At 44.2% G+C, this 72,089-nt stretch overlaps 1 protein-coding gene across 1 annotated transcript; it reads right to left on the bottom strand.

Moving 5' to 3' along the window:
- Positions 1-23,584: 23,584 nt before the first annotated feature.
- LOC127689386 (zinc finger protein 778-like) lies at positions 23,585-43,839 on the bottom strand. The gene is made up of 6 exons (XM_052189036.1): positions 43,538-43,839; positions 32,379-32,467; positions 31,654-31,780; positions 28,759-28,830; positions 28,228-28,310; positions 23,585-26,590 (listed from the first exon to the last, which is right to left on the bottom strand). The coding sequence occupies exons 2-6, from the start codon at positions 32,409-32,411 to the stop codon at positions 25,280-25,282; spliced, it is 1,626 nt and encodes a 541-aa protein (XP_052044996.1). The 5' UTR covers positions 32,412-32,467; positions 43,538-43,839; the 3' UTR covers positions 23,585-25,279.
- Between the last annotated feature and the right edge of the window lie 28,250 nt (positions 43,840-72,089).

The following is a 72,089-nucleotide window of genomic DNA, read 5'->3' as shown; positions in this document are numbered from 1 at the left end:
GTACATTTAGATACTTTCCCATGACAGATTAGCCTTTTGTTATAGGTTTGACAGTTGGTGCTGTCTACATGCTGAGTTTTACAGCCTGAATAGTATTTCTGTCCAGGAGTCAGTTATGCTGAGATCTCAGAGCATACTAAGGACTGGCGCCCTCTTCTGGCTGTACAGCAGTGCAGGAAGCTGAATGCTTCATGTTTCCCAAAGCCTATGAACCATTTGCATCACCAGTGTATCATCAAATTGAGCATTCTGGTTACAGCACACAGTAATTTTCAATTTCATTTTGAAATAGAACTGAAAGGCCAATGCACCAATGAAAGGGGCTTAAAAAGAGAGAATGGGGGTTAAGGAAGTGTTGCACGTTGGTGTGGGGGAAGGGGTGGCCAGGTGGGCCCCTGTCCAAGCACCTCTTCCCCCTGAGGGACCACAGGCACACAGCCATGGTATAGAATGAAGTTTATTCAGGGCGGAGGTTGGGAGTTAGAGGCCAGCCATGACCACGTGCAGAGAGGGAGGAGGGGATGAGAGTCCAAGGGGCAGAGAGGTGAGAGTGGGATGAAAGAGAGCTAAGACAGAGAGAGGGGAGGAGGAGGGGCAAGTAGCCCCTTTTATAGTGGGCCAGGTCTATGGGGCGGGGCATACTGGCTGTTGCCAGGTAAATGTAGGGTGGAGCTTAGACAGAATCCTACCAAGAACCAACCATTTTGGATCTCCATTGTAATAGGAGGAAGCCAGAAGAAACTATGTGGATTGACAAGAGACAAAAGTTATGGTTGCATGTTGCCAATAATGTTTAGAAATAACTGGAATTTGAAATGAAAACAAATTACTTACTAAAATTGAAATGATTTTTTTTAAATCGTCATTTGAATAAAAAAATTCAAACTGAATGTGGTGGCACATGCCGTTAATCCCAGCACTCCAGAGGCAGAAACAGGCATTTGAAGGCATCCTGGTAAACAGAGTGAATGCCAGGACAGCCAGAACTAAACAGAAAAACCCCTGTCTCAAAAGGGGGGGGCAGTAGGGAGGAGGTAGGAGACATACTCAGGAGTCAAACAAAATCTAAATATATTAAAACAGTCCCTGCCCAGAGTTGATGATACATTACACACTATTAAGATGAATTTTTCACCATAAACTAAATATTCACTATAATCTCAATGAAAATGTTTCCGTTTGCAGAGTGAAAGACCTAAGGGCCTCACACTTACAGGGGATCCGCTTGTCTTCAACCTCTCAAGTGCTGGGATTAAAGGTGTACACCACCAGGCCTGGCTCTTAATAACTTACTCCTAACAAATAAAGTAATGAAGTGTCATTTTGAGGACTGTCTTATAAAGAAACTGTACCTGTACCCTCTATTTGTGCATTCTTTCTTCCTCTTCGTTTATCATATGGCCTGAACGGAACCAAATGCCATTTGCAGGTTGGGCTGTAGAAGGAGCCATGGGAATAATCTTGGAAACCAGGATACAGCTCAAGTGGAACTTGAGATGACTGTAGGCCTGAATATGATGTTAATAAAATGGTAAATAAGTTTTATTTTTAACTGTTTGCTTGAGACAGGGTCTGTCTACATAGCCCTGGCTATCCTAAAACTCACTGAATGTATCAAACTGGTTTTGCCGCCACAGAGATCTGCCAACCTCTGACTCCTGAGTGTTGGATTAAAGGTGTGTACTACCATGCCTGCTCTGGAGGTAACTGAACTGTAAGTTAAAGAAGCTCTTGAATAAATTGCATACAAAAATAATAATTTGAATTTTGTATAATCTTTAATCATACTAAGTGAGGCAACCAAGTCTCAAAAGATCAATCATGGTATGCACTCACTGATAAGTAGATATTATCCTAGAAATGTGGAATACCCAAGACATAATCTACACATTAAATGATGTCCAAGAGAAATGGAGGAGTGGCCCCTAGTTCTGGAAGGATTCAGTGCAGCAGTATAGGGGAATACCAGAACAGGGTAGTGGGAAGGGGTGGATGGGGGAATAAGTGGAAGGAAGAGGGCTTGTGAGACTTTCAGGGAGTGGAGAGGCAAAAAAAAAAGGGGAAATCATTTGAAATGTAAATAAAAAATAAATTGAATAAATGAAAAAAAGAAAAAAAATGAAATGTCCTGCATTACTAAACCAATTCATACCAAACTTTTAAGTAAAGGAAGGGTCAACATCGCAGAGAGCTTGCTAGCATTAACGGATGGTATGAATAATTCACAATAATATGTTCCTCCTTAATTATGCCGATAGCTGTAACAACATCTGAGTGAAATAGAGGCTGATTACCACTTAAATGGGTAGCAAAGATGCTCTTTTCCTACTCTGAATACAGACAGATTCCCAGGAGAAGAGGAAACCTTCCACCAAGGAAGTCCCCTGAGCTGTGTGTGCTTCACTGTGTTTCCACCCTGATGGTCTCCCTGGAGGAGGTGTCTGCCTTTCAAAGGTCAGCGGGTTACACTCTGAAGTATTGAAGTATTTTGTCAATTACACATATGTTAAACGATTAGTAACTGAGGAAAGAGAGCGGCTTAGTGATTAAGAACACCGGCTTCCCTCACCAAAGACCTGGGGCTCAGTTGCCATAATGCACATGGCACAACCAACCATCCTCAACTCCAGTCCCAGGGACCCAAGGTCATCTTCTGACGTCTGCAGGCACAACGCTCATATTGTACACAAATATGCATACAGGCAAAACAATGACTCACATTAAACTAATGAGATGAACATGTCTGAAGTTTTAAAGCAAAGCCACACAGTAGTAATACATGCCTTTAATCCCAGCACTTGGAAAACAGGGGTAGGCTGATCTCTGAATTTAAAGCCTACCTGGTCTATAGAACAAATTCCAGGATACTCCGGATACACAGAGAAACCCAATCTCAAAAAAAAAATAATAATAATAAAACAAAATAAAATAAAATAATTTAAAAAAGGTAAAGAAATTTGTATTTAGGTAAAAGAAGAATAGGTTGGATATATTGAAATGACTTCAGAAAACATATCTGGAAGAAAAAACTTTTTTGAAACTAAACATGAACAAGGAATATATGAAAAACAGAAATGTCCAGTTGTGGCATGGGAGGGACCAGCATCTGCATGGGAGGGGGCTCTGAGGGAAGGGGTGTGTCTGTGAGCATCGAAAAGAACAACTGGAAGTCAAATTGTGGAACCAAGCTGACTTCCTAAGTTCTACTGAGATGGCTTTCTAGACTGTTTTCTCTCTCTCTCTCTCTCTCTCTCTCTGTCTCTCTCTCTCTCTCTCTCTCTCTGTCTCTCTCTTTCTCTCTCTCTCCCTTCCTCCCTTCCTCCCTCCCTCACTCTCTCTCTCTGACAGCATTTTTGCTATTCTAAAATCGCTGTGGTTGAGGCAGCTCTTTCTGCTCCTAAAAAGTCTAAAACCTATGTAGATGACTCATGACTTTTCTGTCTTTGGTCAGAAAAGCTGCTGTAAAAATTATTGGAGCTGGACAGTGGTGGTGCTTCCCTTTAATCCCAGCACTTGGGAGGCAGAGGCAGGTGGATTTCTGAGTTTGAGGCCAGCTGGGTCTACAGAGTGAGTTCCAGGACAACCAGGGCTATACAGAAAAACCTGTCTCAAAAACAAAACAAAAAGTTATTGGATCTTGTGACCAAGTCAGAAATTCTGTTAAGAAAAAATTCTTGAAGAACTATGTTACTCTCCAAAGATTTCCAGATAGCTCTGATCTTGCTACAGAAAAATTCTGAAGAACTGCTATCTCATCTCTTGCAGACCACAAACCCAGTTTTTTATTTACATATCAATGTGCTTATTTATTTCAGGTTCCCTTTGATTATTTTATAATTCAGCATCCCTTGACCCCAGCCCTTTGATTCTTAGGAGACAGCAAGCACACATTTTTTTTTTTGTCTTAACATGGCAAAAGAATTCAGAGATCTGTCTGCCTATGTTAAGCACAGGTGATAGGCTAGTTACCATTTCTACCACACCTGGGCCTAACCTTGCTCTGTCCTAGGCTGACCTTGAACTCAGGAATCTGGCTGCATTTATAACTGCCTGCCTTTGTATCTTTATGAGGAGCTGGCTCATAAATGCAGCTGCCTTTTTTCCTTTAGATTAGTGAAGCCCTTTGTAATTTATATTACACCCTTATAGTTTGCATAGTTTAGGAATTATATATATATATCATATATTTAGAGTTATTTTCCACAGCCTTAAGGGATTTCCTGAAGATCCCAATGTTTACATATTATGTATTTACTGTGATATTTATGAAATGCATAAATAAATGGAGCTAGAAAAAGTTAATCTTGAGTGAGGTAACACAGACTCAAGAAGACAAATATTGTGTTTTCACTTCTATGTGGCTGTCAGCCATTAAGTGTTTGATAAGCAAGCTACAATCCATATAACCAGAGAGGTTATATAGCGAGTAAGGGACTAGAAGGTTAGGAGGGATCTCCATAGGAAGGAGAAATAGAAAAGGTAGTTATAAATAGATGGAGTAAAGGTCTTGGAATGGGAACATCAAATGGGAAGGGTAAGGGAGAGAATTTGGGGAAGGACAGCTAAAATGAAGGTCCATTTGAGTTGTCATATGGGAACCTAATACAGTAGAAGCTTCATAACATATATACACATATGAAGGCTATCTAAATGAAATCCTCAAATAGCTAGATATCTCTTATCACCAAATGAAGCTTCCAGTAGTGGGAATGGCTTACATCCAATCAAGTTGTTGGCTAAAGAGGTCCCATGGAAACCACCAAAAAACCCGGGCAATTCTGATGGTATTGCCCGATTGCTGAAGACAATACCTGCATAACAAGTGACAGCATATGTTGGGTGAGGATATGGAGAAAGAGGGACACTCCTCCACTGATGGTGGGATTTCAAACGGGTACAACCCGTGTTTATTCTTTAAAACTAACTTACTTGAACCCCTGAACAGAGAAGAATCACAAGGCAGGACACCTAAATTAACCTCCCACAGACCCCTGGGTAAGAAACGGCCTGAGGAACGGCTATAAAGAACAGGGAAGCTAGACATTGGCAAACCCAAACTGCATACAGCAGGAGGCTGAGCTCTGTCAGTGAAGTATAGCAGGAAAGACAGACCTAGGGTCACTCAGTGGCCAGGAACTGACCTCATGAACAGAACAACTCCAAACAATGAGGTCAGTGGGTGCATCAAATACTGGAGACAGCATTCTGTCTGAGATTCATGCTTATGGAGTCCAGAAATTCTGAAGCTCCAGAATACTTAACAGCCAAAGCTATTCACTGCTTCAACAGGGCGACTAAAGATTAGTGACTTCTGAAAGTACCAAGACAGGTACACTTGGTCAGATCTCAGTGCTGCATTTGCTTTCCTCTCTCCCAACACATTTAGGAGATACCTTCCAGGGAGGACATTAGCCATCCTGAGGGCAGGAAATGTGGCTGCCTTCCCACTCAAAAGGGCAGGAGAACTTGTTCAACTCAGACACGGTAAAACTAAGACTGTTTAGCAGAGCACCCTGGTATTCAAACAAGGGAAATTATGAAGTGAAGGCCATTCTGGCAGACATCATATATTCTTGCCCTGCATAGGCTCAGATCCAGAAAGACCAAAGTCAACAGATTCAGCCACCCGCGCCAGCTCCCAGAAAGAAAACACTTCCACATTTAACATTTTTCTGTTTTTCTTCTCCCCCTTCTTGTACATTCCCTTTGTTCATCTTATTTTTTTAACTGTAATTTTAGTGGTATTTTACTTTATTGGCTTTTTAAAGCTTTCATTATGTTGTTTGTTTGTGTTTTCTACACACCTTCTCTTTTCTTTTCTTTTGGTCACCTGTGTCTGGTTCCCCTCCCCTCCCATTTTTTAAGAGAAAGGAGGTTTACTTTGACTGATAATTTGAGGACAAATTTCCCTTGTTTGAATACCAGGGTTCTCTGCTAAAGAACCTGTCTTAGTTTTACAGTGTGTGAGTTGAACAGGTTCTCCTACCCTTTTGAGTGGGAAGGCAGCCACATTTCTTACCCTCATGCAACCCATTTGTATTAGGGAAAACGTAAAGAGGAGCAATTTTGACTAGTCCAGTAGGTATACAAGGCTTCTTGCTAACATCTGCACACATAAGGAAGTATAGAAAAGGAAAAGCCAGTGCTCTTCTGGCTTTCTCTTTATGCCATCTTACTCAGTCTGGACCCTCCGACCATAAAGGGTTGCCACACACAGTCATCTCCTGTCTTCACACCTCAGACATGTCATCTGCTACAAGACTCAAAATCCATTTGAAATGACAGTACAGATTAACCATCACATGCCTACCCCTTGTCTGCCCCACACCCAAATCCATCACTTTTAAATCAAGCATCTCTTGGATGGAGGTGCCCTGCATGAATGTGCAGTGCTGCTGCCTGAAGACACACGGAAAAATCTCTGGGGTTAGAGAGATGGGTTGCAGTCAAGAACACTGAATCCTCTTCCAAAAGAACCATCATGGGAACATCACCTTCATGGTAACTTATAACTGTTTGTAATCCCAGTTCAAGGGGGATCCAACACTCTCTTCTGACCTCCACAGACACAAGGCATATATGTGCTACATAGACATAAAGGCAGAAAAATCTCATTTATATAAATAAAAATTAAATAATCTTTAAAAATAACTCTTTACAATTTTTCATATATATGTAAAATATGAAAGTACAAAGTCAACTGTGATAGGGGAAGAAGTTTTATAAAGGGAAAAGAGTGAATCTAAAGAGAATGGAGAACATATGACATAAAAGCTGATTGGGGGACTTTATTTGTGGGGGGCATGAGTGCGCGCACACACATGCATGTGCAGACATACATGTTCCATGGCACATATATGGAGGACAGAGGGCAATTTTCAGATTTTGTTTTTGCCTTCCACCTTGTTAAGCTAAAGTGTCTTGTTTCCAGTGCAGGCTAGCTCCAGTCTAGCTAGCCTCTTTCCTGTCTCCAGTTCCCAGATCCCAGCAGGAATGCAGGGGCTTATAGGTGCATGGTACTATATATGAATTTTTTGCAAGACTTCAGAGACAGATCCAAAACCTCCTCCTGACAAGCACTTTGACCTACTAAGACATGTCCCTAGCCCCAGAATGGTAGACAACTTGAGAGGGGCCTTGAAATTCCTTTTTTTTTTTCAATATTTTGCTTGGGTGAGGCGGAGAGGTTCGCAGCTGTGGGGTGGGTCCTGGAGCCCGAGCTCCAGGGGGGCTGCCAGTGACAGTCCAAGGAGTTCTCCTAAGAGATCAGTGTGCTGGCTGTTCTTGGTTGTCAACTCAACCACATCTGGAAGTAACTGAAATCTAAACACAGGGAACACCGAGAAGGGAGTTTTGCTTAACTTGAAGCAGAAAGATCCCTTCTAATCCAGATCTCGGAAGTAGGAAGATGCCTTTAATCCAGATCTTTAGAACTGGGAAAAGACACGCCTTTAATCTGTATTTTGAGGGGAACGACATACCTTCTGCTAGAAGCCTTTAAAAGGACATGGAAGAAGGAAGCTTTTGCCCTCTGCCCCCTTGCCTTGCTAGCAAGTCGGTTCCTTCACCAGTATAAGAAGCTACTTCTTAGCCGGTGGTGGTGGCGCACACCTGTAATCCCAGCACTCAGGAGGCAGAGGCAGGCAGATTTCTGAGTTCGAGGCCAGCCTGGTCTACAGAGTGAGTTCCAGGACAGCCAGGGCTACACAGAGAAACCCTGTCTTGAAAAACCCCCACCAAAACAAAACAAAACAAAACAAAACAAAACAAAATGGATCTCCTTGTTTCTTAGTGTACTGAGATTTGAGACTACTGATCCCTCCGTATACCCAGGATATCACAGTCTCTAAGACACGACAAGAGGCAATGGCAGTCTTACCTGCTGAGAACAGGTTCTGGTAGTTCTCCAGCATCACCTCCCTGTAGAGTTAGTTCTCTCTGAGTTTGGTCCATATAACCCACTCCTCTTGGGTGAAGTATACAGCCACATCATTAAAGGTCAGAGACTCATATATGATTATTACAGATGAAGACTTGAGACCCAAGACTTGTCAGAGACCTGGGGGCTTTCGCTGTCTGTCTCAGGAATTGATGCTCAAGGAAACCTGTCCACAGTCAATGTTCATTTCCTATGGATATATGGCTTTGTGACCCTTCCCACAACTAAACAAACTTTAGTCCTTTTCTCTGTCCCCCTAATACTCCTGAGCACATTACATATACTTTGTAAACAGGCAAGGAATCTTGTGTTGGGAGATACAACTTAGTGGTAGAGTGATTGTCTAGCATATTTGAAGTCCTAGTTCAATTCTAAGCACAGAATGAAAGAAAAAAGATGTCCCCTGGCCCTGCCCACTGCAAGAGAGCTGACCCTATGCCTCACTGGCCTCAGCCGGCTCCCTCCTTGCCCGGGCAGCACAGCAGAGCTGGCCTTGGTGGCACGGGCTTGGGTGAGCAGGCCAGAGCAGTGCTGACAAGCGAGCCCCCCATGGTGGTGTGGGTGCGACAGCGCCGGAGAGCTGACCGACTGAGCCACCACCGAGGCCCAGGCCCGGGGCTTTGAGTTGGCCCATCCCAGCGTCTACCGCATTTGTGAACTGCTGGAGTTTGTTTAGAGGCCATTCCTGCAGAACCAAAGCTGCAGGATCTCCATGATGCAGGCCGACAGTGATGGTGTAGCAGAAGCCAGGGGCCTGAAACCAGACCAATGACTCATGTCAGTGAAGGTTTGTAAGTAAAGATGTGTGGACAAAAAAGTACGCTGTGTGATACACAGTGAGATGTGTTTTTTTTTAATTTAATTTAATATTTTTATTTTTTATTGTGGGGAGACGTGGCAAGGGAGGGTGGAGAGCGGATAGAAGAGGGACAGGAAGATGAGTGGGATCAAGGTCTATGATGTGAAATTCAGAAAGAATCAATAAAGTTAAAAAGGGAAAAAAATTGACAAAGATCTTTCATTTATTCATACTTTTTTGTGTGTACTATGCATTCCATGTGTGTAATAGGTATTCATATGTATGAGTACATGTGTAGAGTGGAGCATGCAAGTATGTACACTAGAGGCCAAAGGTCAATACTGTTTATCCTCAACTGCTCTCAAACTATATATTGAGGCAGGGTCTCTTAGTTGAAACCAGAGCTCACTTTTTCAGCTGGTCTAACTAGCAGGCTCACTTCAGAGATCCTGTCTCTGCCTCCAGAGAGCTAACATTACAGATTACAGAAGTCAATGCCACTACACCCATCTGGCATGTATATGGCTGCTAGAGATTTGAACTCTGGTCTCACACTTGCTTACACAGCAAGGACTTTACCCACTAAGCCATCTCTGTGGTTCCAGGACTTTTTAAAAAAGAGAACTTGTTTCTTGGGGTTGGAGAGAAAGCTCAGTGGTTAAGAGCATCTGTTGTTCTTGCAGAGAACCTGCCTTCATGTGTAAAACCCCAGGTTCAATTAACTCTCAGCACTATAAAAAGGAAAAAGCCACTCCTTAGACGTACAATATGTAAAAGAATAAATAGGGTCCTGTGTGGTGATGCATGCCTTTAATCCTAGCACTTGAGAGGTAGATACAGGCAGATTTCTGTGAGTTCAAGGCCAGCCTCATCCGAATAGCAAGTTCCCAGCCAGCCAAGGCGATTTAGTAAGACCCCATCTCAAAAAGACCAAAAAGAAAACCAAAACAGTAAATGGGATCCATAACATAGTTCAGCTCAGCTGGGAAAGCCAAGCCTGATGAGTTTGACACAATGGACCCACATGGAAGGAGAGAACCAATACTTGCAAGTTGTTCTCTGATCTCCACAAGTGTGTCTTGGCATCTGCACACATACACACAAATACACAAAATAAAATTATAAGTATACATAAATCATTGCGACCTGAAGTATGACTAGACAGAAATTAGTCATTAGGTATGATATGATTCTTAAAATTTAGTTAAAACATACAGTGTACCACTATTTTTAAAATTCATTGAAAAATTTTTATTTAGGTGTGTGTGTGTGTGTGTGTGTGTGTGTGTGTGTGTGTACCATGTACAGGTAGGCACTTTCAGGGGCCAGAAGAGGTCCTTGGATCCTGAGGAGGAGAGCCTTAGCTGGTTGTGAGCCCATATGCATGCTGGGAACTGACTTAGGGCCTTCTGGAGGAGGAGCGGCAAGCTCTCTTACATATCAGCTATCGTTTCTGCCCCCTCATTACTTATTTTTATTGTCTATGTAATAGACATGTAATTAGTTCAATTAAAATGTAGTAGTAAATTTTTGTTTTGTTTTGTTTTGTTTTGTTTTGTTTTGTTTTGTTTTGTTTTGTTTTTCGAGACTCTGTGTAGCCCTGGCTGTCCTGGAACTCACTCTGTAGACCAGGCTGGCCTCGAACTCAGAAATTCGCCTGCCTCTGCCTCCCAAGTGCTGGGATTAAAGGCGTGAGCCATCACCGCCTGGCAAAATGTAGTAAAAATTAACAAAAAACATTTGCCTAAAAGTCCTCTTGAATCACTTATGTACATATATGTACATACAATCATTTAAATAAAAATATACATGCAATATACATCTATAGTTTTTTGGTTGGTTTTTTTGTTTGTTTGTTTGTTTGTTTGTTTTTTCCCAACGCTTGGAGGAATCCAGGGCTCAGGAGAGGCAGAGCCCACATTCCCACTCCTGAGCCTAATCTCTCCTCTGCAAGTGGCAGTTGCCAGTCCTTGAGGCTGGAGAAGCTCGGGGACACCCTTTAACGTGCATCCAACGGAGAAAAGATCATTTCCTTGTGGCTTAAAAGAGAAGAAAGGAAAATGGTAAAAGTTTGGAACCTTTGCGATAAAACAATAGCTGATGCGCTGCGAGGACAGGACGAGCCCGGCTACGCGCATCCTCCCCGGACCCCGTCCACCTCAGGACCCTTCTACCCGTGCGGAGTCTCTCGCGGAGACTGACAGCTAGACCACCACCGGCCACGGTGCCGGTGACGTGACAGTGACGTGACGGTGACGCCATCTCTGTGTGGCTTCACTGCGCCTCCTCTGAGAAGACTGAGGGGTTGTGGTTTACTCTTGGTGAACTAGGTGAAGATCGCTCGCCTCAGTTAGGGAAGCCAGCATCGAGGAAATGGCCTGCGGCAGGGATTTACACGGCCCCGGGTTCAGGGATAGACGAGGCAGATGATGGTCAGGGTGGAGTGGGCGTGGACGGTACCACGCTGAAAATGCATCAAAGGTCTTCACTTGGTGTTGACTTGGAGCGCACAGACTGCCCTTGACGTGCCTGCCCTGTGCCGGAGACAAACCTTGAACACCTGACACTCTTTCCTGCACACTGCGAGTGTTGGGATTATATGCGAGCCGGCCACTACATCCAGTCGGACAAATCTATGCTTCTGACCAAGCTCCTAAATCACAGCTTCAGTTCATGAAATGATCCATCTCTTCCATGCACTCTGCCCAACATGTAGACTTCTTATTTGAATACCCTAAGAAACTAGTTTGGATTTCTGCTTGTGTGTGTGTGTGTGTGTGTGTGTGTGTGTGTGGTGGGTGGGCACTGTTATACCACTGAGTATGTCCCCAGCCTTTTATATTTTCAACAACACATAGTTTTAATACTTCATTGTAGATTTTTGTTTGAGACAGGATCTCACAGTATAGCCTAGGTTGGCCTTAAATTCCAGATCTTCCTGATTACAGGCCTGAGTAAACGGATATAATTGTAAAATTTTGGAAGTTCAAAGACATGAACTCAGGGTTTTGTGTGTCCTAGACAAACACTCATGTTGTTGTTGTTATTCTTATTATTATTGATTTTTCGAGACAGGGTTTCTCTGTGTAGCTCTGGCTGTCCTGGAACTCACTCTGTAGACCAGGCTGGCCTCAGAAATCTGCCTGCCTCTGCCTCCCAAGGGCTGGGATTAACGGTGTGCGCCACCACCGCCTGGCCAACACTCTGTTATTGAACTAGCCCTCAGTGATTTAATTTTGAGGCATTAGAACAGTGTACACGCTCTGGATGAGGAAGCACTGGCCTTTCATGGTAGCACTTGATAAGCAGAGGCAGGTAGGACTTTATGAATTCAAGGCCAGGTCGTGCTATGCCTTGATGTCCTGTCTTCAGAAGGCACCTGTGGGAACCCGTTTCTCCTCTTTTGCCTTGTTGGCTTTAGGAATCCAACTGAGGTTGTCACTTGGTGGCAAGTACCTTGGCCCACTGAACCATCTCACTACCCCTTTAAACATTTTTTTGTTTTGTTTTCAAATATCAATGTTTTTATTTTTAGGTTGTTTTTTTTAAAGATTTATTTATTTATTATATGTAAGTAAATATACTGTAGCTGTTTTCAGACACCGGAATAGGGCGTCAGATCTCTTTTCGGGTGGTTGTGAGCCACCATGTGGTTGCTGGAATTTGAACTCATGACCTTTGGAAGAGCAGTTGGTGCTCTTACCCACTGAGCCATCTCTCCAGTCCTATTTTTAGGTTCTTACCAAATAATTCAGAGCCTCTAGTGGCTTGTAAAATGGCATTGACATCTGACATTCTTTATTAATTAAAGATTACAAATTTATTCACATTTGTTAAAGTGTGTGTGTGTGTGTGTGTGTGTGTGTGTGTGTGTGAGGTTATTTGCATGTAAGTCTGTGTACCAACTGCGTACTGAGTACCCACTGAGGACAGAAAAGGTTTCAGATTCCATAGAACTGGAGTTGAAGATGGTTTGTGAGCCACTGTGTGGGTGGTGGGAATCAAACCCAGGCCCTCTGGGAGAACAGCAGTGCTCTCAGCTGCTGAGCCATCGCTCCAGCCTTAATTCATTCACATGTGTTAAGGTTCTTAGCAGTTAACCTTTGAATAATTTTGTGGAAATTTACCTATACATATGTATGTGCACTGTACAAATGCCCAGAAAAGCCAGAAGAGGGCACGAGATTCCCTGGACTGGAATTAGAGATGGTTGTAAGCCACTGTGTGGGTGCAGGGAGCCAAACTCTGATTCTCTGCAAAACCATCAACTCTTAACAGCCAAGTCATCTCTCCCGCTTCAAAAAATTATTTTTGAACACTGATTTACAAAATATTTTATCAGAATTTTTCATGAGGGGCTGGAGATGGCTCAGTACTTAAGAGTACTGACTGCTCTCCCAGAGGACCTGGGTTCTGTTTCCATTACTCACACAATGGCTTATAACTGTCTGCTAACTCCAGTTCTAGGGAATCCTGTGCTCTCTTCTGACCTCCACAGGTATCAGACATTCATGTGGTACACACATACTTGAAGGCAAATATCCACACACATAAAAGAATAAATCATTAGTAAAAACCCATTTCTCATGATACTTGTATACCAGTGTTTATTGTAGCACCATTTGCAATAGCTGTGTTATAGAACCAATCTGGGTGTCTGACAACAGGGATGGACAAAACATGCTATATATACAAAATACAATCCTTTTTTGTGCTTGCTTTGTTGGGGGATGAGGGAGGCATGTGTTACTGACTTACTATACATGTAGCTTCCAGGTATTGGACTCAGGGTATTGGTTTTGGTGGCAAGCACTTTTGACCTCTGAGCCAGCTGGCCAGTTTCACGACGGAATCCTTATCAGTATTAAAGAGGGGGATGGCCAGGAGATAGCTCAATGGGTAAAGGTACTTGCTGCCAATCACATGGTGGAAAGAGAGAGTAACTTCTGTAAGTTGTTCTCAACTTCAACAGATGTGCCGCGGTGCACAAATGCATGCTTGAACACACATGCAAACAAATAAGTACACATACTACATTTGTTTTTAAAAAGGTTTTGTCATTTGTAGGAAGATAGATGCACCCAGGGATAGTCTTAGCAAGCAAATTAAGCCAGCCTCAGAATGACAAATGTTTTTTCTCATGTGTAGACCCTAGGTTTTACATTGATATATAAAATTATGTATGCATATATGACATGGAGAAGAAGTGAAACTGTAGGGAAACAAAAGGGATGAATATGGGAGATGGGAGGGTAAAGAATTATGGGGTGGAATATAATCAATATATATTATATAGTTATATGAAAATATATAATACATACTGTGTACTATGAAATATTTTAAAAGCCAAAAATATTAATGTACACTATGTAATATATTTATGTATCCAGAAGTATACTCCTTTGCTTGTTAATATTCAACTGTTTTTTTTGGTTAATTGGTTTTGTTTTTTTGAGACACGGTCTCATTGTGCTGCTCTTGCTGACCTGGAACTGGCTTTATAGACAAAAGTTGGCCTTGAACTCACCAAGATCTGCCTGCCTCTGGCTCTAGCTCTGGAGTGCTAGGATTAAAGATATGCACGACTACACCAGCTTAATTGACTTTTTAATTATTAGTAGTTTACATTTCTTTATTTAGAGGCTGTCAGAGAACAGCTTGCTGGAGTTGGTTCCCTCCTTCCAGCACGTGGGCTCCCGAGATTAAACTCAGCAGCAGGGTTGTCAGCAGGCTCCCTAATCTGCCGCCTCTTCTTCCCAGACAGTATCTCAAAACAAAATAAAGCAATGGGCTGGCTGGATGACTAGTGTGGCAGAGGGACTTGCGGCTAAGCTTAACTGGGTGAGTTAGATCCCGGAACCCTCAGTGGAAGAATGAACTGACTCCTGCAAGTCGATCTGCACGTGCGTGCCGTGGCACACACCCACACTCACAAAATAAGCGTGCAAGAAAAACTAAAATGAAGTTGAAAGCAGCAGACATTTGGTACATAGATTTATTATTTTCATCTCTCTAGGTTCTATAGTGATATTTGTTGTGTACTGTGAGTAGTTGTCTTTTTTCTTTAAAAAAAAAAAAGGTTTATTTATTAGTATATCTAAATACACTGTAGCTGTCTTCAGATACACCAGAAGAGGGCATCCGATCTCTCTATGGATGGTTGTGAGCCACCATGTGGTTGCTGGGATTTGAACTCAGGACCTTTGGAAGAGCAGTCAGTGCTCTTAACCACTGAGCCATCTCTCCAGGCCTGCCTTTGTTTTCTTATGGGTGATTTGGATTTAGTTTCTCTAGTTCCTTGCTGTGGCAAGTTAGATTATCAACTTGAGGCCTTAAAAAATATCTTTGTGGCTGGGCGTGGAGGCGCACACCTGTAATCCCAGCACTTGGGAGGCAGAGGCAGGCAGATTTCTGAGTTCAAGGCCAGCCTGGTCTACAGAGTGAGTTCCAGGACAGCCAGGGCTATACAGAGAAACCCTGTCTTGAAAAAACAAACAAACAAAAATATCTTTGTGTGTCTACATAACCACAGTGTGTGTGGGGGGGGGGGGGGGAGATGGAGAGAGGTGAGGGAACCTCTGGTGTCAGTCTCACCCTTCTCCTTTATTTGAGGCAGGATCTATTGGTGTTCACATCTGTGTATGCTAGGCTAGCTGGCCTGCGAGTTTCCTGAGAGTATTGTGTCTCAACCTCCCATCAGCCCATAGGAATGTGGAGTCAGGCAACCACATCTAGCTTTGCATGGGTTCTGGAGATCTGAACTCAGGTCTTTTTTTGTGAGACAGGGTCTGACTGTGTAGATAACTTTTAAGTTTGTGTGTATATGTATGTGTGCACACAAGTGCACATATACACCATGGTTCTCATGTAGAGGTTAGAAGACAACTTTTGAGAGATGGTCCTCACCTTCTACTGTGTGGGTTCCAGGGATGGAACTCAGGTTGTCGGGCTTAGTGGCAGGCACCCTTTACCCACTGAGCTGCTGGGCCAGCCCGCTCACATGTGACCATTCTTCCTGAGGATTGCATAGCTTACATATACACTTACTTAGCTTTGACCACCTCAATGTAATGGGCTGGGTTTTCATTTTGTTTACATCAAAGTATTTTCACAATTTCTCCTCATACCATCTCTGGTCCACCATTTTAAGTTCTCTGTAAATTATTTTGGAGTTAGTTTCCAAGTATTTTGTCAGTTTTTTTGTTGTCTTCTTGACTTCTAATTTAATTCCATCTTCAGTTATTTTAAAATTTCTATAGGCTTTGCTGCATGTGCAGTCTGTATGTGCCCACATATACGTGCATGCACGCGGTGCCAGTTCCCATGTGGAGATCAGAGAACAACATGTGAGAATCACTTCTCTCTTCCCTTCCTATTAGTCCTGGGAAGCATCATTATCCATCTCATCTTGAGCCATCTCACAAGCCCAAGTTCTTATTATTGATGGAAAATGTGGTTGGAGTGGGGGTGGGTGGGTGCATTCCTTCCTCTGTTGCATGTACACTAAGGCTCTGTTATAAAGTGCGTGCTCAAGCCCAACATGGTGATGCATGCCTTTAATCCCAGCATTTGAGAGGCAAAGGGAGGTGGATCTCTGGTCTACAAAGCAAGGTCCAGGTCAGCCAGGACTACACAGAAAAACCCTGTCTTGAAAAAACTAAAATTGTGTGCAGGTTTCAGATACTTCTCCATGATAAATGTTACTTATCCTTTTTATCTTTCAGCCACTTATCTTTTTATTAGTTTGTTCAAGGCAGATCCATTCCGTGAGATGTTGCTATGAATCAGAGCATAAAAGGAAATAGAATACACAATCCAGGCCGGGCGGTGGTGACACACGCCTGTAATCCCAGCACTCTGGGAGGAAGAGGCAGGTGGATTTCTGAGTTCAAGGCCAGCCTGGTCTACAGAGTGAGTTCCAGGACAGCCAGGGCTACACAGAGAAACCCTGTCTCAAAAAAACCAAATTCAAAAAAAAAAAAAAAAAAAAGAATACACAATCCAAACAGATGTAGGCCATTCAGGTATGAAGCTGACAGGAGCGCTCATTCACACAGTAGGTCCTTCCCAGGTTCTTTTCCTCTGTAGGTTTTGGGCGTGGCTGGAGATCAAAGGCAAGGTCTTGTGCTTGCTAGAGGCCTTCAGCTACGGCTGCTTCTGAGCCACCCTAGCCGTTATGCCTTTGAGTCTTGCTGTGTACTTTACAATTACTCAAACTCCTGTCCTCCTGAGTGCTAGGATTAACGGACTGATCACCATACACACCTCCTATGGTTTTTTCCTTCCTTTCTTCCGTTTCCTCTCTCCCCTTCCTTTCTCCTTCCTTCTTCCTTCTTGTCTTTCTTTTAGAGACAAGATGGCTTGGAACTCAGAGATCTGCTTGCCTCTGCCTCCTAAATGCTAAGAAAGATTTAGATGTGCCACCATGCCCAGCCTGTGCTTGCTTTTAAAGATGGAGGAAGTCCAATGCATGGCCATGCAGAGAGATTTCAGAACAGGCTGGTTTTCTGAGCGGGGTCTCAGCATGTGGCCTGTGCTGGCTGGAACTCCTGGGCTAAAGTAATATTCCTGCCACCACCGTGGCCTGGACTCTGGCATGTGCAATGTACTCAGCTTCGAGTGCATCAAAGTGGTTTAAAAAGATTTATTCCAGTCTGCCAGGCAGTGGTGGCAATGCCCTTAATCCTAGTACTAGGTAGGCAGAGAGACACGTGGACCTGAGTTTGAGACCAGACTGGCCTACAGAGTGAGTTCCAGGACAGCCAAGGCTACACAGAGAAACCCTGTCTCTACAAAAAACAAAACCAATAAAATCAAACAAAAAAAGATTTGGTGCAATCATATGTGGTGCCACACACACTAATTCAAGCCCTCAGAAGGCAAGGGCAGGTGGAGGCAGGCAGATCAAGGCCAGCCTGGTCTACACTGTTGAGTTCTGGGCTATCCAGAGCTACATAGTAAGACCCTGCTTCAAGAGACAAGCAAGCAAGCAAGCAAACAACAACAACAAAATATCTACCAGAGAATGAAGCCTGCTTCTTAGATTCTGCATTTGGTTTTATCTGAAAATATTCCTAGCGGAGAGTTCCAAATGAAGCTACTCTGACCCACAGGGTTCAACACAGCCAAACCCCAATAATCTCACATATCTCCTTTTCAAATTTCAAAATGTGTAATTTTACTCCCAAAATGGACTATATTTTTTTAACTGGGGAACTATGTGACATATTCAGAAAATTTTAAAATGTATTTTGAATTTAGCTGAGGTCAGTGCACTGGTACTCTTTGGGATCACAGAGGGCTGGGCCTTTTGTGATAGCTGGAGAGATGACTCAGTGGTTAAGTCCACTGACTTTTTCCAGAGGTCCTGAGTTCAATTCCCAGCAACTACATGGTGGCTCACAACCCATCTGTAATGGGATCCAATGCCCTCTTCTGTTGTGTCTGAAACAGCTACAGTGTACTCGTATACATAAAATAAATGTTTAAAAAAACAACCAGGCTGGGCAGTGGTAATCCCAGCACTCTGGGAGGCAGAGGCAGGCAGATTTCTGAGTTCAAGGCCAGTCTGGTCTACAGAGTGAGTTCCAGGACAGCCAGGGCTACACAGAGAAACCCTGTCTCAGAAAAACCAAAACAAAGAAACAAACAAAACCAACTATGTGATAGCAGTGCCCAGCACTCACTTCTGTAGTGTGTCTGGCGTGTGTCTGAGCGATGTGTGGAGGTCCCAGGCCAGCATGAAGAGGCCTTGCACTTGCTCTCCACCCTATTTACTGAGGCAGGGCCTCCCTCCACTGGTCTTGCTGGCCGGACTGCTTTGGAGATCCTGCCTTCTGAATACTGAGATACATGTGGGCAGCCACACCCATGCCTCATTCGCTTGGGTTCTGGAGATCCAAACTTTGGTCCCCACACTTGTGAGCCTAATGCTTTATCCACCGAGCCATCTCCCTGCCCTAATATTCACTTTATGAGCCTACATCTGAGAGTAATTTCAATCAATTATTATCCTGATACATATCAAATACTACATAAGAAGGTTAAATATAGGAGCTAGAGAGTTGTCTCAATGGTTAAGAGCACTGACTACGTTCATAACCCCACCCCCAAGTCTGATTCCCAGAACCACCGGGTGGCTCACAAGCATCTGTAATTCCAGTACCAGAGAACCCAAAACCCTCTTCTGGTTGGTCTCCATGAGAATCGGGCCTACACATGGTACCCAGATTATATATCTGTATATACAAGCAAAATACCTATATACATAAAATACACTAAAAAGTGTAAAGATCAAATGTTATGTTAAATCCAGACTTGCAGAGGAAAGGAGTTCAGTTTCCAAGATAACAGTGATGGCTTAACAATGTTAAACTTTATACAGAAGCTGTTCACATTAAATTAGTACCAAGGAAACAACAAATTAAAGTTTTACAGTAACTCCTCAAAGTCCTTTTAATATACTTGTAATTATGGATTTTTGTTGTTCTTTGTTTGTTTGTTCAGACAGAGTCTCATTACTGTGTAGCTCTGGCTGTCTGGAACTCACTCTGTAGACCTGGCTGGTCTTGAACACAGAGATTTACCTGCTGCTGCTTCCCCAGTGCTGGGGTTAAAGATGGATGCCACCGCTGCCCAGCAGGCTGTTTGTTTTTTAGTTGTGTGTGTATGTGTGAGTGTATGTTTCTCTGGTGCAAGTGTCCAGTTCAGAGGACAAATTTAAGTAATTGGTTTGCTGTCTCTACCCTGTAAGTCCTATAGACCAAAGTGGGTAGTCGGGTTTGGTGGCAAGCCCCTTTCCCTGCTGATCCATCTAACTTGCCCTGGAAGCTTTGTATATTGCTTGTTTTGGGGCTTTATTGCCTCTTTTTCTCTAAAGCTTCTTACTTTCAAGGTAAGAGTTTTGTTTTGTTTTTGAGGTAGGACTTTTTGATGCAGCCCTGGCTGGTCTGGAACTTACTACATAGACCAGGCTGGCCTCAAACTCACCTGCTGCTGCCTCCCCAGAACAGGAAGTTAAGTTGTGTGCCACTGCACCTGGCCAGGTAGTTTTTATTATCCAGTTTTCTTAAGAAACAGTTGAGGAATGTTTTGATTTTCAAAGTCTCTCACCTTGTAACAAACTCCAGTGAAGGCATTTATCATAGGTCAAACCTTCCCACATCCTTTCTCCAAACCAAAGTTGGATTCTCACTGTTTTCTACATCAACAAAATAAAGTGTAGAATTTAAAAATTTGGCATAGCTGTTTGTCCTCTGCCACAGTGAACTCTGTATTAGACGGAGAGGGTGGGAGATAAAGAAGCTGTGCTTCCGTACAGATTATAAAGGGAGTCATGAGGAAGCTGACAGTTTGTGTTCTCTTGCTTGGCTCCGTGCTGGCTCTGCTGGATTCTGGGCAACAGAAGTATTCTGAGGAGTTCTCTGAGTGTGTTACCAGACACACCTGAATAAAACTGCAGAGCAGCCCCACTCAGGACACAAGGTTCTGCCTGTCTGCACAGGTGCACAGTACGCTTTGCAGGATGGAGATCCACGTAGAACCTTGCCCTAGGTAGAAACAGGGACGTGGACCCCATCCTTTTAATTGATAAATACATCCTTCTGTAGTTTCTCCTCACTTCTTTCTTTTGGAATAGTCTTCTGTCTCCCAGGCTGGCACTGAACTCTGGCCCTGAACTTCTGTCTCTCCTCCCCTTACATCCTCAGTGCTAGGATTACAGGTGAGGCAATGGCCTGGCTAATATCATAATATGTATGATAGTATATCGTATACACACACACACATACGCGCGCCCACACAGACTGACCTGGAACTTGTGACTGACCTGCTTCAGCTTCCCAAGCAAGCACCAGTATTATAAGAATGTGGCACAATGTAGAGGTATAGATCCTTTTGTGGAGATGAAAATGTCGATGTGCATACATACTTTTACCTGATCATGAAACTGAGGTAGATTAGTTTAGCTCAGGAGTTTGAGGGCATGTTAGCAAACATAGGAGACTAAGGACCCCCCCCCCCCCGCCCCGCCAGACATCACATATCAGATATCCTGCACATCAGATATTTACATTATTATTCATAACAATGACAATATTAGTTATGAAGGAGCAATAAAGTTAATGTTATGGTTGGGGGTCACAACAACATGAACTATATTTAAGGGTCGCAGCTTTAGGAAGGTTGAGAACTCTGCACTAAGTCATCCTTCTGTATGCAAGTTTAATGGACTTTCTATGAGTTGTGTGTGTAAATTCTAACTCCAAAGCCTTTTTAAGGCAAGATTTTGGAAGAAGACAGGAACCAGTGGCAGGGGAGATGGGAGGACAAGACAGAGAAGTACGAGTAAATATGAGCAAGGCGCACGATGTGCTGTATGAAAACACCCCAACAAAGCCCGTCCTTTTGTTACTCGGTTTTGTTTTTGTTTTCAGGGTAGGGGAGCACATCTGTGAAGTCAGAGGACCGCTTGAAGAGGCTGGGGCTCTGCTTCTCCCATGTGAGTCTCAGAGACTGAACTCTGGTCAGCAGGCTGGAAGACACACACCTTTACATTTAAGGATATTGAGAAGACTTCTGAAATCACAGAAATTGAGAAATGTGGGATGCCAACATTAAGAAATCCTTAAGATACAAACTTGCCAGCCACATGGGAATCAGTGTGGCAGTTCCTCAGGAAGCTGAGAAGACTCAGCCATACCGCTCTGGAAACATAGCAGAAGGACTCTGCATTGTACACCACAGAGACAGACACTTGCTGAAACATGCTCACTGCTACTGCTCTATTCACGGCAGCCAGAAAATGGAACCAATCTAGATGTCTCTCAACATTACAAAGAAAATGTGCAACATTTCCATACACAATGGAGTATTACTCAGCTGCTAAAAATAAATCAAATTTGTAAATAAATGAATAAAACTAGAAAAAAAATCATCCTGAGTCAATCCAGACCCACTCAGAAAGATAAATATGGTATGAATTCTCTTATATGTGACATTACTGGTTAAATAAATGACAACCAGAGAGGCTGGGTATGGAGGAAGGGATTACGTGGGGACACATGGGTCTCCCTGGGACAGGGAAATAGAATAGATGGAGGAGAGGAACAACTGCAATGGGAAGGAAAACTGAATGGAAAAATATGGAAACCTAATACAGATGGTAAGGACTTACTGCTGCAGACAACACCTACGTGACTCCTTGAACATGGGGAGGTTGAGCTGGTGCCTATCTAGCAGTCACCCCTACTAACAGTGTTGATGCTGCTGGAAGACACTATGCACACTATTAGAGGAGGAAAGTGATCCTTAGCCTCACCCAGCTACAATGGTGACTTGTGGCAAGATGCACTAGTGTGACAGTGGCACAAAGCTTACGGGAGCAACCGACCAACATCTGACTGGATCTAGGGCCCACTCCATGACATGGAACTCATCCCCAGCACGGCTCAGGTGGCCAAGAACCTGAGACTAGACAGGCTATGGAATTGGGGGGAAACTAAATACTACTATTCTGCTAAAGGAATATAGCAATAAAATGACTCCTACCAACATTCTGCTCTACTTACAGATCAGCGTCTCCCTCGGCCATCATCAGAGAAGCGCCCTCCGGCAGCAGATGGGAACAAACCCACAGACCCACAGCTGGACAACGTGCAGAGAGGGAGAGACCTTGGGACACTCTGTCTTCAACAAATTCCTCCTGAGGATATTGAAGAGACTATGGAAACAAGGCCTTCTAAACACGGCAGGAATGACACACACATAAACTCAGAGACCGTGGCACCAATCACAGGACCAGTCACTTAGACCTGCACAGGTCTAAGCCAGATGGGCCTGTCCCAGTGGTTAGAGGGGACAGAAGCCCCATTCTCTAGTCCAGAAGCTACTTCCAATTGACAACTTCTCCCAAAGGAAAATTAGTTTTTTCCAATAGAGTCTCAGTGGGCATACAAACCACTCTTATTGGTTTCTGATTTTGTGTTTTATTGAATTTCTATATGTGCAAGTGTGTATTCTCTATGTCTATGTTTCTTGTGTTTTTTCCCTTTGGCTTTTTCTTTTGAATGTTTGTTTATATCTTATTTTATTTCATTCCTCCACACCTCTAACCATATTATCAGAGAAGTTGTGTGGGGGAAATGTGGAGCCAGGGATATAGCTTACCGACTGCCAATAAAAAGAAAGAAAGCAAAAAGCAAACAATATAACAATAAAAAAACCAACCAACCAAAACTCCACAAAACAGAACCAAACCCTAAAATTATGATGTAACTTAAGATGTCTGAGTCTTAGAAATCAATTAAAAGGGCTGGTGAGATGGCTCAGTGGTTTAGAGCACTGACTGCTCTCCAGAAGGTCCTGAGTTCAAATCCCAGGACTCACAGCCATCTGTAATGAGATCTCACACCCTCTTCTGGTGCGTCTAAAGATAGCTACAGTGTACTTAGATATAATAATAAATAAATCTTTCAAAAGAGAAATCAATTCAAACATAAAGACCCCAGAGTGCTCAGCATGAGGGGGAACTTCTGCTAAGCCAGACGCCTGAGTGGGATGCCCGGAACTCATGGCCTACTGCAGGTTGTCTTCTGCTATGAATCATGCATTTGCTACCTTCTATAAAATAAAAATGTAATAGTGTGGCAACTGTACCCTAGGCCCTTCCCGAAGCCCAACAAACAATACTTAAGATGCTAACTATGAGAAATGGCTGCTTTGAGTTTCTGTGGAAGTCATAACGGTGCCTGATTAAATGACATTTCTTATGCGCAGTACTTAGAGAAGACTTGGTATGCCTGACCATCCAGGTCTATCACAGCAAAACACGGGACAGGAGGCTGGGATGGAAGCAAAGGAAGCCTTAGCCACAAAGTTTATTGAAATTTTTGCCAAGAATGAAAAGTATGGCTGGAAAAAAATTTTAAAATCAATAATTCTGAATAATTCTAATGAGCAAGAGTATATATAGGTGATGTCTATTTCTCTTCGGTTTTGATCTAGATTGATTGAGGACATGGGACATATATGCTTAGAGGGTTCCCAGAAAAGGATTGGGCTTGGGAGTCTGTATTAATTGTCTTTTTCCTTTTTAAAAGACTTCATTATTTATGTGTTTGTATGTGTACTTGCCTGTAGGTACCCAGAGACCAGAAGAGGAAGTCTGATCTTGATTAAAGGCAGTTGGGAACATCTCAGTGTGAGTGCTGGGAACTAAACTCTGGTCCTCTGAAATAGAAAGTGTTCTTGACCACAGAGCCATCTCTTAGTCCCATTCAATTGTTCTGAGTATGAAAAGTATGGGTCAGTGCGACAGCTCGGTGAGTTAAGCTTGCCAAGCCATGTCTGACAACCCAAGCTGTATCCGTGGGACCCACATGTGGAAGGAGGCAACAGACTCCAGCACATGGTCTGATTTCCACATGTGACACGTACACCTATTCCACTCGCAACACACACATACAACAGAAAAAAACTAGAAATCATAATGATTATAAAACATGTCCCCAAGCATTTGAGTTATCTGTAATCTTGGGGAATTATCAGAAGCCAGGAGGGGGGCTGTATTATGATTTATATATGAAATATACCCACAAAATTTCATGTACTGAAGGCTTGCATCCTAGGACTGTAGAGTTCAGGGTAGGATGGGAGAGATGTCTGGATCTTGAGGGCTCTGGCTCCATCAAGGACTGATGCATTTATGAATTCCCAGCTCAATGTGTTTGTAGAAAGGACTTGGCTAGCTTGTTGCTTATTTATCACCTTTTATCAAAAAGTTGCGAAAAGGGAACATGAACATTTTAATGACTGTGAGCACCATATTATGAAACTCAGCTGCTGTAAGCTACTATAGGGTAGCCTGTTTAATAAGTTGGTAAGCCAACAACAGAATCTACACTACACCAAAACAATGTTTGTAGTCCAAAAGTCCTCCTAACACTGGCTTACTACCCAGAAGTTATATGAAAGATGAAATGGTGTTGCTTGAAGGAAAGAAAACGTATTATAAGTCCAGGAATCAGGACAAAACTTCAAAATAAATATCACCCAACAGGCCTTATTGCTGCTAGCACACATGGACAAAATTTCTATATTGTTAATTTCTCTTGGGTATGAATGATACTTACTAAACACTGAAAACTGAGTTCACGCTACTTTCTAACATTCCTTACCTTCATGAAGGTTTTCTCAACTGTTGAGACAAGTGATTTTAAAATACTTAACAGAACTACAACTTTCTACGCATCTTACATCAGTGACTTCCCTTCATTGTGAAGTCTTACACATTTAGTAAGGTCCTAGAAAGTAGCGACGGCTACTTCCTTATTATATTTCTTTCCTCATATTCATGGGTCATCTTGAGTATGAGTTCTTTCCATGTTTTCAGAGTAAGCTGTCACAGCTGAGGGCTGTCGCACATTCCTTGGCTTCTTAGTAGTGCACGTCCCAGTCTGATGAAACCAAGACGTGAGGGGTGAAGGGTTTCTGCCATTCCTCCTGTCTGAAGTGACTGTTCACCGTGAGTTACAAGTGTTTGGTTAGTAAGGAAAATCTATCGTAGGCTTCCCTATATTCTCAACAAAAGGTTTCTCTCGCGCGTGGATTTTTACGTGGTGTATGAGGTTAGATGAAGAAGTGAAGGTTTTCTCACATTCCGTACACTCATAGGGCCTCTCACCAGTGTGAGTTCGGATATGTTCAGTTCGGCTTGAGGAAGTAGTGAAATCCTTCCCACAGTACTTACACTTATAAGGTTTTGTTCCGGTGTGAATACGAATGTGTTTAGTAAGATATGAGAAATACTGAAAGGATTTTCCACATGCATCACACTCAAAGGGCTTTTCAACTTCATGAGTTTTTAAATGGTCGTGTAGCAGATTGTACCTACGGTAGGCCTTCCCACAGTCCTTACACTCGTAGGGTTTGTCTCCAGTGTGAATGGCTAGATGCTTACGTAAGTACGAGGAGTTGAGGAAGGCTTTCCCACACTCCTTACATATGCATGGTCTCTCTCCACTGTGAGTTCTTAAGTGTCTACGCAGGTACGAGGAAGCATGGAAGACTTTGCCACATTCACCACATATGTGAGGCATCTCCCCACTGTGCGTTTTTCTTATATGGTTATGTAGGTAAGAGGAATTGAGGAAGGCTTTCCCACACTCCTTGCATATATAGGGTCTCTCTCCACTGTGAGTTCTCACATGTCTACGCAGATTTGAGTAAGAATGGAAGGCTTTTCCGCATTCTCCACATATGTAGGGTCTCTCTCCACTGTGAGTTCTTCCGATGTGGTTCCGCAGGTATGAGGAAGTAAGGAAGGCTCGCCCACACTCCTTACATATGTAGGGCCTCTCGCCACTGTGAATTCTTATATGCTGGCTAAGGCGTGGGGATGAAGCAAAGGCCTTCCCACACTCTTTACATGCAAAGGGTTTCTCTGAAGCATGGGTTGATATATGTGTTATAAGGCCTGACCGCTTAGCAAAGGCTTTTCCACAATCCTTACATTTATATGGTTTCTCTCCAGTGTGAGTTCTAAAGTGTTCCACTAGCCTTGAGTAGGTAGTGAAGGCTTTCCCACACTCCTTACATTCATACGGTTTCTCTCCAGTGTGGCTTCGCAGGTGTCTGTTGAGATTTGAAGATCGTCCAAAGGCTTTTCCACAAATCTTACATGGGTACGTTTTTATGGTGTGCACTGGAGCAGACGTGTCATGCTCTGAGTGGCTGAGATGGCCAGTGCTCCACGCACTGTGGCTTTTCACATGTGTCTTGAAATAAGAGTGCTCACTGAAAATTTCTCCACATTGTGCATAGTAAGAGAGTTCTCGTGCACTGTGGCTTCTGCCCTGTTGATAAAGCGATGAATCAGGGTTAGACAGGTTTTCAGACTTATCAAAGGATTCCACTTATGTGAGGGCACAAAAACAATGAATTTTTCCACTCTGACTACATGCAGGACTCCTTCCCCAAAGTCCAGAACCCTGAGTTCCAATCTTGGAAAGATGCCCCAGTATTTTAGTAGTATTACTAGTTTCTGAGACAGGGTTTTACTATGTAGCCATGGCTGGTCTGAAGCTCTATGTAGAGAAGGCTGGCTTCAAAGTTAGAGATCTACCTGTCTTTGCCCTCTGTATGCTGGGAATAAAGGCATATGCCACCATACCTGGCCCCTTGCCTCAGCCAGCTATCTATCTATCTATCTCTCTCTCTATTTATCTATCTATCTATCTATCTATCTATCTATCTATCTATCTATGCCTCTATTATATACCTCTGGCTGTCCTGGAACTGAATATGTAGATCAGACTGGTCTCAAACTTAGCGAGATCCATCTGCCTCTGCCTCCCAAGTGTTTGGATTAAAGGTGTGTATCACCTACCTAGGCTTGCTTCAGTATTTTAATGAAATTATTTTAAGAATTGCAGAAATCAGTGAAATACATGCAGGAATGTGTACTCAGGAGGGCTCTATCACCCCAAGTTTTGACACAGCTCTTAAGACATTTCTCTTAATTAGGTAGATATTATTTCCCTTGCATATTTACCATTTGCGTCGATTTTTCTACAAAATTCCCAAACTGAATGTGGCAAATAAATCTCATAATTTATTAAGACTATTTTTTCACTCTTAACTCTTGTTCTCGTTCGTTCTCTCTCTCTCTCTCTCTCTCTCTCTCTCTCTCTCTCTCTCTCTCTCTCTCTCTCTCTCCCCTCCTCCCTCTCAGGCTCTTCCCTTCCCCCCTCCCTACATGACCATGGCCAGCCTCTACTTCTCTCTCTCTCTCTCTCCTACAATAAACTCTCTAAAACCAAAATAGACTATTTTTTCTCTCCTGTTGATAAATGAATGAATGATAAAGTATGTTCTTTAACTTTTTTGTAGCATGTTTTCTTTCAAATTAAATGATGTGACAGTAGTTGCTATTTGATCTAAGCTCAAAAGAATCATTAAGATATACATTAAACTGCCTCAAAGCTGGTATCTAGTTACATACATGGGGCCATGCACTTGTGGTCTCTGTTTTAAAATAATTATGCTGAGTGAGGTAGGCAGGTCTCACTGACTCAGAGAGCTTCCTTGTCTAGCTAATGAGTACTGGGCCAGCCAAGGCCCTGTCTCAAATAAACAAAGTAAACAAATAAGACTGCATTTATTTATTTTGGAGGGGAGAATGTAGTGCATATGGTAGTGTGCATGTAGGGGACAGATAGAGGACACCCTGCGAGTCGGCTCTCTCCTCTGCTGTGGACCACACTCATGTTGTCAGGCTTCGCATCAAGAGTCTTTACCCACAGAGACAATTGAGCAGAAGGATCTCTTAAAGAACAGGTTTTGTGATAGGTTTGGGACACCTCAAAATTTATTATATTCAAAATACTTCAGATACACTGCTTTCCCTACTGCGTGTGTGCCATTTGGTTGCTACAATGGACTTCAGTCTTCTTGAGTGAGGGAAATGACAAGTGTCTCTGGTCAGTCTTACTGTTTGTATTCCACTGGAAGTCTGTCCCCTCAAAAAATCCTGACGCAATGTTGACTCTTGGGTGCCAAGTGGCATTTCCCATTCTGAAGATAAACAGAAAAACAAAATTAAGGGTTGGGGAAAAATAAATGGTCAGTTACAAAGTTAACAACCATGGGCTTGTTTTGACTGTCCCACTGAACCTGTTTTGAGAAAGTAAAGTGTGACCATTTTGACAAAGCCAATCAATTGACTACACTAAAGATGTGAGTTTTCAAAGTTTTATTTCAAACTGACTCTTTGAAAATTAAAACTCATGGTAAATGAAAATCATATTGTTAGGGCTGCAAGGTAGCGATGATCTGATCAAATATATAACAGACAAGAACCAACAGGTCAGTCTGCAAAATTACATGAAAACCTTAGAAGGCAAAAAGTAGGAACAGAGGATTTCCTTTCTCTACCTGTACGAGGGGCACACTTAGAGCCACCAAGTACATCTTAAAAAGATCTCACATTTGAATTCCAAGCATATTCTTCACCAACACTCACCTTGGAGATCTTCTCTGTGCAAATCCTCTTCTTCCAACCAGGAGATCAGACTGGGCTTGATGACCTCACAGCCTTACACGTGGAAAGTGCGTCCGTGGGGGAATTCATGCAAAAGAGCATAAAAAAATCAGTATAATATAGTAGCTGCTTGAGTTTTTCATTCTGTTTTGCTTTGATTTGGTTTCGGACAGGGCATCCTGGCTGCTGTGGAATTTGATATGTAGACCACACGGACTTCAAACTCACAAAAAGCTGCCTGTCTGCCTCTTGAATGCTTCAATTAAAGATGTGTTCGCCATGCCAGGCCACGTGCTTCTAATGAAAGCAGGGCGATTATTTCAGAGCGGTTGAACAAGCAAATACTGCCTCTTCTGTGCCCTGATGACTAATTACTGCTGATTTGAGACACTCCAATTAATTATTATATATATTCTAAGAAAACACTAATACTCAAGTCAAATAGAAAGTAAAGTGAAACAAAAATAATTTTACTTTCGAGCAGCAGGCTACATAGTATCAGACTCATGTGGGTTAAACTTAGTTCTCTTGGAGTTGCTGAATCAGTGGAAGGAAGAGAAGACCCCCCCCCCAGCAGGGCTGGAGAGCAAACAGAGGGACTTGCATAGAACACCCAGCTCAATTAAATTTTAACATTTACTTATTTGGGGGGCTAGAGAGATGGCTCAGCGGTTAAGAACATTGTCTGTTCTTCCAGAGGTCCTGAGTTCAATTCCCAGCATCCACATGGTGGCTCACAACCATCTGTAGTGGGATTCAATGCTTTCTTCTGGCGTGTCAGTGACTGCGTACTCATATATGTTAAATAAATAAATAAATTTACATTTTAATTTATTTTGAGACGGGGTCTCACTATGTAGCTCTGGCTATCCTGGAACTCAGTAGTAACTGGCCTCAAATTCACAAAGGCATATCTGCCTCCCAAGTGCAAGAATTTGAACTATGCACCATCATGCCCAGCTAATAATTGATGATTCTAATAGGGTGATTGTCATTCATATAGTACAGTATTTAACGAACTACCATAGAAAATTAAAATGCATAAGAACCCCATTTATTCATGGTTTTGCTGACTGTGGTTAGTCACACATTTCCTACCCTGTCCTGAAATATGAAACATAAATTTCCAGCAATTTTTCTTTTTCTTTCTTTTTTTTTTTTTTTTTTTTTGAGACAGGGTTTCTCTGTGTAGCCCTGGCTGTCCTGGAACTCACTCTGTAGACCAGGCTGGCCTCGAACTCAGAAATCCACCTGCCTCTGCCTCCCAAGTGCTGGGATTACAGGCGTGCGCCACCATGCCTGGCTTCCAGCAATTTTTCATATGAACTTGCACAGCATTTTGCGTAGAGTTACAGAATCTCACACTCCTCCTCTGCTCGCTCTTGGATGCCAACCATCCTTTGCCCACCCATCTGAGCCGTGCCGCCTCTGCCGCCTGCTCCTAGCACTCAGCTCCTCAGTACACACAGCCTGCCAGGCATACTGGCATGAACCTGTGATCCCAGCATTTGCACATGGGAAACAGATCTCTGTGAATTCAGAGAGCTTGATTTACACAATGAGTTCCAGTTCAGCCATGGCTACATAGTGAGACCCTGTCTCAAAACAAAGCAAAAAAGCAATATAGCAACAGGTGTGCTCATATAGCCCTCATTTTTACTAATGGCCTCAAAACAGAACAGAGGTCATGATGGCAATTTAGACATGTGAAAGAGAAGTTGTGAAGTGCTTCACTTAGCAAAACATTGATAATTCTGGACAATAAGGAACGGGTGGAAGGGAGATTAGCTGAGGTTGCTAATCTCCACTTTTAGATGTTTCACTTATTTGAGTGTTTTACTTTCGTGTATATGCGTACTATGTGCATATAGTGCCGCAGAGACCAGAAGAGGGAGCCGGCCTCTCGAACTGGAATTACAGGCAGTTATGAGCTGCTGTTCTGGAGCAGGGAATCAAACCTGGGTCCTCTGCATGAGCAGCAAGTGCTCTTTATTGCTGAGCCACCTCTCCAGTCCAATGCTAATATCTACTCTCAAGCAGTCTCCAGCCAGATATTGCAGTACAAATGTAAAATCCCAGCACTTGGGAGGTGAAGACAGGAGGATCAGGGGTTCAAGGTCAACCATAACTACAATTGGATCTTGTATCCCAAAATATAAATAAATAAATAAATAAACCTCCAGTCAGTGAAATCATGAAAAAAGAATTCATGAAAGTTTTGCTACAACTCAAAAAAGTTACTGCTGCACATACAGTTAAATTACTGCTGCATATATTAAGTTACTGCTGCACATACAGTTAAATTACTGCTGCATATATTAAGTTACTGCTGCACATACAGTTAAGTTACTGCTACACATACAGTTAAGTTACTGCTGCACATACATTAAGTTACTGCTGCACATACAGTTAAGTTACTGCTACACATACAGTTAAGTTACTGCTGCACATACATTAAGTTACTGCTGCACATACGTTAAGTTACTACTGCACATACAGTTAAGTTACTGCTGCACATACGTTAAGTTACTGCTGCACATACAGTTAAGTTACTGCTGTACATACAGTTAAGTTACTGCTGCACATACAGTTAAGTTACTGCTGCACATACAGTTAAGTTACTGCTGTACATACAGTTAAGTTACTGCTGCACATACAGTTAAGTTACTGCTGCACATACAGTTAAGTTATTGCTGCACATACAGTTAAGTCCTATCTACAGTTTAGGCATCCACTGAAAACCTTTAATCTCTTCCACAAACAGGTTATGAGATTAGGACAAAGTCTGTGTGTCTCTTATTTTCCTTGCATTCAGGTCCTTCAGACTATATCATCCCCCCCTCCCTCAGAAGCCATAGAGAGCGGTGGCAGTCCTACCTGCTGAGGCCAGGTTCTGGTAATTCTCCAGCATCACCTCTCTGTAGAGGTCTCGGTGAGCTTGATCCAATAAAATCCATTCTTCTTGGGTGAAGTCCACAGCCACATCATCAAAAGTTACTGAGACCTAAATCACACACACACACACACACACACACACACACAGAGTCACATTGAGTAACAATAATATACACACCAATGTTCTCCACAGTTGAGAGGTGAGAAGCAAAACCCACACAGAAATCTGATAGCTTCCAGTGACTGCCCTAGAACGGAGAGGTCCCAATAACCCCACTCCCATCTAGACTCAACCTGTTGGTCTGCTCCAGTCGGTTACTACTAACAACCCTCTGACAGGTGAGCCGACCTTGCCACAACCAGGCTAGAGGCCCTTCTCTCAGTTTTTTGAAATATACTTCTAAGTTGCACATACTGCGTCAACAGTAACAGATAAATGCTCCAAGAAAAGAACACTAGATCTTCCTTATTATCTGTCAGGATAACTGAATGGAACTGGACATAATCACAAAGTGCATTTGGCATTAAGAGTATTCTCGTAACACCTCAACCGTATCAGAGGTCCCACTCTCTCAGAAATCCAGCTAGCTTCTCAGTTCTTGAGGGACTTCTACTTGTTCTGGAAGCCCTGGACATCAAACCTGCCCTGAAGGTGGATCTGCAAGGTAGAAGCAAGCGCGTCACTTAGGAGACACAGTTCTACATACCTGGTAACAATTTGTCAGGCAATCAGCTACCATCTTTTCTACCTTTCTCTTTTCTTCAAGAATGGGGTCTGAGTGCCTACACAGAGTTCCTGGAAAAGACAAAAATCCAGAGAAGTCAGAGTTGCCTTTAACTCTTTCATACCTCAACACCATTCTACCTTCCAGTTTCCTTTCCTGCTGCTGTGATAAAATACTCTGACAGAAGCAACCGGAGGAGAAAGGGCGTGCTCTGGCTCACGGTTTCAGGTTACAGTCTGTCATGGGGGGTGGGGGGGGAGTGAAGGAGCTTAAAGTCACCTCGCAGCAACAGTCAGAAAGCACAAAAGCAATGGATACATCGCTCAGCTCACGCTCGCTTTCACACAGTCCGGGGTCCTAGCCAAAATTAAGTTGGGTCCGTCCCCATAAATTAGCCCAATCCAGATAGTCCCTCATGGATATGCTCAGAGGTTAACCTTAATTTAGACAGTACCTCAAAGGAGGGCCCAGAGATCTGTCCCCTAGGTGATATTAGAAGCTGTTGACAATGAATAACCATCACACAGCCCTAGTGTGAAATTTGTGTAATCCTGCACAACAGAGAAAACTCACACGCATATCCACAAACGTGTTGCTAGAGTAATCTGTCTCACCTAGGACCAGGAAACAGGCTCGTGAACCATGCTCCCCACTGGGAAAATGTCTCATTTTATAGGAAAGACAACTTCAAGTCGGAGGGAGAGGTGGCACATTTTTTATTGGTCCTAGTGATGTATCTCATAAGTGCTTTTTCAAACACACATAGCAGGGACTTCATTTACAAGCCACACTATTAAGCTTTGCCTATTGAAATGTTCTCACAAACTCGTGTTGACAGCTTGGCAACGCAGCAGTGTTCAGAGATGCAGCCTTTGGGAGGGGACTGGATAGTGAGAGATCTATCACCAATTGATTAAACCATAGATGGACACATGACGTGATGTGAGATGGCAGAATTTAGAGTGTGGGCCCAAGATGGAGGGAGTGGGTCACTGAAGATGGTATTTTTTCTATGTTCTTCCTCTTGCTCTGTTCCTGCTTCCAGGCTGCTGTAGGGTGAACAGCTCTCCTCCGTGGTACCTTTCCCACCATGATGTTTTGCCTCACCACAGGCCCAGAAATGTGGCCAGCTGAACCTGGATTAAAACCTCTGGAATATGGTGCAATAAATTGTTTCCTTTAAAGATGCTGGTGTCAAGTTTCTCTTTGATTTGAGACTAGGTCTCATGTAGTCTGGGCTGGTCCCAAGCTTGGCATACAGCCAAGGACAAACCTGAATTCCTAATCTTCCCGGCTCTGCCTTCCAAGTCATGGAATTACAGGTGTGCACTGCTATACCTGGCTTATGTGGTGCAGGATAGAAACAGGGTCTTTGAGTATGCAAGGCAACTAGCCTACCAACTGATCTTAGCCCCAACTCTAATACCAGGTATTTTATCACAGCGACAGAAAACTAGCCCAAGCATTCACTATCTACTAAGTGCCCCTAAAGTGCTACCAGGCAGGGTAGACTGTTCAGACCTGATCAGATTCTCTGAAAAGGAAGGTCTGGCCGTGGCGCACCCTAGCAGTCACCATGATGGAGGTGGAAGTGCCCATGCTCCTGTCTCCATGCAAGGAAACCTTACTTAGGTATCACAAGGGACAGAGAAACTACACTCCTATGTGGAGTTTATAGGAGCCTCTTCCTACCAATCATTAAAAAGCAACAGTTCATTACCAAACATGAGCTCACTAAAGAGCACCCTAAAGATAGTGACCTTGTAACAGGGGCATTACTAATAACACTGTCATTTACTGAAGACCAATGCATGAATACACAATATGTTTATATATGAACCCATTATTATTTTTTAAAAACCAATTACATTTTATTTTGTATATAGAGGAGTTCCCATCTTATACATGTAGAGGTCAGAGAATAACTCGGTTCTCTCCTTCAACCACAAGGATTTGGGGGGGGATTAAACCCAGGTCATTTAGCTTGGGGTAAATGCCTTTGCCTGCTGAATCATCTTGATGGTCCTATATAAACCTATTTAATTCCCTTACCAACCCTCCAGAGTAGACATAATAGAAAATCAGGCCTAGACACCACAAGTAACTGTTTCAATATGGTAGTTACGTAGTGGGAATGTAGACTGAACGCAGGAAGTTGTTGCAAAGTTCTAATCTTCTGTCAGGCTTTGGTTTCTAAATCTAGAATTAGAAATTCTTCTGCCTCGGTTTTCCAAGTTCTGGGATAATGGTGCGTGCAGCCATGGCTTCATTTTCTGTGATTGTAATTCACGCCTCAACATGATCAGAAGTCAGCCTAGACCTGTAATGTACAATATAGCAGTGACATCCATAAGTACTACCAATCAACTCTATGATGTCACTGATTGATTGATTGATTGATTGATGAGACAAAGACTCACATAGCCCAGTCTGGCTTTGAACGTGCTATAAGATTGAAAATGGGGGGGCAGCTCCCAGCCAGGTGCCACATAGGTCCAGACTATGCATAACACATCTGTCTGGTGCCACTTCCTAAGATGACCCCAGATACTCAGAGGCCCCAGGTGCCACTAAGAGGAGCAAGTAAGTGGTGGAGAAAATGGAACAGAAAGAGAAGCAGAAGGATGTGTGCACAAGGACAGGCAGAGCTGGAGTCCGCCTGATGTGCGTAGCCTGTGAAATCACCTAAAGCCATTGTGAGGTCCTGGCCGGAGCTGCTATCAAGGGCTATTGTCTGGGTGGTGGTCCTGCAGTAGCAGGGGTCATTAATCACCAAAGGCCCTGCAGCCATCCCGGGTCTGGGCTGCTGTCTGGGGCCATGTTGATGTCTAAGGGTTGTGAATAGCTAGCCCCACCCCTCACCAGCTGTAGTGCTCCGGAGAGAGCCCTGCACTTGCCGGGGAAGCACAGTAGAGCTGGCCCTGGTTTCAGGAGTTGAGGGTGAGCCGGTCCAAGGATTTGAGTGTGGGAGAGCTAGTCTGGTCATTCATCTGCAGTGTGGTGGCCTGGGCGAGGGAACGATGCCTCCGCTGCCTCGCCACCCGAGGTAATGAGGAGAGCTGGCCCTGTCTCTCACTGGCTGCAGACTCTGAGTTGGTTCAGCTCAGCTTCTACCCTCACCGGCTGCAGCACTCAGAGAGTGGCCCCATAGCTCACCTAGGCACCACAGCAGAACTGACCCTGGTTGTGAGCGATGCGGGTGAGCTAGTCCCAAGTGCCAGGAGCCATTGTCACAGAGATCTCAAAAACCTCCTCCTCTCAGCCATTTCCAGCTTGCTTTCTCTAGGCTGCCTTTAGAAGGAAATGTACTAGTTTAAAGATTAGCCAAGTAAGCTAGATGGTCAGTAAGTACAGAGCTCACCTGAGTGGGCTCGAACAAACGAAGCTCACCTGTGGGTAGGTTACCATAGCAACTCCTTTCCACTTCATCTCCCCATGATCGACATATGATGCCAAGTTTCTACTGCACCTGCCAAATCTTAGCTAAAACCCTGAGAGACAATTCTGAGAAACTGTTCCTGAGATGCGATGCTAGCCCCCTGAGATTGTTCCCCAAATACAATGACTTTCCCCCTTCACCTCTCCCCACACCTGCTTGCTTGTCTTTATAACACCTTGTGTGAAAATTAAAGATTGACAGCTTGATCGGAATTTCGTCTTGCTATTCAGTTCTTTTGTGTCTGTCTTGTCTCTCGCCTTCCCCTAGGTGGTTCCAGGACCCTGCTGACTGTCCTGTGGGTCGGGACACCCAAGCATGGGAGAGTGGGAGAGCTGGTCCTGTCCCTCACAGGCTGCCACCCTCAGGAGAGCTGGCCCTGCCCCCTGCCAGCTGTGACACTGGGTGAGCTAGCTGGGGCAGTGCTGCAGAGTTCACCCTGTGGTATGTATGTGTGAGAGAGCTGGTGGGCTGACTGACTCAGCTACCACTGAGGCCCAGATCTAGAGCTTTGAGCTGACTTAGCCCAACATGTGCCCTATCTATGAACTGCTGTAGTGCAGGAAGGGGCAGGTCCTGCAGATGCAAAGCGGAAGGATCTCTTTGACACAGGGCAACAAGAAGATATCTGAGGAGTCCTGGTGAGGATCCAGTATTGATGGTGTAGCAGAAGCCAGAGAGGCCTTGAACCAGACCAACGACTCAATGCACTCAACATTTGCAAGTAAAGAAGTGTGGACAAAAGAGTATAGTGTAGGACACTGCACTGGCTGGTTTTGTGTGTCAAGTTGACACAGGCTGGAGTTATCACAGAGAAAGCAGCCTCTCTTGAGGAAGTGCCTCCATGAGATCCAGCTGTAAGTCATTTTCTCAATTAGTGATCAAGAGGGGAGGGCCCACTGTGGGAGGTGCCATTTCTGGGCTGGTAGTCCTGGGTTCTATAGAAAAGCAAGCTGAGCAAGCCAGGGGAAGCAAGGCAGTAAGCAGCACCCCTTCATGGCCTCTGCATCAGCTCCTGCCTCCAAGTTCCTGCCCCGTGAGTTCCAGGCCTGACTTCCTCTGGTGATGAATAGCAACGTGGAAGTGTGAGTTGAATAAACCCCTTCCCCTCTGACTTGCTTCTTGGTCGTGATGTTTTGAGCAGGAATACAAACCCTGACTGAGACAGACACACTGTGATTCCACATGAGATTTATTTTTTCCTTTGGAGGGGTAGGTTGCAAGGGCAGAGGGTGGATATGAAGGAACGGGGAGATAAGTGGGACTGGGGCACATGATGTGAAATAAGCAAAAGACCAATAAAAAGTGAGAGAGACAGAGAGAGAGAGAGAGAGAGAGAGAGAGAGAGAGAACAAATATGACTTTGAACTCCTGATTCTCCTGTCTCTACCTCCCAAGTGTTAGAATTACAAATATGAAACCTAGCTTGTAGTATTTCTAAACGTTTGGTTTGCTGGTTAAGACTAACACAGAATTTGAGATGTAGAGCAGGTTAGCCTCAAAGTCACATAGAGCAGGCTAGCCTCAAATTCACAGAGATCTTCCTGCCTTTGCCCTTCGAGAACTGCCATACCTATCTAAACTTTATAACTGTATTGTGCTCCAGTTGACGGTGTTATGTTGTCGTTGCTATTGTGTGATACAGTGCTCGGGTCCTGTCCATGCTTGGCAGGTACTCTACCACCAGTTTCCACTCCACCTTTAGCAAGTCTTAACTCACAGAGGGACTAAGTAAAGGGCAGGCCAACCCTGTGGTCATTTCCCCATTTGTGTAAATGGTGTATATTTGTGTATTTCCTATATGTGTAAATAGATTATAGATACTCTTGACAATTGCCGGAATCCCTTCAATTTTCTGTCTGACTTAGAAAGGCGGAGGGAGCGAACAGAGCTGGGCATGGCAGCCCACAAAGTCCACACACTTAGGAAGTAAAGGCAGAAAGATTGCTACAGTTTGCAAGCCAACTAGCAAAAGGACGACATAACCCCTTTGTCTCCATTTAAGGAGGCCTGATTTTGAATAGAAGGCCATGAGACACCAGCTCCAGGAACCGACCACGAGTCCCAGGAACAAGGCCCTAAGGCACCATCTCCCCTCCCAAAGAACAGCCCGTGGATAACCACAAGAATGGGAAAACATCCTATCCCAGGACGGGCCATCTGTGCTGGGCAGCCCTGTGTCATCCTATGGCTAGACGTTCATGACACAGGAACGCAGACCACTGACCACCTGTGATCCCCCAGCACCCACCAATAAGATTTTAGAATGAAATCACCTAATCCTTTTTTAAAAATTCTTCTAATTCCCTTTAAGAAGGCCTTCGTGCCTCTGTCTAGGGTCACCATTTCAAGTAATGGTTGACCCTGTATGTTGGTTGCTTCTGCAGAATAAATGTTCTTTGTCTTTGCATACTATCTGAGCCTTCAGCGATTTTCTGACCTTTCTGCCAGAGCGACATAGCTAGATCCTGCCCCCAAAACTGAAGAAGAATCCCCATCTCATTCCTCACAGAGATAGAAAAAAGCTACCTTAAAGTTCATCTGAAACCACAAAGACCCAGGATAGCCAAGCAGTCCCAAACAAAAAGAAATGAAGAGGGATTACCATTGCAGATCTTAAGATATGTTACAGACCACAGTCATAAAAATAATATGGTACCAGCCTCAAAACAGACACTCAGACCAATGGGACAAAGTCAAAGACCCAAACATGAGCACAAGTAACTTCAGCCACTTAATATTTGATAAAAATGTCAAAAAATAAATAAAACCATATCAGGAGAAAGAAAGCATGTTCAACAAATGGTGCTGGGAAAACCAGATGCCCATGTGTAGAAGCATGAAATTAGACCCGTGTCTACCGCCCTGCCCCAAACTATCTCCAGATGGGCCACAGACCTTGACCTGATACCATGAGCTTTCCTGGAGAAAAGAAAACAAGCATTATTCTACCCGATCCAGACACAGGGAAGACTTCCTAAGAGGACTCCATTTGCTCAAGAATTAAGCCCAATGATTGAGAAAACCAAAAAGCTTCTGCACAGCTAAAGAAGCAATCAACTGAGTAAAAAGTAAATCTACAGAATGGAAGAGAATCTTGGCCTGCTGTACATCTGACAAAGGATTAATATTCAGAATATGTAAAGAGATATTAATAGAAACAAAGAAACCAAAACAAGAAACATACGACCTATTCAAAACAAGCAAAAAACAAAACAAAACAACAACAACAACAAAACCGGACCTTGGATCTGAACAGAATTCTCAAAGGAAAAAAAGAAACATCTCAAAAATTTTGATCATCACTAGCAATTAGGGAAAACTAAATCAAAATATCTTCGATGGCCAAAGATCAACCAATAACAAACACTGAACAGGGTCGGGGTCGGGGGAAGGAACCCTCCTTTACTGTTGGTGGGATTGCAAATTGGTAGAGCCACTATGGAAAGCGAGTGGAGAATCCACCCTTTTCCATTTTTTTTTCCCTAAGGTAAGGTTTCTCTGTATAGTCCTGGTTCTCCTAAATTTGCTCTGTAGACCAGGCTGGCCCCTGCTTCCCAGAGTGCTGGGATTAAAGACGTGTGCCACCACTGCCAGGTACAACCATGGAGAACTCGCAAAAAGCTAAAATAGCTCTCCCTATGACCCAGCCGTACCACCCCTCCTTGGCACACGCCTAACGGACTGGATGTCCTACTCCTCAGAAACCGCTCAGCCATGCTCACTGCTGCTCTGTTCACACTAGCTGGGAACCGGAAACAACCTCAATGTCCTCCAACAACAACTGCACACAACTTATGTAGTACTAGTCAGCCGTGAAGAGACAAAGGCAGTCAGGAAGACTGCAGGTAATGGAGGTCACAGTGAGGTGCAGGAGACCCAGAAGGTCAGTTGTCACATGTTCTCTCTTACCTGAGGCGCCTAGCTCCAAATCTTCATTCAGTTGTGAGTATACAACCTGGAGAAACTGCAGAAAGCAGGAATGTAGAAGGGACCATTGCCAGAGAGTGGGGGCAGTAACAGGAGAGTGGCAAAGTGTAGGTGATCTGAGATGGGAAACGGAGAAAATGGGGGAGGGCTTTAATCAGGGGGGGGGAGGGAGAAAATACGCAAGGAGGGAGGAGGGCAAACCAACAATAAGGATATCCGAAAAAGTTATAAGGAATCGGACTACTAACTATTTAACCTAAAAATATCCTGTAATACACGGAAGTCTTTACACACACACACACACACACACACACACACACACACACAGCTGAAACGAAACCTGTTGCTATGTACTGTAATGCTAAATTCTGTATCCAAAGGTCTAGGCCTACAATGTGAATTCTCACATTTACCCCCTTTCGTTGTGCAAACCTAGCTCCTTAATTTAAAACTACTGGTTAAATAAAAGTGGTTAAAGGCGATTGCTGGAGGGATGAGAGGTAGACGGTTTTGAGTTGTCTGGAAAAGGAGGAAGAACAAGGGAGAGGAGGAAGTTCTATGAGCACACGACCAGGAGAAACAGCTAGGTTTTGGGGAGCACCACTGAGGAGGTAGCCAGGCCAGCAGTTACATTAGGGGTTACCCCCAGTATTTGTCAAAGCCAAATAAAATAACCATAGTCTGAGTCTTCTTTATTTGTAAGCTGGTCGGAGTTAAGCTTAAATTGGCTGTACGACATTTCTCATGTAGGCTGGCAATGCTCCCTCCAAGAACCAAAGAGCACCTAACAAAAGGCATGAGATGCCTTCTTTTGAGTTGTTGGTTGGGTTGCCCAACAGACTTGCAAAACATACAGGCTACTGCTTAGGGCCTCCGACACAGTTCACCATTGTCCTTGCCTGACCTACAGTCTGAAACGGCACAAAATTTCACCTGCCACTGCAAAATCCCCTGAGTCGTGAAGTAAAATGACCAGCAACTGAACACAGGAATGTGGTCACGCCAATTGTTTTGTTTTGAGACATCATTATGTAGCCCAGGCTGGCCTTGCGATTCTTAGTTTCTGAGTTGCTGCAATTGCTGGCCTCTGTTACTACCACACACAGCTTCAACTGGTCTTCAATATGACACGTACTGACAATGTTGGTGTCATTTTCTCCATGCTAGTTTGTAATGAGCAGAAGGCAGTCTGCACTGACAGCAAGCAGAAGGCAAGCAGGTGCATCTCCACAACCCTACCTCTCCTGGCTGCCCACTCCCCCTTTTTACACTGCTACACAGTCCCCAGAGGACTTGACAGACCGCAACAGCTACAGGCAAACCATGTTAACATTGCGTTGACTGGACTCGATGACTTAACATTTTCGAAATTCTATAAAACATTTCTGTGACTGGGGAAGAAAAGGCAGGCAGGTCTCTGTGAGTTCCAGGCAATCACTATCTGAGCCAGGCAGGGATATACAGTGACACCCTGTCTTAAAAACAAAACAAAAATAAAGACAAAAAAAAGCAAGGCATGGTAATTTATATCTGAATTCCCAGCACTAAGGAAACCACACCAGGAAGATTATGAATTCAAGACCTCTTTAAGCTACAAAAAGAGACCTTATTCAAAAAGTAAAACAAGCCAATCACATCGCCCCCTTCTCCCTCACCCCCCTCCCCGTGGGAGAGAGGCTAGGGAAATAGTCGACTTGAGTTCAATTCTCCAGGACTCAGAGTAGCAGGAGGGAACTGCAGGTCATCCTCTGGTCTCCATGTGTGTCTGCTATGGCATCTTTGTGTGCACACACAAATATGAAAGGATAGTTTATAAAAAAATGTACAGTGAAGATTTAGGGCTGAGATTTTCTAAAGGTTCAATGATAGTCACGTAAAGTCGTTCATGTGAAGATTTTATTCAGGTGATCGCCCTTTACACCAACCAACACGGGACATTACGCTTCACGGATATGTGAATTTTGAGGGCAACATTTTTAAGATTTGAATGTGCTTTAACAAATCTACACAGTCAACTACCTACAGGGCGGGCCATCTACTACACTCCAGCCAAGTGCAGGCCAGAAAGAGTTACTACAGCTATAGCAGCAGGGAGCTCAGAAAGCAAAGGCACTTGTCACAGAAACCCAGAGACCCAAACCCACGACATGAAAGAATGCCATCCACAAAGATGTCCTCTGGCCTCCTCGTGTGTGGCTGCGGCACATGCACAGCCACACCTACCATACATGTGTACACAAAAATAGTAAATAAAAATGGTAAAGCCTATAATACAAAGTTTTCAAGCACTTGGCCTGAATCATTTAGCAGATCCCGAGATACCCAAGTGCCAGACAACGGCTTAGCCTTCCTGGTCCTTTAAAGCAAGTCTAAGCAAACTGGAAACTAAACTCAGAGCCTCAGGCACGGGGTACGTCTGCTACCACTGGGCTACACAGCACACTCAAGGCACCACGCCTCTTTTTAAACTGGCTATTCTGCTTTTGAGAATCAGCTGTGACACATGACCATAGGATAATCATAAACAAAGTTGCTAAAGTAGAACTGAGTAATTCTAGACTGCATGGCCCAGAAGCATCTGGTGCTCACTATCAACTCTTACTGCAGTTTTCTTTCTTTCTTTTTTTTTTTTAAAGAATTTTTATTCATTTTATGTATGAGTCCACTGTAGCTGTTTTCAGATACACCAGAAGAGGGCATCAGATCCTATTACAGATGGTTGTGAGCCACCATGTGGTTGCTGGGAATTGAACTCAGGACCTCTGGAAGAACAGTCAGTGCTCTTAACCTCTGAGCCGTCTCTCCAGCCCCTTACTGCAGTTTTCACAGCTCTTCTTTGGAGCTACTCTAAGCACATGGGGGTTGGGGTGAGAAACACAATAATTTTTAAATATACCATGTGATTGCGATCAGAAATAGCAAAACACATGACCTTCTTAAAGAACTTGAGACTCTTCAAAAGTTACTATAGAATCAGGCATGATGCTAGACACAGAAATTCCAACGCCTGGGAGGTAAAGGCTGGGAGTTAAAAAATTCAGAATCAGCTTCAATCACATAGCAAGGTGTAGGCTAGCCTGGGGTACATGAGACCCTACTTCAGAGAACAAACAGAGGCTATGGAGAAGAACCAGTGAGTAAAGGCCAAGCCAGAACGCCTGGTCTCCAGCACCCAGATGGTGGGAAGCGACAACCAACGCTTGGAAAGTGATCTCTGACCTCTGAGCCACGGTAATTACTTTTTTTTTTTTTTTTTGAGACTTTATAAGGATGTACAGGCCTAGAAACTTCAGATGAAGAGAGCAGAGTTCTCCTGTTTTTCACCAGTAGAAAGCCCTAATTGCCCAGTATCTGTTCCCTTATGTACAAAATGTTCTCGGCAAGGGTGCTCCCTGAATGAGCAGTTTTACTAGCAGTAAAGTCAAGAGGAAGAGAGGTGAAGAAAGAGAAAGGAAATAGAAAGAGTGAGGAAGGAAAGGCATGGAAAAGGAAGGGGGGGGGGCAAAGATTAGGGAAATAAATATTTAGCAGGCGGTGGCAAAAGCCTTTAATACCAGCAGAGGCAGGGGGATCTCCAGGAGTTGAGGTCAGCTTGGACTACCCAGCGAGTTCTGGAAAAGCCAAATGATAAAGATTCACCTCCAAATAGAAATGTTTACTCCTAGACCCCCAAGAATACTTTTTATACCCGAATGTCATGCGGCAGAATTAATCAGACGATGCCAAGGACAAAGCCACACTTTGCAAGGAACAAATCACAGCCCGGGGCGCTCACCCGAGCTCCACGATCGCTGGGCTGTGCGCTGGAGGCGGCGGCTGCAGAGCGATGCCCGCGGCGGGCTCCTGTGCTGGAAGCAGAACCCGGAGGGCGGCTAGGGAGGCTTCTGCAGAGCGCGGGTGAGCAGACGGGAGCTCGGGGAGCACTCGCAGCGGCCGGAGGGAGGCGGGGTGCCCGTGAGACCCGCCCGTCCCAGGCACTGGGCCTACGGGGACCGCCTCCTGGCGAGCAGCGCACACAGCCACGCCTTAAACTGACCCTCCTAGGCCGCCGTCACCCCCACCCCCGCCTCAGCGACTCCCTAGACGCAAAGATGAACCGGACGTGAAGAAAGACACTGCGAACTACAGGACAGCAGCCACCAGTGGAAAAGAATCGGGCTATACAGGCGTCACTTCCGCTTCCGTCCTGGCGTGAAGCCCGGGAGATTTGGGTCCCTGCCACCTTGGACAGAGATAAAATTCTAGGAGCTGGGGAAAGGGCTGGGGCTTCTTCTTGAAGAGGACCCGGGCTGGATTCGCAGTACCCACATGGAGGCGCACAGTGTGCACCAAGCCTGATCTAAATCTTAACCCCAGCCCCTTCTCTCTTCTTCCCTCTTTCCACCCTTCCTCCCTCCCTCCCATTCTTCCCTCCCTTCCTCCCTCCCTCCCACTTCTTGTTTCAGCCTTAGCCTAGGCATGGTGCCACTCTGCCTTTAGTCCCAGCATTCAGGAGACTGAGGCAGGCGGATCTCTGCATTTAAGGCTAGCCTAAAAATTGATACTATGTGTCAAAGAGGTTGAAAATATTCTCGAGTCAAAATGAGCGACTGTGGCCCACGAGTACAGATTAGAACTGCAAGTTCCATATGCAAATATGCTAACTGTTTCATGAGGTTATTACAGTAACAAAGAAAAACATAAAGCATGTGACAGGTTCCCAGACCTTAGAACAACTGGCTTCACAGTGGAAGTACCGTTCAAGCCACACGACTCAGCATATAGACAGAACCACTAGCCAAAATGGAAACAAATCCCTAATCCATCCAAGTCTGTAGTTCTGGAAAGGTCTTTAAATGAACAAACCTTGCTTTTTGTCCTCCGTAGCTCTCCTGGCTAACTGTTCCTGTTAAACTGGAGAATATGGCTAGGACATGGTTTTTGTTTTTAAAAGCTCATCCGGAGAAAGGCTCAGCGCTGCGCTGGGATCCCGAACACCCAGTGTAATAAAGACCCAGCTAAAAAAGACTTCTTATTGGCTTAAACTCATGTCCGAGCAGTCTTTTCTGGTGGATACCACACTATAAGCACGACTCTCCAAATGCTTTGGTAGAAACTTCAGGTAGATCTGTTCCAGAAAAAGAAAATCTCTGCTGTAGGTATCAGATGCACTCTTAGCCTTTTGTTTAGTAGAAACTAGTTCTGTTTGTATAGACCTAATAGTCACAGAGATGGTAGGTCACACTCAGGGCAAGAAATGATTCCTAAGGGTACTCAGGACTGCTGGATTTTGTCAAAGGCTTCTTTTGCACCTACTGAGATGATCATGCGATTTTGGTCTGTGAGTCCATTTATGTGATTTATTACATTTATTGACTTATGTGTGTTAGACCATCCCTGCGTTTCAGGGATAAAGCCAATTTACTCAGATGTATAATCTTTTTAAAATGTTTTTAGAATTTTTATTAGCTTTATCCATTTTATTTTATATGTATTTTTCCAGCATATAAGTCTGTGCACCACATGCATGTTTGGTGGACGTGGAGGTCAGAAGGGGGCATCAGATACCCTAGAACTGGAATTACAGATAGCTATGAGCCAGCGTGTCCTGGGAATCACACCTGCGTTCTCTGCAAGAGCAGCCAGTGCTCACAGTTGCAGAGCAATCTCTCCAGATCCATTTGTAATCTTTTAAATGTGTGTTTGTATTCTATTTTCAAGTATTTTAATGTGCATTTTGGGGAGGCCTGTGTTCTGTAGCTGAGTCTTTTTGTTGTTGTCTTTATCTAATTTTGATATTAGAATGATACTGATTTCATGGAAGAAGTTGGGGTGCTCCTTCTGTTCCCCTCTCTCCTTTTTTCTTTTAACAGTTTAAAAGGACTGGCTATAGTAGTCAAAAAATTCGATGGTATATTTGAAAGTCTGATAGAATTTGGCTATAAATCCATCTGTCCCTGAACCTTTTTTTTAAAGCTAGAAGGCTTTTTATACCATTTCAATGAGGAGTTATAGCCTGATGATTTTGCTCGAAGGTTCATTCTGCCTCCTTGTGCCGTTTCTCAGTCTGTCCCGTGGAGGGGTCTTGATTGTGCTTAATGAGCCTGTTGAGTTGCTGCTTCTTTTCGACTGGTGAGCTTCATTTTCTTGGAGGATGTTACAAGCACACCCTGCTGTTGAGACTCTCATCCTCTCTCTCTCTCTCTCTCTCTCTCTCTCTCTCTCTCTCTCTCTCACACACACACACACACACACACACACACACACACACACACGCACTTTGAGATTTCCGAAGCCCTGTTCAGGATCAGGTTCTCTCTGGTCTCTCTCAGCTCCAGCACCATGAGTCATGCTTTCTGCCATGATGATAGTGGACTAAGCCTCTGAAACTGTTAGCCAGCCCCTGACTCAATGCTTTCTTTTATAAGGAGTTGCTGTGTTCATGGTGTCTGTTCACAGCAATAGAACAATGGCTACAGCACCTATTTATCATTTCTTTTTATTTCTCTAAACAAGAGTTGGGTCAAAATTACATACGTGGTAAATTATACCAAATTAAGATTATCTGTAGGCCGGGTGGTGGTAGCGCACGCCAGTAATCCCAGCACTTGGGAGGCAGAGGCAGGCGGATTTCTGAGTTCGAGGCCAGCCTGGTCTACAGAGTGAGTTCCAGGACAGCCAGGGCTACACAGAGAAACCCTGTCTCAAAAAAAAAAAAAAAAAAAAAAAAAAAAAAGATTATCTGTACACAGTAACGTTTGCTGTTGGAAGTCTTAACTAAACTTTTCTTTGCTTAGAAATGTAACAAGTTGTTTTAAACATTCCACTCCCATTCCTTTACAGATCCTGAGAGTAAGAAAGTTCGAGTTTTAACAAGAGCCTCAGAGATGTTAATGTCCTTGAAAGAGGGAACATTATTTGTAAATAAGACTCAAAGGCAGGGGGTGGGGTGTGCATTCAGAGAGCTAAACATCTGTGACTATATCTAGCTATTTTCATGTTTATATACAAACCTCTCTTGATTTAAAAGTTTCAAATACCATTACACATAAAAATATTAACCTTAAATGAACCACTTTTGTAAGACATTTTTCTTAAGGGGGTGTTAGGCAGTGTCTCCCTTTCTTGGCCTATGCTCGGTACATATAACAGCCTTCTATAGCTGTATAGGTGGAGTCGCCCCCTCTGCTAACAGTTTTTTTAGCCTGTACACCTTAGTTTCTCCACAAAACCTTAGAGGTCTAATTGCATACAAGTGCCTGGGAGGAGTGACTGGATCCCCAAAGCCTTTGTGCAGCTCCTGCTGTTGTGAAAGAATGTTAATATTTAACAAGTCTAGCTGCGATTATTTTAAGCAGGCTTAGCAAGAATTACTATTGAGAGATTTTAGATACAGGGTGACTTTCATCCTCTGAACATCCCACATTTATACCACTAGATAAATAATAGCAGTCCCTACTGGACATAGCTTACCTACTAGACTGTTATCAACCACACAGTGCCTTCTATAGGTTGCTTTGTTGATCTCCTTTTGTTTGTCATAGAGCCAGGGGACCAGCCTGACCCAGAAAAGGGGGTCCTTGGGGAAAGTTTTGAAACAAACATGCTTGGGTCTGAAGTGGTCAGGCCAAGATGCAGGTCCAGAGTTAGCTTTTCAGTGCACTAAACCAGCATGTGACATTGTATTTTTAATATTATACATACCCAAAATGCATTTGAGTCAGATGTTTAGGTAGTGCCAGTACCATCTGTGTCTGTTTATACTGAAATAGAAACAAAAGCAAGACTATCTGGGTTTGGTTGGGCAGAAACAAAGGTAGACCACATCACAGGGCAAGGTAGTACCAAGAACAGAAAGACTATCCTAGCTCAGAGGAAGTAGCTTAGAGAATATATCAATATCATTGCAAACTTCTATATAATCTGAATTGTCATTTCTTGTTCAAATTGAGTGGAGAGCCTATTGATATTCTCCACTAGCATTGTCAAAGCCTGATGTCAGTATTAACACCTCTCTAAGATCAGATTGACAGTTTCTCCATGCAACCAATTCATGAATAGAAGGAATTCAGTAGGTTTTAAACAAGTCCAGGCAGCTTGTCTCTGTCATTGGGTATTAGACACTCTGGTTCAGCTACACCTCTCAACAGCCATAGCATATGGAGATGTAACTCTGTAAGAGGAGATGGCTTACTTAATATTTCTACATATCTTCTTGGGAGTAGGCTCATATTCTGTATGTATTTTTCCTTTCCAAACAGGAAAATTATCATCAACTCTGGGCAAAGTGGCTACAAGGCACTGGGCTATACAGAGGTAAGGTCATACATAACCTCAAGGCCCCCTTCTTTTTTAACTAACTAAATCACGTGGGCTAATGCAGAAGCACCGACCTTTACAGATCTAGAGAAGCAAGGGTGGCCAAGGGCTAGGGCGTAGGCAGCCTGTGTCCCATTACCTGACACAGGGTAATTCATAAAGAATGAAAGCTTATCCCTCGCGGTGCTGATGGCTGCAAAACCGAAGGATAAGGTCCAAGAGGTTTCAATATCTACTGAGAACATGAGCTCTGCTTCTAAGATAGTCCTATTGCTGAACTTAACATAACAAAAGGATCAAAAAGGAACAAATGCTGTTCTAGACAAGGTGACATATGCATTGAGAAGGCTGAGGCAGGAGGACTATAAATTCAAGGCCAACCTGGGCTGATGAGATCTGGTCTCAAACAAGCAAGCAAACAAAAGATTACATACTATATCTTTACATCATGGAAGTCATGAAATGTGTGAATACTATAGATGCTTTGTCAGCAACTGCCAGAGAATATAGGAGGACCAGGTGCTCATCTCTGAAAGTCCTGTTAATCCCACTGAATTGAAGAGAAAAAAGACTGACCACAAATTATGGCCAAATCAAAACAGGCTTCATTCTGCACACATCAAAGCTGGTCCAGCTGCCGTCTCCCCCACTAAGACAGAGTTGAGAGAACAGTTCTGTGTCAGTTTCCCATTCCTCTCTTATAGGACACACACGCACACGCACACGCACACGCGCACACACACACACATATGCGCACGCATGTGCCTACTTGGAAACCAGTATTCTGCTAGCAGCATTCAGACAAAGGTGTAGAACTCTCAGCTCCTCCTCCACCATGTCTGTCTAGATGCTGCCATGCTCCCACCATGACACTAATAGACTGAACCTCTGAACCTGTAAGCCAGCCCCAGTTAAATGTTGTCCTTACAAGACTTGCCTTGGTCATGGTGTCTTTTCACAGCAGTAACACCCTGATGAAGACAGACCCCCAAAGCAGCCTGCATGCTTGTTTTATTTTCAAAATTGTTCCCCTAGGTCTGGGGCATGGGGATGTCCTTTTGACATTCCAGCCGATGTGTAATATCCAGTTCAGCTAGCAGCCAAATGGCCTCCAGCAGTTGGATGTTTTTCTGTTTGTTTTCAATGTTTTTTTCTTCTGAGGTGAGTAGGGCTCTTGAATATCTGACCGTGAACATGAGCTGTGGCAAAGGTATATCATCTATCTGTGTAAATGTTCACTCTCTTTTCTGTGGCCCATTTTGTTGACGGAGTCTGGGCTATCATTTCTGCCCTCTGGGCTAAAGTATCTTTGGATTGAGTTTATGACAACGTTAGCTCTCTTGGACCTGTGACCACCACTGTCCCTGTGTACCTTATTCCTTCCCAGATGAAGCTGCTGCCATCAATGTAGAAGTCAACATCTCTGACAAAAAGGGAAAAATCTGTCAAATACCTTGGATGACATACAGCATCTCCGGGCAGTCATGAGCAGGTTCCCCCGGGGTTGTCGTCTGGGAGAAGGGTGGTCGGGTGGATGGCCACTGGTCTGTGAGATTTATATTTATCCTGGAGAAGGACCTGGTATTGGGTTTGGTGGCATTACACACCCAGCAGTTTGTCACATCTCTCAATAGGGTCTCTATCACGTGGTAACATTAGAGCCAGAGTCTGTCCCAGGATAAGTTTGTTGGCCTCTTTTACAGCCCTGCAGTAGCTGCTGTGGCCCCTTGAGAGGCCATGCGATCCATTCTTTCTGAGATACAGGCTACCAGCCTTTCTAGGGACCTAGGGTTTGTGTCAGGACTCACATGACAATGCTTTCAGGGATGTAAAGATGGAAGGGCTTGGTGACATCAGGGAGAGTTAAGGCAGGGGCCTGTGAACGACCTTTTTTAAACCCTTAAAAGACATGTTTATGTTCTTCAGTATACTCCAATAGGGTTGCCCATGCCATTGTCAAGTAGGAGGGCTTGGCAGTGTCAGTGAATCCAGGTTTCCAGAAGTGGCCACGCCCAGTGGCAGCAGGACTTCCCTAAGCTGCTTCTCTGTGGTTAGAGTAGGATTTCATTATGGCCTTTATGCAGGCTCGTGATAATGGTCTTTTTCCTTATTTTAATTCATATGCCAAGTATACGATCTGGGACGTATAAATCTGAGTTTTCTTTTTGGAAACTTGGTAGCTTAATTGGGCCAGAGTTTCTTTCTTTCTGTCTTTCTTTCTTTCTTTCTTTCTTTCTTTCTTTCTTTCTTTCTTTCTTTTTTTCTTTCTTTCTTTTTTTCTTTCTTTCTTTCTTTCTTTCTTTCTTTCTTTCTTTCTTTCTTTCTTCCTTAAAGATTTGTTTATTTATTATATGTAAGTACACTGTTGCTGTCTTCAGACACCCCAGAAGAGGGTGTCAGATCCCGTTTCAGATGGTTGTGAGCCACCATGTGGCTGCTGGGATTTGAACTCAGGACCTCCGGAAGAGCAGTCAGTGCTCTTAACCCCTGAGCCATCTCTCCAGCCCTGGGCCAGAGTTTCTAAGAGACCCTGAATAGCTCTTAAACAGCTCTCCTTTTCTTTGGCTGCCAACAGTAAATCATCCACATATTGAAATAGGAGAGCTTCTGCATACTCCCTGTAAAAAAACGACTTAAGTCCTGTGAGAGCTTCGTCAAAGATGGTAGGGGAGCTCTTGAGCCCCCGGGGTAGTGGCATCCATGCTAGTTGCCCTGATACTCCTAGCGCAGGACTGGCCCATTCGAATGGCTTAGCTTTGACAAAGGGATGAGAGGAGTGCATACTTTCGATCCACTACAGTATGAACCTTATGTCCAGGCAGCAACACGATCAGTGTGTAAAGATTACAGACAATGAGTGAATAGTACCCACCCATTTGCTCACTTCCCTAAAATCTTGTACCTGTGCATAGTCCTGGGTTCCCAGCTTTTGAACAAGTAGTAAGGGAGCGTCCCAGACTGATTGGAACGGAGGAGTATGCATGCCCTGAGGGGGCATTTGATGTAGACCTCGATCTCCTCTCTGACTTCTGAACTGATGGTCTATGTTTTTGACTTGGATATGCATAGCTCCATGGTCTGTTTTTACAACATCCGGTAGCACATGTTTGGTTAAAACAGGTGTCTTAGTCAGGGTTTCTATTCCTGCACAAACATCGTGACCAAGAAGCAAGTTGGGGAGGAAAGGGTTTATTCAGCTTACACTTCTGCATTGCTGTTCATCACAAAAGGAAGTCAGGACTGGAACTCAAGCAGGTCAGGAAGCAGAAGCTGATGCAGAGGCCATGAAGGGATGTTTCTTACTGGCTTGCTTCCCCTGGCTTACTGAGCTGCTCTCTTATAGAACCCAAGAACACCAGCCCAAAGGTGGTACCACCCACAAGGGGCCCTCCCGACTTGATCACTAATTGGAAAAATGCCCCACAACTGGATCTCATGGAGGCACTTCCCCAACTGAAGCTCCCTTCTCTGTGATAACTCGAGCCTGTGTCAAGTTGACACACAAAACCAGCCAGTCCAACAGGAGAATTGCTTTCAACCCAAATGGTTAGAACATCCCTGATCAACTGCTTTTTTCAATTTCTTTCCAAGGATCTGAGTTGGGCACAGGAGGAGGAGTTTTTCCTCCTTCAAAGGATGGTCAGAGCTTTAGTGGGGCTCCCCAGATGTAGTCTCAGTATATCTCCCAAGAACAAGATAGTTGCCTGGAGTTTATTTGGGGGAGAGGAGTCTTCCAAGAAGGGGAGACAGGCATTCAGGGATAATGATGTAAGAATGACTCAGTCTCTCCTTTCTCAAATTAACTGTTCATTCTGTAGTCCATTTGTATTCTTTCTGACTTCCCCTGTTGTTGCCTTGTTTGGTTACTGAGGGGCTCCAGGGTGTCTGTGATACCACGTGTGAAATCCCCATTTGAACTAGGAAGTTCATAGACTTCCCCCCAATTGAAAGTGTTGCCATATCTCCCGAGGACCCAGTTTTAAAGAGCCTTGGACCCACTATTCTCCTGAGCCAAGATTGGCGTTAGCCCGGCAGGGGCCACCTATTTTCACTGAGGCATTGGTTTGCCCAGTGTTCCAGTTCTTTGCAGTAAACACACTGCTCTCTTTCTGTGTTCTTCCTCTTCCTGTCACAGTGTGTATGGACAGGGTGGAAGGGGCTGGAGGCTCATAGGCTGGCCACCGTGTCACAGTTCATCTTTTAAATAAACATCTCTTCTTTGATGTCTCAGCTGTTGAACACTTCCTGGGCTATCTCTAGCAGATCTGATATATTCTCCCCTTAAGGTTCATCTAAGTGTTTTGTATCTTCTTATGTATTTTGGGGGCTGACTGAGCAACAAAGTCCAGGTTTATTGTCTTGAGATTTGTTGAGTCCTCTGGATCAATGGGAGTATATAAGCGCTAAGCCTCCAAGAAGCACTCAAGTGATCTATCTGGGCCTTATTTTATATCTGATACCTCAGATAACCTGATGGGCTTCTACAATGCCCATTTCAATCCTTCAATAGAGCCTGGTGGTACTCACTGGGCGACTTACTAACTTCCTCAGTCCTACAGTTCCAGGCAGGCCTTTGTCTAGGCAAGACTCTGTGAATTCCATTTGTCCCCTTGGCTGGCCAGAACATCCATCCTAGGGAGTACCTTAGCTGGCTCAGTTAGAATTCACTGCCTTTCCTCTATATTGAATGGAGTATGTAAGACTTGTCGGCAATCATCCCAAGTAAGAAGGTTATAAAGAAGACAGAGTCAATTAGAGAGATTAATGAGACTGGATTGCTTAAAGGGGGGGGGTTCCAGTTGCATAAATAATTTGTAGAAAAAGGAACATCAACATATCAGATATCAAGGAGCAGTTGGTGTAAAGAAAGAGTGGGGGCTGATGTTGCTGCTGAGAAAGCTTCAGAGGGACCATATGGAGTCTCGTGTGTGTGTGTGTGTGTGTGTGTGTGTGTGTGTGTGTGTGTATGCATGTGTGCTTGTGTGTGCATGCATGTGTGCATGCATGTGTGTGCATGCATGTGTGTGCGTGCATGTGTGTGTGTGTGTGTGTGTGTGTGTGTGTGTGTGTAGGGCAGACAGGAGGTGAATGGGGCAAGCAGGCTGATGCAATGAGAGCTTGCTGAGTGAGTTAGTGGTTGCAGTTGGGGCTGAGGATGTGGTAGCAGAGGAAATGAGGCACAGATGTGAATATGTGGAGAAAGGAGGGAATGTTCTGATTACTCCTGTAAAGAGTGTATGTGGGGTGTCCTGAGCCTCTGCTGAAGGTCCCTGAGGTCCCTGAGAGGCCCTTCTTATGATGACCTAATCCTGGCTACCCTGTCCATTGCAGAAAATATAGACGTTCACCCATGGTCATTTGATACCCAAAAGTGGGCCACTCAGATTCACGTAAAGTGCAGAGATGGCCTTTGGTGACGGGACAACCATAATTGTGATTGACTATAGGAGGCTAAAGTTGGTCAAAGCATTTCATGACACAACTCAAAGAAATGCCGGGCTTACCAGTCTCATTGTCTGTCCTGTCTGTCCATTCAGCTGACCCAAGGTCAGACCAAGGAAGATTCATGGTGAAGACAAAGAAAAGACAAAGAAAACATAGAACAATACACAAGGGTCCAAGAAAGAGGTCAATGGTGTGACATCTCTAGTGCCCTGGACAGGAGCTCATGTGTTTTGTTAGATACCTCATTGTCCCAGATGGGATCCCAACAGAACTAGAAATAGATGGAGACCTTCTCAGACAGGGGGTTACTGGTCTCCTCTTCCTCTTTCTTCTCCTCCTTCTTTTCTTCTTTTCTTCATCTCTTCTTTTTCTTCTTCCTTCTTCCTTCTCCTCCCTCTTCCCCACCCTCCTTCTCCTGCTTCTTCTTTTGTAAGCCGGGGTTTCTCTGTGTAGCCCTGGCTGTCCTGAAACTTGCTCTGTAGACTAGGCTGGCTTCAAAATCCCCAGCTTTTCTCAATGTGGCTGCTTAATCCAGCAGTGTGCCTTGGGGCCTAGGAACATCTCAAGGTGTGCAGCGCCTGGGAAGTGGCAATCCAGCCCAGAAGTCTGAGAGAGAAGGGTCCAACGTCTGAATTTGTGTTGGGGTTCTTAATCTTGCTGGGGTCTCCAAATGTTAATCTCACGGAGGAGGAAGACTACCAACCACAGATCATCGCCAAATTAAAGTGAGCTTTTCTGTGCATATCAAAGTCAATCTGACAGCTGTGCCCCCACTAAAGTGGACTTTGAGGGAACAGTCCTGAGTCAACTTTCCTTTTATACCTCTTTTATAGGGTTAAACCTTATGGTGGAGGATGAGGTGGAAATGGATAGAGGGATGGTGAGGGATTTTGGAATGAGGAATTTGTTGCAGACACAGGGGGCTCTATATTTCTCCTGCAGTCTCTCTTTCCAGAAATTGCCCAAGATGGGAGACAGAACATTTTGAAAGGTTGTCTGTTTCAACAGGCATTCCTTTCTGTATTGACCAACTCTCTCTGTCTCTGTCTGCCTCTCTCTCTCTCTCTCTCTCTGTCTGTCTGTCTGTCTCTGTCTCTCTGTCTCTCTGTCTCTCTGTCTCTCTCTCTGTCTCTCTCTCTCTCTCTGTCTCTCTCTCTCTCTCTCTCTCTCTCTCTCTCTCTGTGTGTGTGTGTGTGTGTGTGTGTGTGTGTGTGTGTGTGTGTGTGTGTGTAAAGGAAATTTATTGGAATGGCTTTCAGGCTATATTCCAGCTAGTCCAACAATGGCTGTCTAGTAACAAAAGATCCAAGACGTTAGTAGTTGTTCAGTCTGCAAGGCTCGATGTCTCTGCTGGTCACTAGTATATGCTGAAATCCTGAAGAAATAGCTTCTAACGCCAGTGAAGACATGCCCTTGCTAGTGAGAGCATCAAGGAGAAAGCAAGCTTCCTTTTTCCTTGTCCCTCAATGAAGAAGAAAATGTGGCCTAGATTATAAATGAACTCAAGACCAACAGTGGTGCACACCTTTAATCTCAGTACTCTGAAGACAAAGGCCAGCATATCTCTGTGAGTTCAAGGCCAGCCTAGTCTACAAAATAAGTTCCAGGACAGCCAAGGCTACATAGAGAAACCCAAAACAAACAAACAAAAAAACCCAAAAAAATCCCTCATGGGTGTTTCCAGCCATTAGGGTTTTAGTTAATTCCAGATGTAGTCAAGTTGACAACCAAGAATAGTCTCACACAGAGCAAGGTCATCTGTAATCTCATAGGAATCCTGATTTGTAAACAAGGCACTTTATCACTAGGGACCCAGAGACAGGAGGTAATCTTGTCTTGCTAGCCAGCCAGATTAGAAAATACCAGGTTCAGTAAGAAACCATATTCCTTATTCTAGACCGCCTGAACTCTGCTCTGTGCAGCAACAGTTTCATAGCTCAGAGCCATGAACACCAGACCTCTGACAGTCCCAGAGCACGGTGACCAGCTCTCCGCCTCCGCCCGCCTCCGCCTCCGCCTCTGATCCACTACTCCCACAGCTCTGTGCTAACACGCGGCGTCCTGTGAGAGGCCTTGCTTCTGTCAGAAAGCCAGGCCAGTGTGTGCCTGTGAGCGTCAGTTTCTCTGTCTGTTCCATAACATTACAGGAATAATAACATAACATACAGGGAATAAGGAGGACTGTCTGCTTAACACAGATGTTTAAGCAGACTCCTGAAGTTCTTCTCTTGCCTCTGGGCACATACTTTACACACACATGTGAATATGACACACACACATACATATACACACCACAACACATACACACAGAATTAAAAAAGAAGCATCTTGAGACTGAAGAGATAATGCAGTAGGTAAGAACACTAACTGCTCCCCAAAGAGTCTGAGTTTCATTCCTACAACCACAGGATGACTCACACTGCCTGTAACTCCAGTCCCAGGGGACCTAATGCCATCTTCTGGCCTGAGGGCACCAGACACACATGTGGTGGAGTATAGGCTCATACACATAAAATTAAAATATAAAAAAGAAATATCTGATATAAGGCCTGATAAGGTTGGTGTGATGGTGTGGATACTTTTAATCCAAAAGTATCAATTTTTGGATTAAATAAAAAATAAATTAAATTAAAAAATAAATATAAATTTATGATTTATAATCATAAACAGAAAGCCAGACTAGGTAATTTAGTAAGACCACCTCGAAATCAAAATTTAAAAATAAAAAGGTTTTTTTTTAATTTCATTATAATTAGCTAATTATGGAGGACACACATACCATGGCACCCATGTGGAGGTCATAGGGCAACCTGAAAGGGTCACTTCTCCCCTTCTACCACGTAGACCCCAGGGATGTCAGGCTGGGTCGCAGGCAGCTTTAACTGACGAGCCATTTTGCCAGGCCCAAAATAGAAATCGTAAAAGGCTAAAGATATATATTTATCAGTGGTACAACACTTAACTGATATATGCAGATCTTTAGGTTTGATATCTAGCACTACAATACACAAAATACACAGAAACATACATACATATATACATATGTACATACGTACATACATACACACACACAAAGAAATTCAGAACTTGCCAAATAAAAAAGAAGTGGGGGGCCAAGAGTTGACTCAGTTTGTAAAGGCATTTTTACCAGGCCTGAGGGTCTGAGGTGCTTGTCACCAGGCCTGAGGGTCTGAGGTGCTTGTCACCAGGCCTGAGGGTCTGAGGTGCTTGTCACCAGGCCCAAGGGTCTGAGGTGCTTGTCACCAGGCCTGAGGGTCTGAGTTTGATCCCTGGGACCCACATGGTTGCAGGAGGAAACAGACTCCTGCAAGTTGTCCTCTGACTGCCACACACCATACAATGTACACCCTTCATTTATACACATGTACAAAATTAAAGAATTTTTATTTTTTTTAAGCCAGGCATAAGGTCACAGACCTGCAAACTCAGGAAGAAGAGGAAAGTGGATCATGAGCTCAAGGCCTGGGACAGTTGAGGGAGAGGAAACATGGGAAGAGAGAGTGCCAAATGTCACCACTAGAATTTTAAAAAGCCATATATTGCAAAGTTAAAGCTATATTTATACTTTTACCCAAATATTTATCTTGAAAATAAGCTAACATAGATGTTTAAAATATAATTCTATTCCCTTAAAGTTGTTCATGTATACAGTAGTAGCTAGTGGGGGACCAGGTGTTCTAACCATCAAAATGTCAACCTACCGACCATCCACTTATTCAAAAAGAAAAGTAAATGAATTGCAGTTCTCTGTTGCTCAGTACTCTAAGCAAGCATTAACCGCTGCATCACTGCAGTTAATGGGTGACTTAACGTGGGTATCTTAGGCTAGATATGGTGGCACATTTCTTTATTACTGGTACTGCAGAAACAGGAGAATCTCCGAGTTCACGGCCAGCCAGGGGCAGATAATGAGAAAGTTTGTATTCCTGATTAAATATAACTGTATGAGCATTATATATAAAATATTTTGTGAATAGGTGTTGGGGCTCATGTCGTAGACTGCTTGCCTAGTATGCACAAGGCTCTGGAGTCACTCTTTAGTCCTATATAAAATAGGATGTTGTGGCATACACCTGTGATCCCACTCAGGAGGTGGTAGCAGATCATCCCTGGCTACATACCTAGTTGGAGGCCAACCTGGGCTACACGGGATCTTGTCTCAAAAAGGCAAGAAAGCATATATAGATATAGGTATAGATATGGATATGGATATGGGAATGGGTATGGGTATGGATATAGATATGATTTAATTCCTTAAATGTCATTTGCTTTTTTTGATATAAGACCTTACTGTGAAGCCCAAGGCAGGCCTGAAATTGCACCAGCATTGATGCAAGATATTTCCTATCCATTCACATTGAGGCAGTGAGAGGCCAGTGATTGGAGGGGAGAGAGGAGTAGCTAAGAGAAGGAGGGGCGGAGAGAGGTGGTGAGAGGCCAGTGATTGGAGGGGAGAGAGGAGGAGGAGCTAAGAGAAGGAGGGGCGGAGAGAGGTGGTGCGAGGCCAGTGATTGGAGGGGAGAGAGGAGGAGGAGGAGCTAAGAGAAGGAGGGGTGGAGAGAGGTGGTGAGAGGCCAGTGATTGGAGGGGAGAGAGGAGGAGGAGGAGCTAAGAGAAGGAGGGGCGGAGAAAGAGGGAGTCTGGGAGCTACAGGAGGGAGCAGAGGAGGAGACCCCAGATCCAGATCACGTCAGGTGTATTTCTCGTGTGCCGAGAGGTTAGAGACATTGGGATCAAACTTTATTCTTGTAATCTGGCATTATGTAATTGGGAATTTCATATACATAAATATATTTGGTTAACTACTCAAGTTTAGGAGTCATGCTTTGCCGGATACTTGGAAAGAGTGTGTGCTGGGCAGGAGAGAGACCCGCCGGGACTTGGAGCAGAGGCCGGTGGAGCGTGCTATATTTTAACCTTTTCCCACTACACAGCATCCCGAGGGCTAGGATTACAAGTGTGCACCACATCTGATTCTTCCTTCCTCCTTCCTTCTTTCTTTCTTTCTTTCTTTTTTTTTTTTTTTTTTTTTTTTTTTTTTTTTTTTTTTTTTTTGAGCCAGGGTTTCTCCGTGTAGCCCTGGCTGTCCTGGAACTCACTCTGTAGACCAGGCTGGCCTCGAAATCAGAAATCCACCTGCCTCTGCCTCCCAAGTGCTGGGATTAAAGGCATGTGTCACCACTGCCCTGCCACACCTGATTTTTCAGTGTGTATAGTCACTTAGCTTTGTGAGTTCTCATGTCATCTGGGGAATATGAAAACGCTTTCCCACACAGCCTACAGTCATAAGGCTTCTCCAGCGTTGGTCCTCTGATGTATAGAAAAGCTTGAGTGATGGTCAAGACTTTCCCACGTCCTTTCCATGTGTAGGTTTTTTTTTTCCAGTGTGGATTCATGGATATCAGCGTAGGTCTGAAAATGCAGTGTAGGGCTTCTCACATTCTTCACATTTATAGGGTTTTTTTTTCCCCAGCATGAGTTTTTAAATGTTCGATAAGACAGAAAGTTCTAGTGAAGGCTTTCCCACATTTTCTACAAATAAAAGTCTTTTCTCCAGAGCCCATACTTGTGTGTGAAACAAGGCCAGTGGATGTAGTGAAGGCTTTCCCCGTTCCTTAGGGCTTCTCTCCACTGTGTGAACGTCCACGCCCAGTGAGCCCTGAGGACTGAGGGGAGGCTTTCCCACATTCATTACATTTACACGGTTTTATTCTAGAGCGAATTCGAACATGGTTCCTAAGCTCTGGAGAATTTCCAAAGGCTTTTCTACAGATTTTATTCAGAAGGTTTCTCTGATTGTTGTTGATTGTGGATTTAGTTTTGTGTGTGTGTGTGTGTGTGTGTGTGTGTGTGTGAATTTGGCTGTGTATATGCCGTAGCATGTATGTGTAGGTCAGAAGAAAACCTTGAACGCCAGTCCCTGACTTCCACCTTATATGAGTCAGGGTCTCTTTGTTTTCCTGTTGTATGCGGGAGCACCCCCACCCCGCCTCTGCCTCCTGTGTCCTCATAGGAGTGATGAGATAACAGGTGACTTTGTGCCAAGCAGCAGAGTTTTATGTGGGTTCTGAGGACGTGAACTAAGGTCCTCATGTTTGCATGGTATGAACTTTTATCCACTGAGCTATTTAAAGACGAGAAGGGAGCGGTAGGAGCACTTGCTGCTATCACAGAGGCCCTGCGTTCCCAGCATCTACACGGTAGCGCATCTGTAACCTGTTCCAGCAGGTCCAACAGTAATGCGTGCAGTACACATGTATGCATGCCGGCAAAAACTCATACACATGAAGTACAATAAATAGTTTTTTAAGAGAAAGGGTTTATTTTAGCCCAAGTTTGATAAAGCAACATATTTTACGGGCCACTCAGGGCATCCCCACAGATAAAGAATTGCTCCATCCTGTGGGGATGCTACTTCTCCCAGAATGGTCAATCTTTTCTGAATGTAGAAAATATATTTGTCAATCTTACCACTTGTACCACATTGTAAGTTTGTTTCTTCAACAGCTCCCATTGAAATGTAGACCCCCTGCTAAAAAGTTACATTTTACATTCTAAGGGAAAAACCAAATGAGATTTAACAAAAGATATGGTTGAGGTCAGTTTTTTTTTTTTTTTTTTTTTTTAAGATTGTATTTTTATTAGTGTATATATGTAGGTATGTTTGTGCAGATGTAAGCCAAGTATCTGTGGTGCCCACAGATGCCAGAAGAGGGCGCCAGACACTGTGGAGAAAATATTAGAGGTAATTGTGAGCCTTCTAACATGGGTATTAGAAACCAAATTTGGGTCCTCTTAAAGAGCAGAAAGTGCTCTTACCCCTGAGCAATGTCTCTAGCCCCATGACTTCAGAAATTACAGAAACAAAAGAAAACAAAAAACAAAACAACAACAAAAAATGATTGTAATTTTTTTTTTCTGAGACAGGGTTTCTCTGTGTAGTCCTGGCTGTCCTGAAACTCACTCCAAGCCGGGCGTGGTGGCGCACGCCTGTAATCCCAGCACTCTGAGAGGCAGAGGCAGGCGGATTTCTGAGTTCGAGGCCAGCCTGGTCTACAGAGTGAGTTCCAGGACAGCCAGGGCTACACAGAGAAACCCTGTCTCAGAAAACCAAAAAAAAAAGAAAAAGAAAAAGAAAAGAAAAGAAAGAAACTCAGTCTGTAGACCAGGCTGGCCCCGAACTCAGAAATCCGCCTGCCTCTGCCTCCCAAGTGCTGGGATTACAGGTGTGTGCCACCACGCCTGACCAATGGTAGTAATTCTGAAGAGATGGTTCTATGACTAAAGTGTTGGCTCTGCAGGCATAAGACCCTGAGTTTAGATAGCCAGTACCTATGTAAAATCCAGGTGCAGCTGCATGTATCCAACCCAAACACTGTAACCAGTCCGGTGAAATGTGGGGAATGATGCCACCCACAGTGGGTTGGACTCTTCCTCATCGATTAACAAGCAAGACAATTCTCTACGTATGTGTCCATAAGCTAATCTGATCTAGGCGATTCCTCAGTGGAGTTTCTTTTCCTAGATAATTCTAGGTTGTGTCACTTAAAAGTGTGAATCATAATTTTAGATAGATTACTATAAGCTGATTTCTTGAAAAAAAAGTCAAAGCTGAACACACCCATATAAATATACCCAGAAGCGCTTTCGTGTACACGTTGGAGGTGCTTGGGATGGAATCCAGGCCCTTGTGAGGATTAGGCAATACTACTTGAGTTATGCCATCCATCAGCAAGATAAATGTGACCAGGGAAATGAAGTATCAAAATACCTGCACGAAGAGCATATATCAAAATGACGGCATTCGGGAAAAGCATAGCGGGGGCTGGAGGGGTTTCTCCGAGGTCAAGATCATTTGTTGCTCTTTAGAGAACACAAGTTGGGTCCCGAGCAGCATACAGCTAGCTATGGGGGGTTTGGTGCCTCTGGCCTCCACGAGCGCCCACATCATATGCAGATACATGTAGGCATGATTTTAAACACAGTAAAGGGGTTGGAGAGCCGGCTTGGTAGTTAAAGACACTTACTGTTCTTGAAGAGAACCTAGGTTCAGTTCCCTGTCGCCTCTGGCAGCTAGGACTACCTGTAACTCCAGTTCCCGGGGCTCCGATGCCCTCTTCTGACTCTGTGGGCACCAGGCATGTGCGCGATGCGCAGACACTCACACAGGCAAAGCACATATACATATAAGGTAAAAGCAAACAAACCTTTAAACATAGTAAAATAAATATTTAAAAAAAAGAAGAAGAGTTAGAGGCTGGGCACGGTGATACATCACGGGACTGCATCTCATATTTATTTATCCATGCGTGTGTTTGCATGTGGGGGCATGCACGCCACTCTGAGTATGCGGAGGTCAGAGAACCCGAGAGACTCAGTTATTTCCCTCTAATACACGGGTCTCAAGATCAGACTCAGGCTGTCAGGCTTGGCCACAAGTGAGCCTTCCCGCTGGTGTTGCCTCTGTGTTTTGCATTCTGGGTTTGCTTGTTTATTTTTTAATTAATTTATTTAATGTATATGAGTACAGTACATCTGTCTTTAGACACAGCAGAAGTGGGCATCGGATCCCATTACAGATGGTTGTGAGCCACCATGTGGTTGCTGGGAATTGAACTCAGGACCTCTGGAAGAGCAGTCAGAGTTCTTAACCACTGAGCCATCTCTCCAGCCTGCTTGTTTATTTTTGATTCAGGGTCTTTTCTTGTAGCCCTGGCTTCTGTCTCGGGAGCTAGAACCAAAGCTGTGTGCTAACCCACTCAGATATTTTAATTATGAAACAATATTAGTAAGCCACAGCCTTCTAAGTAGCTGAGGTGACCAACCTGGGCCACCAAACCTGGTTCACTTTCTTATTTAATTTGAGTCGGGGTCTCATGGAGGAGGGTCACATCTGTAACTACTGAACCATTAGAGCAGCAGTCAAGGCACACCTCTCTACGCTGAGAACTCCGCTCTCTGGGAAAACCCACTAAGTCCTGAAGTGAGGGTCTATATCCTTGAGGAACAGGGGAGCTGGGCTGGGGAGCTGGCTCGGTGGGGATAAAGGACTGACTATTCAAGCGTGAAGACCCGAGCCTGACGTAAAGGTCAGAGGCAGCAGCGTGCTTCTGTGATTACTGCTGAGTTGGGAGAGGAGACATGAGAATTCCTGGAAACTTCTAGGCCTTCTAGATCAGCATACACAGATGTGAACGGCAACGAGACTCTGTCTCAAACAAGGTGGCCACTGAGGAATGACACACAGACTGCCCTCTGACCTCCATATGCATGTCACACACACACACACACACACACACACACACACACACACACACATACACACCACACATTCAGACTAATAAAAATGTAACCTTTATTTTTTCTTTTTTTATTGATAAAGGAAGTAAAAACATTTTATGATAAAATTAAAGTTTACATGGAAAATATTTCTGATAAAATAGAGAAATATAAAAAACACATTAAAAGTGACAATTTTCATAGAAAATTGAAGAGTAAAGTGGTAGACATAAAAACATTGCTAAATTAATTGAAAAAGGAAGTAGAAACATTTTATTATAGAATTAAAGATTTATGTGGAAAATATTTCTGATAGAAATTGTAGAAAATGTAGAAAAACATGTTAAAATTGAAGATTATCATGGAAAATTTTATATGGATATAATAATGGTAGGAATAAAAGTATTACTAAGTTGAATGAAAATGGAATTATAAACATTTTCTGATAAAGTTGAAGATTTACATGGAAAATATTTCTGATAAAATTAAGAAATATATCAAAAACATGTTAAAATTGAAGATTATCATGGAAAACTATACAGATAAAATGGTAGGCATAAAAATAATTCTAAGTTGATTGAAAGTGGAATTATCAACATTTTCAGGTAAAATTAAAGATTTACATGGAAAATATTTCTGATAAAATGGTAGACATAAAAACTTTCTAAATTAATTGAAGGTAGAATTAAAAACATTTTGTAACTTTTATTTTTAAAATGTATGTGCTTTGCCTGCTATTATGTCTATGCAGCACGTGCCTGCAATGCCTGCAGACACCAGGAGATGGCGGTAGATCCCTGGAACTAGGGCTGGGAGCTGAATCTGGGTCCTCTGGAGCAGCAGCCGGTGCTCTTCCCCACCAAGCCATCTCTCCAGCACCATAGATTTAAAAAAAAACAAAGATGTGCCAGAGTAATGGCTCAGAGGGTAAAGACATTTGCCTCTAGGCCTCGTGGCTTGAGTTCAATTCCCTGCAAATTGACTGCTGCATATATGCTATGGCATGTGACGCATGCACACAAAATAAATATAATATGTTTCTTAAGAGAGAAGTTATGCAGTCGGGTCCGTGTGGAAGGAAATATCTACTTGCAGAGGTGAGTCTGGACATCGGGTGGGCAAGCTTCTGTTTACGGGAGGACAGTGTGGCACAGGCAGGTTCCACCCTGCAAGGTTCTGTCTTTCCTCATCAAGGGGCACTGGCTTCCTAGAAGGAGCTCCTGGAAATGAGAGAAGATAGAGAACTCAGAGCTGCCCGCAGTTTCTACAGGCACGTACCCGAGAGCAGTTTCACCTTATCGTGAACTCCTCTGTGGGCTAAAGAGATGACTCAAGCTAACATCACATACTGCTTCCAGGGGACCTGAATTCAGTTCCCAGAACCCATGTCTGTGGCTCACAACTGTCTGCAACTTTAGCTCCAGGGCATCTAATACCCTCTTCTGTTCTTCCAGGGCACACACTCATGTGCCCATAACACACACACACACACACACACACACACACACACACACACGTATGCATGCACACATACACATAAATAAAATAAATCTTTTCTTTTTGAGACAAGGTCTCACTGTGTAGCTCTGACTGACGTGGGACTCCCTATGTGGGCCAGGCTGACCTTGAACTGAGTTCCACCTACTTCTGCCCCTGAGTGCTGGGATTACAGGTGTGAGCCCCAGCACTAGTTTTGCTTTGTTTGAGACAGAGTCTTGCTATCTGGTCTTGGCTGACGGGGTATTCACTATGGAGCCTAGGTTGGCCCTGAACTCAGAGCAATCTTCCTGCTCCAGGCTTCCTAGTATTGGGAACGCAGGTTTGTGCATTACTCTGGGCTTCTCAATTGATCTTGTACCTTGAAAAGGAATGCATTATGCACAAGATCCACCATAACCTCCTGCTGCTGGCCCTGGAGTTAGAACAGATGAGCCCAGGCAGACGGATGTACAGTCAAGAGAAAACACTCTCAGTTAAACCACTCTTGCCAGGAGCCAGCAAGGAGAAGCTAAAAACAAGGTGATCTTCCCGAGGGGGCTCCATGGATTAAAATCTACAATGGATTTGCCCCTTTAGGCAAGGCTGAGGAGGATCTCATTTTAGGAAAGATTCCTGCTATTAAAATGCTGTTCCTGTTGTTATTATTAAACATACATAACAATCGCTATGTATTAGCCCACCCTTTTGAGCAGATTTCTGCAGAACTACAAAGATGTACTGTCTTGTAGTGATGCTTTATAAATAGATGATTTCTTAATTCTTAATGATGATCCTGTAAGAATTCCTAAACTTATATTAGTAATTATTGAGCTCTTTTATAATAGGACCGCTACTAAGTTCTCTCTGATAATCAAAACTGAACTGAGAGCTCTGCTAGTCTTCAAGTGTCATGAGTCAGTTGCTTCTCAGATAGGAAGCAGGCATCTACAACTTAGAGCACAGCTAAGAGGTTGTACAATTAACCGAAGGTCGTAAAACAATTTACTATAGGTGCAAGGACAGAAGATAAAATATTGACCGGGTTTATCTATTCAAAACTTCACTAATAACTCAAAAGTTATGTTTTTCAACTCTCCATGAACCTGTAGAGCTGGTGACAGATGATGAACGTTTAGCCAGCTAATTACTCCTAATGGATATGCATGTAAACATTCTCTGTTGCAAGCATATTCGATTTATGATTTGAATTTATGAGTAAACTTGGGATGAACATTTCACCATGTGATCATGTTTTCTGAAAGATGTGTAAATGCTGAGGACAAAGAGTGGAGATGAATTCTTTCCCCTTTTTCTTAGAGAACTTTCCCAAGAAACTTTTTAGAACTTAGAAATAAAGACTAAAATAGCTTTCTAATATGTCTCTTCTGCGACTTCAGCTAGCAGGCTGGGAGTTGGCGCTGTGTAGTTCCTGCTGAGATAGAATAAAGCCAGCATTACTTAATCCCCACTCCTCCCCACTAGACTACAGGTGTTAATCACCTAAGCCTTTTAACCCTCAGGAAGAGCAAGAAAGCTTTTAGGATTTTTTTTTTTTTTTTTAGAAGTTTTCAGCAAGCATTCAGTATACTAGAGTGCTAGAACACCCAATCTTTAAAGCTACATCTGCGTCTGACTCTGTGATTCCCTCTGACTCATTCCAGGCTGGGAGGCCCCCAGCACACTCCCAGTGTAGAAATGTGTCTCAATAGAAAACCAGGAAACAAGTATAGGGCGTATGCTAAAGTCATTAAACCTAGAACTGTGGACAGTAACATCAGATGCTGCCAATTTTATAGGCATGGGACACTTACAAAGATAGTCACACACCTGATTCTGGCAGCTTAATTAGTCAGGTGGCAAACGGACGATCTACAGTTAATAAAGTCAATATGCAAGAGTTTTCTCCCTTGGGGCTGGAGAGATGGCTCAGCGGTTAAGAGCACTGACTGCTCTTCCAGAGGTCCTGAGTTCAACTCCCAGTAACGACACGGTGGCTCACAGCCATCTGTAATGGGATCTGATGCCCTCTTCTGGTGTGTCTCATACAGTGTACTCATATAAATAAAATAAATCTTAAATGAAGAAATAAATCTTAAATAAATAAATAGCTGAACATGCTGTGTGTACTTGTAACCTAACATTGGAAGTGAGTAGACCAGGGACAGGTGGCTCCTGAGAGTCCACTGCTAGCCAGCGTAGATGAATAGGTGAGCTTGCATCTCAGTAAGAGACTCTGTCAGAAGCAGACAGCAATGGGAGATCCCCAGCATCCTACCCTGGGGGACCCCTCATGGTGCACAGAGAGACACAAGTGCATGTTCTTACACATCCAAATCCCTTAATCTATTTTTAAATGTTTTAAAATGCATTCATCCACCGTATTTTGTGTGTGTGTGTGTGTGTGTGTGTGTGTGTTTAAGAGCATGCGGTACCCCCATGCACGTGTGGACGACAGACTCTTCCACCCTGAGTCCTGGGCACTGACCTTAGTCCTCAGGGCTCAGCAGCAGACATTTTTTTTTTTTTTTTTTTTTTTCTGAGACAGGGTTTCTCTGTGTAGCCCTGGCTATCCTGGAACTCACTCTGTAGACCAGGCTGGCCTCGAACTCAGAAATCCACCTGCCTCTGTCTCCCAAGTGCTGGGATTAAAGGCGTGTGCCACCACTGTCCTGCTAGCAGCAGACAGCTTAACCTGCTGATCTTCCTCAGAATCCCACTGTGTAACCCAGGCTGGCTTTGTACTTGGGATCCTCCTGTCTCAGCTTTCCAAGGACTGAGAGTACAACTGTAAGCAGCCAGGTTCCCCACTAACAGCCCTCTCTCCTTACCTTCACCTCTTGCCGTGTGAAGATAGCCACGGACTCCGAGCCAGTGCCGTTTTCTGCTGCCAAGGTTATTTGCTTGGTCGAATGCCTTGCTCCACTACTAAAAGCAGCCCGAGCTGAGCTTCGTCACAGTGTTCTAAGTGTGTACTGAATTAATTGTATTATATTTTATCATAAGTTAGGACATGAAGACTTTTGCAATTTTACTTTTTTCAACTATTTTTTTAAAGAGGCTAGAGGACGATTTCAGTGTCTTCCTTAGTCACACTACCTTTTAAAGACATAGTTTTATTGTTTAAATTATGTGTTTGGGCACGCGTGTCTGGGGAGGCCAGAGGACATTGGATTCCCTGAAGCTGGAGCTGCAGGTGGTTGTGAGCCTCCGATGTAGGTTCTGGGGACGGAAGCCGAGTCCCCTGCTCTTAAGCACTGTGCCATCTCTCCAACTCAAGTCTTTTCAAACAAGAGCTCTCACTAAATCCACGGGTTAGACTGACCAAGTCACTTCTGAGATTCTCCTCCTCAGCCCCTGGAGTACTCACGCCACCAGACATGGCGTCTCACGTGGGTTCTGGAATTATCGGTATATGCTACCTACTGCTCACAACTGTGCAAGTGCCTCCTTGAGGAAAAAAAAAAGGCTTTTGTTTTTATTTTGTGTTTGGTGTTTGTAGTGTATGTACACCTGTGTGCAAGTGAACATGGCTGATGTGCAAGCTTTCTGTAGTGTATGTGTGTGGGTTAAAATAGTGGCTAGGGCTCCGGCTGCTTGGCAAGGGGGGAGGCGGGAGTTTGACTGTGCATGCCCCACTCCGGGAGTTTGACTGACTGTGGCTGGCTGCACTGTGGCGCTCCGGCTGGTTCCCGCGGGAAGGAGAGAGTCCTTGGCTTGTTTCCGCAGAAGGGTACTCTTTCCAGTGGAGATGGGTGTCTACTTCAATGCTTGGGAGAAACAATGGTTTACATGGAAATGTGAGTCTCCACCCTGTAAATTAATGAAAGCATCTGGGCAGGTGCTGCTGGTAAAATAAACAAAACAAAACAAAAAAACCCTACCTTTTGTTGTTGTTTAGTTGTTGTTGTTTTTTAATGAAGGTATGAGCGCCAACAGACCCTTTGTCAGAAAAAAACAGCCACCTGGCCCAATGAATAATTCCTGGAAAGCAGGTTAGGAAACTATGTAACCTCAGTCTGTCCTGTACTCCGTGAGATGAAGGAAAGATGGAAAACGTGCAAGATAGGTTAAGCCTTGAGGACGTGCAGCAGCATTGAGACCTAGAGGTTCATTCGTTAGGCTGGAATTTTGAGACAGGGTCATGTAGCCAAGGCTATCCTCAAACGTGGTACGTGAGTGACTGAGGGTTATCTGGAAACTCCTCCTCCTTCTGCCTCACCTCCCAAGCCTGGGATTCTTGTCATGCATCACTATACCTATTACCCAGCACTGGGGATTGGGCCCCGAGCTTTGTGCAAGAGGCGGGGAGGGGGCAGCACTCCAAGGAACTGAGCCTCCACTCCCCACCCCACCCCCACCCCCGCAAAGCCCCTCGGCTGGAATTTTAAGTTGCTTGAAGAGTTTGTTGTATCAGAAAAACTATGTTGAATTTATGAGGATATGAAAGTCTCATAAAACTTTTGAATAAAACTAGGATTATTTGCATTTGGAAAGTGAACATGTGCTGGGGTTCTCAGTCCAATACCTATAACTGCAAAGGCAATTTAAAAAAGCCTAGCTAGGAGAGGTGGCTCTGCAGGCAAAAGGGATCTGCTCTCAAGACTGGTTATCTGACTTCAATGCCTAGAGCCTCTGTGGGGAAAGGAGAAACTAACATCTGCAAAGTTACCCTTTGACCTCCATACGAGTGCTGTGGTACATGCATGTCTACACACACACACACACACACACACACACACTAAATAAATGTAAAAACAAAAAGATCTGACAGAACCTGGTCACACAACCACTATACTCTGGCCTCAGCAGAAATAAAGAGATGTGTGGTGTTCTTTGTTGGTGTTGGGGTACTAGGGTTCTAACACGGGGCCTCATACATACCAAGCATGCCTTCTGTGTGTACGCTATGTCTGCAGTCTGAAACGTGACCTTGACAATTAGTTTAGCCTCTGTGAGTCAAGAGACCCCCAGCACTCATTCTGAGTGGGACAGTGTTTAGACAGGGACCAACAGTTGGTGTTCTAACATGGGCAGGGTGCCCAGGATCGTGCTCTATAGCCTGGGCCAGCTTAGAATTGACTGTGCATCACAGGCTGGTCTTGAACTTGAAACAAGCCTCACACGGCCTCCAAGGGCTAAGATGAAGGCATGAGCCTCTGCATCCAGCTTGGGCTGGTTGATGCAGTGCTGAGGATGCAGCCTGAGGCCTCACACATGCTAGCCCAGCACTCCGCTAGGTCCAGCCCGACTGGAGTCTGTGTCTTATAGGAACGCCCTGGCTATTGTAGTGGGGTTTTTCATAAGGCAAAGTGTTAGGAACCAGGTGGTCCCCCACACTGCCTGCCTTCGGTGACTTAGTGCCAGCCATGTCATCGCCAACAGCCAAACGGAACACATGGCCTCCTTTAAAGGTCCCTGCCACCACTGCCTGCTCTGTTTTTCACTCTGATTTTGTCTCCTTCTTTTTCCTCCACCCTCGATCAGAGGCAACCTTTGTATACTACCCCACCCCCACCCATAAAATCTCTTTAGCTAGATCTGTTGTGTGATGTGATCTCTGCAACATTCCTTGGCCCCAGTCCACCAAGGTGTTCTTCCTTCCACAGGAAAACCCTAACACAGAGTATAATTAGCAGCTGAGTATGGAGGGTCAGTAGCTCAGGGTCTGTGAGGCACTCTATGCCCTAGACATCCTCGTCTGTAGCCAGCAATTAGAGCTTAAGGCTCACGGTAGGAGGCTGAGAGGCGTGAGGGCTGGGGTTTGGCCCACTGGGTGGGGCGCTTGGCTAGCATGCATGGCTTCCGCCCCATTGCACAAAACCAGATATGGTGGTGCATGCCTCTAATCCCCGCGTTCAGAAGCTCCAGGCAGGAGGATCATGAGCACAAGGTCAGCCTTGGCTACACAGTTTGAAATGAGGTTGGAACACATGAGACACTGTTTGAAAAGAGGTTGCTCTTTCTTCCATCAAGAGTATGTAAGTAGCTAGCATGGCCCCAAGACTCCAGGAACCATGAGACTGCTGAAGCGGTTGCCATGGTGGAGTCTCTGAAGGAGGCGAAGGGAGGATCTGATGTCCTGTCTGATTCCCACGTGTGGGGATCACTCGAAGCCCTTGATTCTATCCTTCCGTCACGTCCCAGGAATTGAACCCAGGCTGAGCTGTCCCATCAGCCCTGCACACGTATGACTTTAGTTAAGTGTCCAACACGTTAGAAGAGGAGGTCATCAATGTATTATATTTGTTAAGATTCTGTCTGTAACAAGACTCAGGTTGAGGTGTTCACAGTGGTTTGGAAATGCATGCTGTGTTCCCTCCCCTGGAGATGAAGGCGAAATGCTGGGAGAGGCCATGGAGAAAGACTACACTGAACGCTCCAGCCAAATCTTCAACACAAGTGCCCCGGTAATCCTTTTTGTTGTTGTTGTTGTGGGGTTTCACTTCACGAGAATGTATACCTATAAATAGATTTGCTGGATCATATGTTAAGTATACATTATCAACAGTCCTGGCTGTCTTGGAACTTGCTGTGTAGACCAGGGTGGCCTCAAACTCAGGGATCTGCCTGCCTCGTGCCACCACTCCTGGGCGGCTGTATCCCTCCTCATGCTGAGAGCCGGCCTTTCTCACCTTAAGTTGTTTCTTTCAGGCGAGCAAGGAGAAATAAGGAATATACTCAATATTTTGTAATCAGTGTGAATCACAAATCCTCTCTTGCTGTTATAGTCAAACAACAAACTGGCCGTTATCCACTGACTCTTACCTCAAGGTGACAGTATGATGCCTGTTTTGATAGTCACTGTTTCCCTACTTCTGAACAATCATGTGGAATTGTGAGATGCCTTCGGAATCACCACAGTGAGGCCGGTACGGTGGTGTACGCCTTTAATATCAGCACTGGTTAAGGTTGAGAGAGGAGGATCATGAGTCTAAACTAGCCTGGGCTACCAAAGACTCGGCTTAAAAAAAAAAAAGTGGCCTGACTCTCTGAAATTATCTTTCTACCCAGCACTCGCCTAAAACCATCGGATCGCCAGACACCTGCAGCCACTTAAGAAGGAACTCAACTAAACCTATGTTAACAGGTTAATTTTTGTCTTCTGGAAAAAAATCAGAAAGTTCTCTAGGGACTTTTAAAGAGGGGAAGAAACAAACGAAGGCAGACCAGAGCCAGGCGTAGAGGCTGAGCCTTGTAATCCCAGAACATCGGGGTTACTGGGCCAGGAAGATAGGAGTTCGAGACCACCCTTGCCTACATTGTGAGATGTTGTCTCAAAATGTTTAAAAATGAAAAAGAACGCAAAATCCACTTCCTGCCGGCCCAGGCGCGCGGGCTTCTCCGCCTCCTCCTCCAGCCGAGCCCTCCACGCCACTAAAGCCGCTCAAGCCGCGAAAGGACCAACTCACGGTCTACTCCAATTTGTCCTTTGACAAAAGGGGATGGCGGCGGAAGAGAAGACTGCGTTAAGGTGTCACTTCCGGGGCAGCGTCAGGCGGGGCGCGACTGCTCCGGTCCGGCGGCCGCCAGTGCAAAGCGCACCGCGACGTGGCTGCCAAACTCACACCAGCCGAGCACAGACTTTATTGTCCGCCTGGCACAGCGGGGGCGGGGCATCCTACCAGGGGGCGGGGCCTCTACCTCGGGGCGGGGCCTCTACCTCGGGGGCGGAACCTTGTACTCCACCGCTTGGATACCTACTCTAGGGGTGGAGCCGCTATCCCGGCTGCTAGACGCTGGTACTCAGCCCAAGAGTGCGGCTGCTACTGCTGACCCAGAGGCCGGGGCTGGGAACACAACAGCCC

The sequence above is a fragment of the Apodemus sylvaticus genome, chromosome 7, assembly GCF_947179515.1.
Source record: "Apodemus sylvaticus chromosome 7, mApoSyl1.1, whole genome shotgun sequence".
NCBI classification, from domain to species: domain Eukaryota; kingdom Metazoa; phylum Chordata; class Mammalia; order Rodentia; family Muridae; genus Apodemus; species Apodemus sylvaticus.
Note: the sequence above shows the minus strand (reverse complement) of the source record. Positions and strands in the feature narration are given on the sequence as shown.

Coding starts and splice junctions, on each gene's coding strand:
- LOC127689386 (XM_052189036.1), bottom strand. CDS start 32,411: ATGGTAGCTGATTGCCTGACAAATTGTTACCAG. Junction 28,831..31,653: donor CCAGAACCTGGCCTCAGCAG/GTAGGACTGCCA, acceptor TCCACGTGTAAG/GCTGTGAGGTCATCAAGCCC. Junction 28,311..28,758: donor GCACAGAGAAGATCTCCAAG/GTGAGTGTTGGT, acceptor GTTTATCTTCAG/AATGGGAAATGCCACTTGGC.